The following is a 72,089-nucleotide window of genomic DNA, read 5'->3' as shown; positions in this document are numbered from 1 at the left end:
TTAATATTTTTCTTCTGTCTATTACTTTCTGTGCTTTAACAGTCGCAGCTGCATTACTGATGCATCACAGCAAAAAATAAATAAAATCAATTATGATTAAGAAAAATAATTACTTTGATCATACAGTGCCATTTACAAAGTCTTCTGAAACAGAATACCAAATAGGGGTAACATAGTCCTTGCTTTGATCAAATGTATACTAAACATATTTAGATTAGTAATACTAAGCATTATTCTGTTGTAGAAAAGGATTACGCAAGAAATCAAAAATGAACATTTATATATACCTAGAAATCTTTTTTAAAGTGGTAAGAAAGTGTGTTATGTAAGTAAGCATCAATGCCAGTGTTATTTATCCTCACAGTACTGCCTGGTCTGTTTGTCATTTTTCCTAACATCCACCTCCCCTCTGTAAGTAATTTTGGATGCCTATAGATTGTAAGATTCTGCTGCACCATTAAATTGCTTAATGTAAGATTGCGAAATTACCGTAGTTCCTCCATTGAAATACCTGAAATCTCCATTCACTTCTCTTCTAGAGAAGGCTATCTTCAAAAACAATCATAATACTGTAATATTGTAGCTTATTAGGATCTGAATATTTTCATCTTTGTTTACTGTACAGTTTTTACAATGTGTGTTCTTTTAGAGGAGATGGGAAGCGTTTTGTTTTGTTTTTAAAAGTCATTGTACAAGGTGCCTGGGGATATTTGCATCCTGTAAATTGTATAGTATTGTGATTTGGAGGGAAAAACCAGTCTTCACTGTCTAAACTGGTTGAGATGAATAGCTGTATTAAACTACATCGGCAAAAACTATACAATACCCTAGAGCATCATAATGTTTCACAGCACATGGTGATTTTGCTAGATTAGACAGAAGTTTCTGTGGTAAAGTAAACATGAGAAAGAGAGAAACGTAACTGGATGCTCAGTTTTACCTTTTTTTATAGGTCAGCTTTTCCTCATCTTTTTGCAATAATTATCTAAATATAAAAACTCTCTTTCTGAGATGTCTCTTCAGAGTTTGATACTGAAGAGTGGTATACAAATGCACAGAATTTAATCTCTAATCAATCAAGATACTGAAAAATGTGAATGTATTGGGAAAATATATTAGCCTTGAGAAAAGAATGAGAAAGGATCTAATAATACTCTTCAAGTATTATATACCAGAGAATGTCAAGATTTGTTCATGAACATATTGGTAGTAGAAATGGATTCTCGTTCCTGAGGTGTAAGTTCTGTTTGAATGTTAGGAAAATCTTCCTAACATTATAATCAATTCAATAGTGGAATCAATTACCTATTCTGCTTTTATTATTAGATTTATATTCCATCTTTATTTTATACAATTTAAGAAGGCACTTTGTTCATACAGTAATGCTTGTATCTTCAGTTTTCCTTACAACAGCAATCTTGTAAAGATTGGCCTAAACCCACCCACCCAGCCAGATTTCAAGCCCCAGGAAGTAATAGAACTCATGGTCTCTAATTTCTATAGCAGCACTACACCAAACTGAGATATCAAGAGAGGTGGTAAACTCTCCTTCAATGGATATATTTATGCTCAGATTGGTAGCCATCTATTATGGAGTTTTATTTTGGATTCTTGTAACCATTGAGTTTGGCTCAATAATTTGAGTTGCCCCCTCAATCTCTATGGTTTTATGATATAAAACCAATGTATTCCTCACCCAATTTTGCCCACCCTGCTTCTTGATTTATAGCTTCCTTGCTACTTCAAAAAGAGCAGTTATATAGTTCAGTTACCGTATTCTTCAAAGGCATAAAACCTAAATATATTCCTATAATACCTTGTAGGAGACAAAGCACATCCTCTACTACTTTTGTTTGTTTTGTTTTGTTTTCAATGAAGTCCAGCACAATAAGGACTCACTTGACCTTTGTCCCTTCTATAGTGCATTTTAACATTGTCTTAGAAAAGATATGGTTTTAGATTTTGCAGGGCACAGGTGCACCATCCCGCTTTGGACATGACATAGCCTCTGCAGTTGTGATTGGAGTGCAATACTTTTCTTATTACCAGCTGCACTCCGGGGACTGCTTTTGTGGGCTACCAGGAATTTCCTGTGATAGAATATCAGAAAGCTACCGATGACTAGAAGGAGGTGACTTCACAGGGCAAAAGTTCCCCAGCTACAATAAACATTCTCACTGTTGCTGTGTGGATTTCCTACCAAACTTGACAGAAAAATAAAAGAATGAAAAGAGCAAGCAACTTGTGCTTTACAGACAACTTTGCTTAGTTAGACAAAAAAAAGATGCATATAAAGTAGGAATATACTAAAACTCTGTTATATTATGTGTGAGAAAGAGAAATATCTCCGACATCAGTTTGATTTCCTTTTAAGTTAGCAGGCTACCTTATGACTCACAACAGTTTTAAATAATCGCAACATAGAAAACCAATGCAAACTAGCTCTTGTTGTGCTTCCGCTCATTTTTTATAAATCAAAACAGAATATCTCATTTAGCAACTAGTTCTATATTAGTTCTGTACAATCCCCTTGTATTTTAGCTAGATCCTCCTCCTCCTCTTCCTCAATGTCATTGTGCAATCCAGAACAAATGCAGTTCTATGATCCATGCACATACTGCATGGAAGGAGGGGTCAAGTTTCAAAGTATCAATATAGACATCTGCATTAGAAATAAGTGCAATGCAAGTATTTGGTGAACATGTGTAAAGTGAATAATTACTGTGGAGAAAGTCACTTGGACCTAGGACAGGGAAGGATAGAATCTATGCCAGAAAATTCATAGGAAATTATAGTCAAGAGCTGCCTAGTAGTTCACTTGTAAAACAATTCTACAATAGGAAATGGGACAGGGCTGTGCTCCACCCCAGGGAAACAGAATACAGTTCCCAGCAAGCAAAGACCCACTAAAGGAAGAGATGGGATGTTTCTCCAGCAATAATCTTTTCAATGTAAGAGGTAGCGTCAGAAAAAGTATAACCCCATCTTCCACTCCATCCTCTGTTCCAAGAAGCCAAGAACACGAGCAAGCCAAAATCACTGTACTTACCCTATGACACAATCTTTGATTTTCCCACAATTCTAGTACACAGAAAAGTGTCACCCTGTACTACAAAGGAAACTCAGCATACAAGAAGTTCAAAGAACAATCCTTAATCATCATGGGCATTTGGGAATCACACTTAGGGTCACAGTAAGAAGACAATGAGAAATAACAACAAAAAATTATAGGCCACTTTAATTGGCAACTCTAAGCTGTTAATAAAGCAACAAAACTTTACATTAGTCTGGGTTCTTGTTAAAGAGGAATCAAGGTGTACAAGGTTGAGACGATTGACTTTTATATATTCCCTTCTCACCCCTATGGGTGGAATTTCTTCCCTAAAAGCCTGGAAGTTTGAGGATTTTGCATAGTATCTTAGCTGTACCTAGAACTGTACTCTTCTGGCAAGAGAGCTCTGATGCTGTTCCTGAGATCTGTTTGAGCCAGCTTAAAAATCACAATCCTGAGTACATCTAGCACCACTGCAACCAATTTGGCCTTACTTTCCATATCCTCTTCAATTCCTCCTTCAGGCCCTGGTACTTCTTCAGCTTCTCATACTCCTTCCTCATGTTGCTGTCACTTGGCACCACTTTATCTATCACCAGCACTGTCTACTGGTCTTTATTTACTACCACAATGTTTGGTTGATTGGCCACTCCCTGTCTGTCTGTCTGTCTGAGTATGGAAGTCCCATGGGATCTAAGCGCTATTATTCTCCACAAACCTCTGTGGAATCTCCCATCTTGGGTGGGTCTACTCTAACCCATATGCTCGGTTGTGCCGTTCACTGTATGCTGTTCCTGCCTGTTCCTGTTCAAGAAAGGCAAGTAGAGTTGCAGAAAAAGAATTAATTTAAGTGAATTTTCCATTAAAAAAGACATTAGAAATGGATTGGTTTGGTGCTAGATCATATTTTCATAGACTGCCTAAACAATTCTCTGCAGTTTTCTTGGCAGGCTTTTCAGAAGTATTTTGTCATTGCCTCCTTCCTAAGGCTGAGAGAAAGTGACTGGCCCAAAGTCACCAGCTGGCTTGGTGCCCATGGCAGGACTAGAACTCACAGTTTCCCTACAGTTTCTAACCCGATGCCTCGACTAAAGGTAGTCCTCGACTTACGGCAGTTCACTTAGTGACTGTTCAAAGTTACAACGGGACTGAAAAAAGTTACTTATGACTTTCAAACTTACAACTGTTGCAACATCCCCATGGTCACATGATCAAAATTCAGACAGTTGGCAACTGATTCGTACTTATGATAGTTGCAGTGTCCTGGGATCATGTGATCCCCTTTTGTGACCTACTGTCAAGCAAAGTCAACGTGGAAGCCAGATTTACTTAAAAAAACATGTTACTAAGTTAACAACAGTAGTGATTCACTTAACAACTGTAGAAAGAAAAGTTGTAAAATAGGGCAAAATTCACTTAACAAATGTCTCACTTAGCAGCAGAAATTTTGAGCTCAGTTGTGGTTGTAAGTTGAGGACTACCTGTATTACACCAAGCTGGCTTTCCTGCCACCTTAAAGAGTTACAACACAAAGAACAAATCCCAGGGCAGTTGTGGAAGTACTGAGTAAAACTGTCCAATTGGTATTACTTTGTCCTCACTCTATTTAGTCTTCATTTGCGGGCAAACATACTAAAATGCCAGTTGGGTCTAGTAGTTAAGTGTCATTAAATCAGTGTAGTCTAGTGGTTAAGGCACCAGGATAGGAAGCAGGAGACCTTGAGTTCAAGTCTACCTGCCTTAGCTATGAAAGCTAGCTGGGTGACCTTGGGCCAGTCACGCTCTCTTAGTTCAACACATTCACAGGGTTGTTGTTGTGGGTAAAATAGGAATGTCTGAATTATTTTATCAATGATTTCAAAGCAAAAAATAGAAGCAATAAAAGCACTGTGAAAAGTAAAAGTATTTTAAATAACAAAAAGATAAATAAAATAGATTTGCCATTACCTAGGAGATGTTTTCGAATTGCGGTGCTGGAGAAGGCTCTGGCAAGTCCTTTGGACTGCAAGGAGATCAAATCAGTCAATCCTAAAGAATTGTCAATCCTGACTTTGGAAGGACAGATACTGAAACTAGAGTTTAAATACTTTGGCCATCTAATGAAAAGAGAGGAGTCATTGAAAAAGACCCTGATGTTGGGAAAGATTGAAGGCAAAAGCAGAAAGGGACAGTGGGGCTGCCCTTGAGGACCACTCGGAGGCTCCAACTGGTACAGAATGCAGCCGCGAGAGTTGTGTTGGGAGTCTCCCGATACTCCCATGTTATATCCCTGCTCCACGAGCTGCATTGGCTCCCAGTTGTCTTCCGGGTGAGATTCAAGGTGCTGGTAATGACCTACAAAGCCCTTCATGGCATGGTTCCGGAATACTTTTACTTTACTTTTTACTTTTATTAAATTTGTATACCGCCCTTCTCCCGAAGGACTCAGGGCGGTTAACAGGGCATATATAAATAACAATACAAAAATTAAAAAGGAATTAAACAAGTACCTCAGGGAGCACCTGCGGCCGGCATCAACTTCCCTCCGTCCAGTGCGCTCCCACAGAGAGGGCCTCCTCAGGGTGCCACCGGTCAGAGAATGCCGACTGGTGGCCCCCAGGGGGAGGGCGTTCTCTGTGGGCGTGCCGGATTTATGGAACCATCTTCCGGTTGAGCTCCGGATGGCGCCCGACCTTCGCTCCTTCCGGCGCGATCTAAAGACTTACCTGTTCGAACAAGCCGGCCTGGCCTGATGGGTGATGGGTTTGGGTTTTATTGTTTTTTATGTATTTTAACTTATTGTTATAGTTTTTGGGCATCTTGTTTAATCTTTTTTAACTTTTCTATTCTTGTTTTTTAACATGTATTGCCCTGTTCACTGCCCTGAGTCCTTCGGGAGAAGGGCAGTATACAAATATAATAAAATAAATAAAATAAAATAAATAAATGGTTACACAGTGGAGGACAGGAGGGCCTGATGTGCTATGGTCCTTGGGGTTGTGAAGAGTTGGACATGACTTAACAACAAGGAGATGGAAATGTCAAATTATTTCCCTGGAAAGAGTATAACATAGTTGTTGTGCCATACAAGAAGTGTTTTTCCCCTTGTAACAAACCTCTGATGGATTTCTGAGATGGACTTTGCCTGATAACCTCATTAGCAGATTTTATTACACTAGCTTTTATATCTGATTTTTTGGTTGTTGTTTTGATGTATTCCTTGCCTTGCATTTTGATGGCTCTCTGTGCTGCTTTGGCACACAGTAAGTAATGAGTGAAAATACAATTCTGCCTGAGACTGGAAAACAGATTAGCTCCTTTAATCTGTCTCCAAAAATGCAAGGGATGGAGAAATAACCTAAATCCATACTTCCCAACTGTGCACCAGGGCACAGCAAACTCACAAGGATGCCATAGATATTTTAAATGTTTGCACTATCCATTTAGGATGTTGTATCTTTGTATACTAAGGGCACCATGAACTGAATCTCTGTCCTAGATCTAATATTTTAAAGATATAAGAAGAAAACTTTATCAGACAATCTTGTTTGCCTGCTACTAGCAATGACCAGAACATAAGGTCATGCCCCAAAGTAGGTTGGCTGCTGGAATAGTAGTGGCAACCACATGACTCTTCTTACTGAACATGCCCATCTCTTAGAATGCAGAGCACCTTGTACAGCTTGACCTATGTCAGGAAGCCAATTTGTCACTCATGAGTGCAATGGATATGATCGGAATTGTCCAAAGGTATGGAAAACAAAATCATATTGGGGCTATAACAGTGTGATTAAAGCTTTGTCTGTTCGGTTTTTTTTAACGTGCATCAATGTGCAACACACATGAAAATGGGCATAGCTTTGATTACACACTGTTACGGCCGCTGTCTTAACTTTTTTGATCACATTCTGAGGACACCATTGAACATGGTAATTCAACCTTCTATCTAATCAGCTATATGTTTGCTGGAGACTACTGTACTATCTATCTCAAGGTCTGGCTAACTACTGATCGAACAAGGCTGTTTTTCCTATCTATACTTCTTTTGGAATAATGAATGTCCTGCCCTCCTTGTCACAATACCTAAAGCCATCAAAATAAAATGTACCTTGAACATTCTTTCCTGTGTGAGCAGAAGACTTGTTTAGTCAAATATGACTCTGGAGGACATCTCAATTATGCTGAAGCTACACTGCCCAAGGCACGTTGATTTGAGGCAGGCAGTCTTCCTAGTTCCTCCCCTGTTCTTGGAATTGTGGTGTCAACACATTTAAGGGTCACAAGATTGCAAAGGCTGCTTTTCAGAGTACAAATCAGACCTCTGCATGTTTTATTAGCAAAGTTAGGAAAGATTACTGTTTTAACCTGTAGTAATTTAACATGTAATAATTATTGGGTGGTTTAACATCCTTTTATAAGATATTAGAAGCAGTATTGGGGATTAGAAAACATTATTCCAAATTAAATGAAATGTAATACCAACCCCTGGTGTTCATTATGGGTATTTTCTTTTTTTTATAAAAGCCTTCCGCCTTCTACTGGTAAATACTAGTGGTTCTGAAAGGATTCCTCTTTGCTTGCATTTTGAAACTGTTGGCAATTCCAAAATATGCACATTTTCTAGTTATTTGGTTTTGATGGTTTATTTTAAGATCTTACATAGGACTTTCAAAATAATGTAGGCAATTCTTGCTATTCATATTAAAAGTAAAGGTAAAGGTTCTCCCGCACATGCGTGCTAGTCGTTTCCGACTCTAGGGGCCGGTGCTCATCTCTATTTCAAAGCCGAAGAGCCAGCGCTTGTCTGAGGACGTCTCCGTGGTCATGTGGCCGACATGACTAGACGCCAAAAGCGCACGGAACACTGTTACCTTCCCACTGTAGTGGTCCCTATTTTTCTACTTACATTTGTTTACATGCTTTCAAACTGCTAGGTTGGCAGAAGCTGGGACGAGTAACAGGTGCTCACTCTGTTACGTGGCACTCGGGATTCGACCCACCAAACTGCCGACCTTCTGATCAACAAGCTCAGTGTCCTAACCCACTGAGCCACCGTGTCCCTTTTCATATTAAGTACATTCTATAATGTCCATGTGAATACTGAATTAGCAGCTGAACTGGAAACATCAGTATTGGGCGATGAAAGTTTTTTGCTGCTTTGCAAAAATGACCATGAAAGCACTGTCAATATTAATTTGGGGATTGCAAATAAATTTTAGCAACTGTAATAAGAGAATTCACAAATATGAATCAATCATACATGCACTGTTTATTGGTAGGCTTTATAATTATCCTGATGATTTACAGGAATGATAATCCAACACTTCTGAACTTTTCTTATTTCATGGGGCTTATAAGTATGTATGGGGACAACAGAGAATGAGGTGGAGAATGAGGTGGCTGGATGGAGTCACTGAAGCTGTAGGCGTGAGCTTAAATTGACTCCAGAAGATGGTAGAGGACAGGAAGGCCTGGAGGAACATTGTCCATGGGGTCGCGATGGGTTGGACATGACTTTGCAGCTAACAACAACAACAACAACATAAGTATGTATAGGGTTATGACCTCAATCTATAACTATCCTATACTGCTTCAGAATGTCTGAAAATGAAGGATAAAGATTGGTCTAAGATCAAGCCCTGATTTAGCTATGACAACTTTGGGCCAAACGCTGTGCCTTTGCTTAAGCTCAGAATCACCTGGCTGGGATAGAAGCCTTTTCCTCCCTAGGCACAGTGTTGCTGCCACCATGTGCTTTGGGATGAGAAGAGATTCTTCCTCTATTAGAAAGTAAGATAGCAAACTTCAGCAGGGGAAAAGAATATGTTTTCCCACTTTGCTTAGTCTCCCTTTCTTCTTCAGCTGGAGCAGGCAGGATGTCCAACATGTCAGATATTTGTTTTTTTTAAAAAAATCCAACTTTATTAAGTTTCTAAAGAGAGGTAAAATACAAATAACAGAAGGTCCATCAGACAAAGCTCTCTCTTTTGGATCAAACTGAGGGAGCGGGGTAGGAAGGAGACAAAGGAAAAGTTAGCTCAGTGTTTCAATTCTTGCTTTTTCTTTTTCAGAATACCTGTCAGCTCTAGGCACCTTATTAGGCAACCAGCCAGAAAGTTTGAATTTGTAAGGATGAAGCAAATAGAAATAACAGAGGATAAATGGTGTACACATATCCTCTGTCATTCTCCCAGGAACAGTCAGTGATTGAATAGCGCTTCCAGTGAGTCAAACCCTCCTGTGCTGAGAATTCAGAATGTCCTCTGTTTGAATTTCTCCCATTCACCAGACGAGATGAAGTGCAAAAAGGCCAGTGAGGTTGTTCTTGAACCAGGTGAGAAGAGTCCATGTAATTTCAGATTACTGGAAACTGAAGTTGAAGAATCACAGGATTGATTTGTGTTGCTTCAAGGAATGGAACCTAACATGTTAGAGGTTGTGCAATGGGGAGAAACTTAGGAGAAAGACAGACATTAGACCAACTGTAGTGATACTATACTTTACCACATTGCTGGTAATGACGATTAAGAGAATATTTGTAAAGGGACTCTGAACTGCTTTGGAGCCATTCAGCAGAAGGCAAGACTGATAGCCACAGACGGTTCAAAATGGTAACAAATGAGTGGAGTGACAAACTGAATTATTTAGGTAAATTCAGCCACAGGTGGAACCTATGGCCACGTTGTTGTGCTCATTATTGACATAGCAACAAAGATATGGTTCTAAGATGGCATTTGCCCTCCCAGATTCTCCCGTCTGATTAGATGAGAATATGATAGGTGATGCTTATCCTGCAATATGTCTATGGAGATTCACAATCATCCAGATCATAGCTGTGTCAAAGATGCTTTTTAAGAAAGCAACTGGACTTTGTTTTTGCTTGAAGACGTTTCACTTCTCATTTGCACTATTCGGGTGACTCTGAGGGCTCAGATAAACCTCCAAGTTGTTCTGAACCAGCCCTCTTCTCGCACCCCTAATCAAAAGAAGAGTCTGGAAAGCGTCCAAGACCAAAAGGCTTCTGCCAAGTTTTAATTACACTGTTACAAAAATACAAGAGCTTGACTTCTCAAACGGAAAACTTGCTTTCAGCAACCAGCCCCTCCCCAAACACTTCTTTTATAGAGAGCTCAGGGCGTGGTCTCCCTGTGCCTCCTCCCGAGGAGTCCCATAGCCTTTCTTTGTTTGTCCCTGCTCGTCTGCCTCCTGCGTCGGGCGTCCTTGAACAGGGCCAGCTGTGGGTCATCATCCTCCGCACTCTCGGGCTCACACAGCTGAGAAGAGGTTCCCGGCTGAGGACTCTGCAAAGCCTCCAAATCATCATCAGCCGGTTCGTTTCCCTCCTCCCCCACATCTGAGTCCTCCGATACATCGGACCCGGCTGTCGGACCCACAGGCTGGCCCTGAGTCACAACACAAGTGGCCCCAAAAGCTCTCAGAAAAAGTGCTAACAACCAGATGACTGCCAGGAATATAAACTTTTCCATTCACTTAGAAATCTGTGTATGTTGTATGTCTTTGTGATCCATTTGACCATTTTTGAGGATATGTGTTTGCAGAAGTTGGAGCCAAGTCTGAAAAGCTTCTTAGTGGTCCAAAGTTCCCTGTTAAATATATCATAGTGTTGTCTGGCTAGTGGTGGCAGCTGCTGGAAAAAGACTGCACAAGGCAAATGTGCCCTAAACATTCTAGGGCAATTTGAAGCAAGATGAAATAAAAAGCTTCATCTTATACAATGAAGAAGTAAGCCAAATCAGAAGTGAATACCTCTGAGAGTCCAAAGCTTGTTTAACTTAAGGGAAAATCTCTTCTTAGTTAAATGAAGCTGTGGTTAAAGGCAGCAACATTCAAAATTTAGGGGAGAAATTGGCAGTTAATTTAGTGAATATGGACTGATCCCCAGTACCTTAAGGTAACAATTTAGCCAGGTTGATTTTGTTTAGAATTCTGCGTTGTCTTCCCTATATTTTCTCTTTCCTAATTTCTATAGTTCATATCATTCATTGTATATGGGGATTTCTCACTAAGATCTCTATAGGCAATAGTACAAAATTACTCAGCTATTATACTTCTGAATTACAAAGTTTGTTTTGTTGGTCTGGATTTGGGGTGTAAAGATCCAAAGCACCTTCATTTCCCTTTTCTTATGAGTTGTGCTGAGGAAAGGTCTTGGGCTGAAGTGCTAAGATCTTACTTGGAAAGTCTAGGGCTGTCATGAAGTGCAGCCCAAGACATAGCAGCCTATTGTAGCTGTTAAGAGTTATGCCGTACTAAAGAGCAAATCAGGCAAGGCTCCTTTGGATCTGATGTAGGCACTCTCTCATTATTCAATACCTGTAGCCAATAGGTACAACACAATTGCCAACTATCTCTAGTAATTTTTTGTTGGGAAAATATGTGATTATTGCCTCTCCTAACTTGTAAAAATGGTGTCAAGAAAGTTGTGTTGAATTGGGTTGGTGAGAATCTTAAAAAAAAGATGAACATTTAAAGAGCAAAGTTATGTATGAAACAGCTTGTGAATGTGGTGGAAACAAGGACATACAGTTATAGAGAGATGTATCATGTCTTCTTTTGCTGTTTCTTTTTTCTGTGATTTGCATTAACCCAAACATGCATAGAGTCCATACTTGTATACAGAGCACACACTTGAGGCACGCAAATGAGAAGCAAATGAAGGGAAATACTCGATAATAGATTTGCAACAGTTTAGGACAAAAGTGGAAGTCAGTATTGACTCCAGTGATATTTCTCATCACACATTTTTTCTAATACAAATACCTCATACGTTTATTCTTAGTAGAATCTGTTCAGTGGAATGATGAATAAATAAAAAGCAACACTATTCTTTGTTCTGGGTGATGGCCATCTTTAATACTTACTTGCCTACATTTGGGGATTATGAACTATTACAAAGCACCTCCAAAATAAATGCCAATAGCCATTAGCAGAATTGAAAAGCTGAGATCTGACAAAACAACAACATTCTGCTTATATTATTATAGCAATTATATTTTCATTTTATTTTGAAAGACAAACTTCAAAGCCACATTTCTATATTCACCTTTTTCAATTTTGGAATAAGTATGAGACAGCTGGGAAGATAATGAAATCAATACATTATTAGTAATATCTTAGACTTATTGACCCTCCTAAACATTTTGACTGTGCCCAATGATCAAACCTTTAGGTTTGCATATATAACAACAATGTAATAAAACTTACCTCAATGGAAACAAATATTTCTATATTTCTTCAACAATCTTCACTTTTGAGTTAGGTTTTTTTGGCCCAAAGCCAATCTCATCCTCAGGAAACAATGTTTCGCAACATTGCAATGATTTCAATATATATTGGCTAAAACTAAGTCCTTTATCCTGAAGCAAATTTAGTGAGTGCCTTTCCTGTTATGGTACTTTTAGATTTCTACATATACAACAAAACAGGAAAGCTGAAGCAACAATTCATCTTGAATCTGTGAAAAACAGATTTGGCTTTTAGACAAGTTCTTTGATTTGAGAAGTTGGCTGGTTCATATTAAAAGAAATCAACATATGAAAAATTACAAGGGGGAAGGGGCAGTGATAGATATCTGGCAACATATAGGCAAATAAGTAGGAAATTCTTTACAGCAATGTGATTTAAAACAAATATATAAAATATTGCTATTGTAAAATTCTATTTGAAGGGAGAATTTTAAAAACAATTAGAGCAGTTTTTCTTTTCTTAAATATAGTAATGCTACCTTTGCTCCTTTTAAATTTTCAATTATCTTTCTAAAATAAACGACCGGATTTTGTGGAACGTGGCACTTTTGGCTCTTTAACATATTGATAGCGTTACAAAATTGGTATCAGGATACAGCTGTGACTACAAGGGTGCTTGACAAATATGTACTATCCAATCAGTGCACGTCACTAGCCATCTGTTTCCTGTTTTCATTCTTTCCCCATTACCATTTTATCAGTGTTTCCCTTTCACCTGAAGTTTATTTAGAATACACCACCACGATATGTTCATTTTATATTAAGAATGTGGTGAGCAGTATTCTTAAACCCTTACAGAAACTTGCTCATCATACATAGAACTGAGTGGAAATAAGTCTATAACATATGTATACACATTTTACACAGAAGAGGCTTTTGCCTAAACTTCATCGGAGGAGTAACTTCTGATCTTACCACCAGCTAATTAGCTTCTCTGTTGAATGTCTCAAATTCTGGAATGTAATTATTAATCAATTCATTAAAAAGAAGTGTTGTGCTATCCCAGGGGTGTCAAACTCAATTTCATTGAGGGCCGCATTAGCATTGCGGTTGCCCTCAGGGGGCCTGGTGGGTATGGCCTAGGTGGGCGTGGCCTACTGGGTGGGCGTGGCCAGAGTGCATATGGCTTACTGGGTGGGCGTGGCCAGCTCTACACGGTTTGCATCAAGGGTGCCTATGGGGGCCTGGGCAGGAGTGGGACAGATCTGAGGGTCTCTGGCAGGAGGAGGGTCTCTGGGCCAGGGCCAAGGCAGTGGGGGCCGTTCCCTCACTGTTTCTAGGATGGCTTCGCGGGCCACATGAAACCACGGGCCGGATCCGGCCCCCAGGCCTTGTGTTTGACATGTCTGTGCTATCCAATGAGAGAAATCTACTCCTATTTTCCTGTCCTTGTTCTCTCTCAAATTAAACCATCATGCCTGCAAAAATAGGTATAACTTCTTAATCTAAAATCAGAATACAGGACAATATAAAAAGAAATATATTAACTATGCTCTAGTTACTGTTTTTTATTTTTAGCTAAAGTTAAATAAACATGTTCAATGTGGAATGGAAGTGATAAAATCTATACATCAGACTCTTCACTAGCCAATGATGCCATTTGACATTACTCATCTAAACATATGAAATGAACAAAAAAGCAGGGATCCATAACTTGACTGAATGCCAATACCTAATACTCCACTATGTTTTAATCTCTAATAGTCATATATTTACATAGAATATCTTTGTATAATTATAATTATCTTTTAAAATTATACCATATATTAAATAATTGCAGTACTTAAAGATGACATTATCTGATCGTATATTTATTCATTGTTATTCAATGTATATATCCATCTATCTCAAATTGGCTCTGGAAAGCTAACAGTAAAAAAATCCACCAAAAGACATAACTATAAAAAAGAACATACACCTCCAGCAGCTGAGGTATAAAACTACATAGAACGAACAACAAGAAATCAGTGTAACTATTACATAAGCTTTGCCACTCATCTGGATCTCTAAGCTAAAAGGGTTTGAAAAGCATATTTACTGAACTGCTAGAAGAAAGCAATGCAGGAAAAAGACCCAGAAATCTGCAATAAGTGATTTAAAAGTATGGGATAGAATAAGTCTGTACACTGAGGATTAATCATACTAAAATTTGCATCTGACATAAGGAAAATAAACTCTAATGCAGAAAAATGTTCATATTTTATTTTAGTATTATTACAACTGATTCATTTTTAAAGAAAACAATACTATATATTATATATAAACACTAACTGGTATATCCAATTTCAATATTCAGGAGCTGTAATATTTTAGCAACCTCTCATCTGTCGGTTTCAAAATCTTCTTTTCTGACATATTTATTATCCAACCAGGAGCAAGTCCAAAGAAAATCTGCCTAGGGTCCTTCTGGGTACTCAACATTTTGAAGAGTTCATCTTTGGTAATATCTGGTAAGATATAACCATATTTTTTAGAAAGTTCCATCCTTGCTTCAGCAATTTTTGAAGGATCAGCCAAGTAGCCTCGGTTTGCAGGATCTGTATAGTAACGGACAAGATCTTCAGGAGGAAGCATTCGCCTTGGAATAGGTTTGCCTCTCTGAAAAAATGGCACTGGTTTGCAAAGAACCTCTATGTGTAAAACATGGAATAGAGAGATAAAATATTATTTTCACATTCAACAATCCAACTTCTGGAATAATTGTATTAACACAAAATAAAAAATACATTTGCTTCCATTTTGTATATTGTATTGTTAAAATAAACCCAACCATATTTTTCTACCCTAATAATATCTGTAGGGCAAAGACTAGAAAACTAACATTTAGATTAAATCTGGTGAAAAGTCTCACAGATAATTTTATTTATTTTTGTAAAGCTTTTATTTTTAAACAATGACAGATTGATGTATTTAAACAATATTTGGCAAGATCAAAGGACAAGAAGATGTATTGAAAATTCTTACCCAAACTCCTTGGATCATAAAAAGCTGTAGTAATTACACCACCATTTTTTTCAACAGCAGCTATGGCTAGTTCAGATACCCACTGTACTTCAATGTTTATTTTTGCTGCAAAAGTATCAGCACCCTGTAAGTTTACAGAAACTGAAGTTAGATTACATAGCATCACTTTAAAACATCCTTCATCCATCTGCCCATTCTAAAATACAAGTTATCAATCCTGTTATTTCAGGATTACTGGAGTTTATTTCATACTATCCTGTCTTTGAAGACAGCCAGGAAACTGAACCTGGTACCAGTTATAGTGGTCTAGATTATAACTGGGACCAGGTTAAGTTTGAAAACAAGCCAGCTGGAGCATTCATTCAGTCATACTATGATAAAAAAAGAAAATGGTGGGAAATCAAGCCTGGCTGTCAAGCAATCACGCGACCACAGGGTTACTACAACAACTGGAACTTCAAGGACAGATTTTAAATATCACTCATTTAGTGCCATTTTAAGTTCAGTCACTGAACGAGTGATTGTCAAGTGAGGACTACCTGTACTTTGTCATATTCTCACGCTTGTACAGTGGCATCTCACAAGAAGAGAAATCTTAACTGTCTTTTGATTATTCATTCTCAGATCATTCTTTGGGGATGATTGTATTTCATTTTCTGCCTTCCTGGTCTCCTATCCATATAATTCCTATAAATTACACAGGTATTTCCTAACAGTAACAGAGCTCTGACAAATGTAGCCTTTAGACTGAAATTGTAGTCCCAACAGTTTAAGGATATGGTCATTTTAAAAATTTCTTATCTTTCTGACTGATTATATGCCATTTTATGGAGGCATATGTTTCTAAAATGTTATTAAATAACTTTTTAAAAACTATTCAGATGCATAAAGCTCCTAAACAAAATACTTCATTTATCATTAAAAAACAAAAATTCAATGGTTTGAGATTATCAAAATTGTTCAATAAGTACATTACTGCAGCCAGGTTTTACCACACTTCCAACATTTCTTTTAGCATTGTTTAAAATTATGTATTTGTTAATATGGGACAAATTGTTCCCAGGAGGAGGGCGAATGTATACTTTCAAAATTAAATTATTTTAAAAAACACGCTATAGACTTGCCTCCTCCACAAGATGGACACCATAATGTCTTTTGAATGGCTGTAATGTTACACCTCTGGCATTTATCAGCTGGGTAAGATCTATTGGTTGCATGGGATCAATTCTGCCTAAGTCAATAAGATATTGCAGCTTTTTGAGACTGATGGGTGGATATTGGCGTCTGAGACTGTGAAATGAAAAGAAAATACAACATTCAGAAAGTAAATCCAAGGAATTTAAGAATATTGATAGTATAATACATCAACACATTGTTCTTGGACATCAACTCTCAATGAAAGATGAAATATTCTTCTGCAATCCTACAGATTCACTCAAGACTATGTATCTTTATGTGGGAACCGTGTTTTGCAAAACAAAGACCAGCTTAATATTGTGCACTGACAGATCCCATGCCAATTAACAATTCAGAAATAAAAAGGTACACATTTCTCTTACAAAATCTTCTTTTAAACAATTCCCTTTAACAGCCTAGCTATAAACTGCAAATATGAAGATAAAGGAAAGCAAGCATAATATCAGTTAATATCAGTTATAACATCTGAATAATGCAATTAAAATGTGTTTTTCTGATGACCTGAAATTATCATGTTCTAGTAAAATTATTTATATTAATTTGAAGTAAATATTGAATACTCAATATTTTCAGATGTCCATATCTTTTGAACAATATAATTGTTAAATGGAAATTTACAGCTAGACAAAGAAAAAAGTTGTAGATGTCCTTCTTATAATGTTGGAATGAAATTTATGGCCTAATTATTCATTGAAGACCTGATAGTACTAGTGAGTACAGATAGGTAAGACACCTTTAAAAACATACATTATGTATGAACAATAATGATATGTGATCATCCTTAATTGCAACTCTTGTGAATATACACACACTCCTTTAACTATATTTAATAAATTTAAAAACTGGAATCCCGGGTGTAGACATCTGAAGTTAGTAAAAATAAAAATGATGAACTCCGGGATATGAGAGAAAATTCTTCTTTATTGCTGAGCTTTTATCAACAAGCTGTTGACATCATCAGAGCAAGGGCTCAGTTATAACGTTCAAATTGTGGAATGTGGGTGTGGCCTGTTTGTGACAAGCTCACTCGTTTATAATCACAGTGGTTCCGGCTTTGCTGGAAAAGGCCGGTCTCTGGTTGATTTTTAAAAGTCGCGCCTAGCAGCTGCTTGGCACGTATCAGCTGTTAGGCGCGTAAGTCTTGTCGCGCCGCGTGCAGTCATGCACTGGCTGACAGGCTCTTCGTTCGAAGTAGAGTCAAGGAGGTCGTCTCGTTCCCTCGCGTGTGGTCGTCGCAGGCTTGATTCTGCTGTGGAAGGTAGCAGATGTCCTCGTGGAGTGTGTAAGCCAGGGGTATCAAACTCAATTTCATTGAGGGCCGCATTAGCATTGCGGTTGCCCTCAGGGGGCCAGGTGGGTGTGGCCTGGGTGGGCGTGGCCTACTGGGTGGGTGTGGCTAAAGTGCGTATGGCCTACTGGGGGGGCATGGCCAGCTCTTTATCTTTCGCATCCAGGGTGCCTATGGGGGCCTGGGCAGGAATGGGACAGATCTGAGGGTCTCTGGCAGGAGGAGGGTCTCTGGGCCAGGGCCAAGGCAGTGGGGGCCGTTCCCTCACTGTTTCCAGGATGGCTTCGCGGGCCACATGAAACCACTTCCCGGGCTGGATCTGGCCCCCAGGCCTTGTATTTGACATGTCTGGTGTAAGCAATTCGCTCTCCTTCGTGTTTCTTTCCCTGGTTGCTGTAAAATCGGCTCTATTGTGTAAAGACAACACCACTTCTGACCACAACACCCAAGACACAAATCTTGCAACTTCTCTAAATAACCACACACAACAAAACAAACACACACAACACCCAAATAACAATAGAATGTTGAGACCACGATCAAAACTGAAATCTGTCCCACCGTGCACAATAAAACAAAAAATAACAAGCCAGATGAAACATCCCACAAAATCACTCACAACTGACAACCACAACACTTACTTTCATTCAAACACACCAAACAACTGTGCAAAACAAGACAGTCACAACAACCACACACTAAAAGAGTCTTAAGATCCGACAAGTCAAACCACACAACAGCCGATTTTTACTAACTTCAAACTCCTTTAACTCTATCTCCTGTATTATTAGCTATGAAATTATGAGAATTACAGGATGATTACAATTGTAATTACAATTATAGGACAATTCTCTCATTCGTGGTTATAGAGACACTATTCAAAATGTTAAGCCAATCACTACAATTTAGATGAACATACATTAAAATACTCATAAGGTACATTTATGTTTTTCATTGTGGAAATCAACTATCAGATTTCAGAAATCATTTGTAATGAGATCTGAGGAAGGATTCCAATTGTAGTGGAAAAGACTAGACTAATTTCATGTCTTAAAATAATAAAGAAAAGTTGATTATGATAAACATTTAATCTTATCTGTTATATAAATAAATACATAGATTGATAAGATATAATTCAAGGCAGCAAACATACCTAATACCTCTACCCCCTACTTTCCCATAATAACTCTCTTAGTGGGTTGGGCTGAGAGACAATGATTGGTCCAAAGTCACCTAGCCAGCTTTTATGCCTAAGATAATAATAAATTATCATTATTGGATGCCATTTAGAAAATATGTACATTGACAACATTTCCACCTGTCAATTACATAAGGCCACCCTGGATTCACAGAACTACTCCTCCTACAGGACAATTCAATGTACTTGAAAGCGAACACCAGCTAAAGAACCAGCAGATGTTATTTCACATTTTTGTACATAGAATAATAATGGAATAAACTTACTGGTGTCCTTCATTGTAGCCATATTTTGGAATAACCAGATAAAAAGGTGTTTGGCCACCTTCAAAGCCTAATCGAGGGAGTGACCCAGATTTCGCTTGCCCGCCAGTTCTCTTTGGAGGATTATATCTTCCACGACCTTGTTGTTTTATCTTAAAAATAGCAATATGTTTACATGAGTTTCATATTCAAATTTAATTCAATTCCAGCCTCCTCTTTTATTCTTTTGTCTTCATTAGGCTATCCCATTCCTTACAACTCTATTCCACTAGGTAAAGGTTCCCCCGCTCATGCGTGCTAGTCGTTTCCAACTCTAGGAGCCGGTGCTCATCTCCGTTTCAAAGCCGAAGAGCCAGCGCTTGTCCGAGGACGTCTCCGTGGTCATGTGGCCAGCATGACTAGACGCCAAAGGCGCACGGAACGCTGTTAGCTTCCCACCGTAGTAGTCCCTATTTTTCTACTTGCATTTTTACGTGCTTTCGAACTGCTAGGTTGGCAGAAGCTGGGACGAGTAACAGGCGCTCACTCGGGATTCGACCCGCCAAACTGCCGACCATCTGATCGACAAGCTCAGCCTCCTAACCCACTGAGCCACCACCTCCCTTATATATTCCACTAGGAATGCACAAAAACATTGTAAAATATCTCATTCCCCTACCAGTTTGGATACTGAAACAACTTTATACAGGGCTTCTTTTTGTCATAAAATGCTCAGAACGGAGTTCCAGCACCTTTTTTTGGATGGAACCTTGTAGCAAGGAGGGGTTGGTTGTATGACGTGTGTGAGTTCCGGCACCTTTTTCTTTTACAAAAAAAGCACTGACTTTATATATATATATTCTACATTGCTTGGCAATGTAACAAATCAGCATATTTTTAATGGATTAGAGAAAACATTCAAGTGAAAGAAAAGCCGCCTTATTATAAAGGACATTAATATAGGGCAGGGGTAGGCAACCTCGGCTCTTTTATGACTCATGGACTTCAACTCCCAGAATTCCTGAGTCAGCTATGCTGACTCAGGAATTCTGGGAGTTGAAGTCCATGAGTCATAAAAGAGCCGAGTTTGCCTACCCGATATAGCAGGGGTCTTCAAACTTGGCCCTTTTATGACTTGTGGACTTCAACTCCCAGAATTCCTCAGCCAGGCATGCTGGCTGAGGAATTCTGGGAGCTGAAGTCCACAAGTCATAAAAGGGCCAAGTTTGAAGAGCCCTGCGATATAGGGTGAGTGAATGCGGAGAAGGTGTAAAAACTACTGTAGCAAAAACTACAGAAAGGGCTAAGCGGAGGGCGAGAAGGGAAGGGAAAATCCTGCGGCAAGGGACGTCTAGCTTTCTTTCGTTTCCCCCGAAAACAAGGTAAAAGCGGCCTACATTTGCAGCAGCAGCAGCAGCAGCAGCAGCAGCAGCAGCAGCAGCAGCAGCAGCAGCAGCAGCAGCAGCAGCAGCAGCAGCAGCAGCCCAGAGGAGAGCGAGAGAAGCACAGGAAGCATTCAACTCACCCTTCGCCGGGCATCAGGGTTAGGCCGTAAGTTGGCGAGGCTGACCCTAGGCAGGCTCCGCAACAACTCCAAGGCTTTCGTCCTGTTCCCCCCGCCAGCTGCCCGCGAAGCCGCCATCGCCTTCCCGCAATTAAATCAAGGGCGGCAGCAAGGAGAACCGTCGCGCTGCGTGAAAAGGGAAAAAAAGCTCGTCCGCGGCCTCTCGCGCAGGCGCGTAGGGAGACATAGAGGAACGAAAGAGGAGGAGTCCTCCTCACGGTTTGCTGAAGAGTTTGCTTTTTACCGCAGTTTCGGGTGTTGCAGTCATTGCGCGTGAAAGCTATAGCAAAGACAACAGTTGTCGGGAAATCGCAGCGTTACGCGCTGGCTAATTTTGTAGGGTAGGAAACGGAAATTTTCTTTTTTTTTCCCCCCCCCGTGGGATCCCTTTAGTCTGATTTTGATAAAACTAGAACGTACTGACTGGGGTAGCGAAGGTGCCAAGGGGCTGTGTGAAAATTATTCACGCTCTTAAAATACTTGTGCATCTGAATGCATGTTGATTCCATAGCTTGTTTTTTGATTAATATGCACTTTTTATTGAGTTGTATTGGAGATCTGTTTCGGCAAAGGATGTCAATTAAAATACGGTGCTGAGTTTTCAAAAGCTTTTGATTTTCAACCATCACTTAAAGCTCTTAGTTTAACCAGCTTACGTATTAGAACGAAGATTACATGTCAGAATTGGTGCACGCTGACTGACTACACCTACACATATGCTTATATGTGGGTTTAAAAGAAACCTAGATTTCCAATATAAATATTAAAAATTAATGCGCAACATTTTTATAATACGTGCAAAATCTCTGAGGCTAAAATATTGTTTTTGTTCTACTCGGCAGGACAGGCTGCTGCCTAATGCCACACAGCTGCAATAATATTGACATTCTTCATTTCTCTTTTAGACAGCTGTCGCATTTCCTTACAGAGTTAATCGCTCCAATTTTTTTTTCCTCCCCGAAAGATATTTAATGGGCAGATTAACACGAAGAAGCCATTTCTAAATCTCAGCTCAACTCACTTCACCGAGTTGTGGCAAAAACAGGAGGAAGAGAAATTTTGATTGTCTCCTTGTACTTTAAAAAATAAAAATAAACCATGCTTTTTAAAGATGGATAATATATAACACCCCCCCACACACACACCCCTTCTTGATGAAGTCTGACTATCAAAAGGAATAGTAATTCTATGGTGAGGAATGATTTGGAAGATCGTTGGAAAATCACATGTTGCCAATCTTTGAATCAGCTAAAAGAAAGCAAGGTATCAAAAGCAAAAAAGGAAACCCGCTTAATGTTTCCTGTAAAATTAAAATACTCGTTTGCAAAAAAACACTTCGCGGCTTCCGCTAGCGGAGTCCAACAAAGCTCCAGAGAAAGCCACGTGACCTGAACTGGAAGCTCCCAGAATCCCTTGCCATCGGCCGGTCTCAACGGGGTCCGCAGGGAGTTTGAAAGTCTGAATTCGTAGCAAGTGCGCACGCGCGGGAGCGCGACACGAGCCAAGGCCGCGCTCGAGCGTTCCTTTTTCCTTCCCGCCGCCGTTTCAACGGCTGCTTTTGCTCTCAACTGAGCAGCAGGGATCGGGAACCCCGCGCGCTCCCCCCTCCCAACCCATTACTGCAGGGGTCTTCAAACTTGGCCCTTTTATGACGTGTGGACTTCAACTCCCAGAATTCCTCAGCCAGCAAAGCTGGCTGAGGAATTCTGGGAGTTGAAGTCCACACGTCATAAAAGGGCCAAGTTTGAAGACCCCTGCATTACTGGGAAGGGAGGCGGGCCTGCTGAGTATCCTTCGTCTCTCTCTAGTTCCAATCGGGTTCCTGTCCCGCCCGTTTCCCCACCTCCCGCCCGCCCCGTCAACGTCTGACTGGCCGACGCGAGAGGCAGTGTATGTGCGGCAACACCATGTCTGCTCCGCTCCCAGCCATTGTCCCGGCCGCCAAGAAGGCTACCGCCGCGGTGAGTGAGTAACGGATCTCCAGGCGGTTCTTATCTCCGGGAGCAAGAGGGCGCGACGGGATAGAAGCTGGCCGGGCAAAGAGGGAAACGAGGAAAGGGTCGGTTCCGGTTCAGCAAGGCTTCCTGCAGCGGGCCTTGCTTTTGAGTAACGCTCATAGACTCAGCCGTGCAGAGGTTTGCTGACCGAACAGGCGAGTTGGCGCTGGAGGCCTGCGGCGCCCTCCTATTTCCTGGGAATAATATTGCCAGAAAGCCTGAGCTTTTCTGATGGTCTTGACCAGGGGTCTTCAAACTTGGCCCTTTTATGACTTGTGGACTTCAACTCCCAGAATTCCTCAGCCAGCTTTGCTGGCTGAGGAATTCTGGGAGTTGAAGTCCACAAGTCATAAAAGGGCCAAGTTTGAAGACCCCTGGTCTTGACCGTTCGCTGCGATCTGGAGGGGTTTTGGCCCAACAGCAGGAACGCAAGAGTAATAATCTGATATATATATATACATTTTCAAAATTAAACGATGCCCACTGTGCTTCATTTCCTGGGTCATCAAACGTGCTTAGAAATTTAATTAGGACAGCTGCTTTGATGACCACCTGCTTCCAACTTTTAATACTTTATGAAGAAGCTTCAAATTATGTGGAAAAAAACATGTTTTACGATATCCTACTGTAAGTTCTTTACGGGGAGATAGTATTTTTAAAAAAGCAAAAAATTGAAAATGTCAGGTATAGTACATGAAATTATTGAAAAGATACCGTATAGGGAAGACAACGCATTTATATTTTTAGCTGAAAACCACTTTTTCACCATTTTTAATTGTGTCTTTCCAAAGTGGCTTGGTGTGAATTCTTGTATCAAAATAACTGAAGTGTGAATTAGCAAGAATTGTGTTAATGTCAGCTACCATTCAAGAGTATCCTAAAGAAGTAGCACTAAAGGCATTGTGCACGTAATTGATAAAAATGATTTGAAGTGCTAAGTTGTGAAAAAACCTTAATGGATTCTGTTGCACACAATATTTCTCAGCTGTTTTCTGTTAGCAATACTATTGGATCATTATGATTTTAGACAAAGGGTAGATAATTTGATATCCTTGGATACCCAAAGTTTAATTTTAAATGAGCACTTGATGGTTACATTTATTGATGATACTAAACTATTCAAGATTGTAAAATCAAAAGGGAATTATGAAGCGATCCAGTTTCAGTATAGCTATTATGTTCAGTGTAAAGAGGTGTAAATGATATACATTGACAGAAAAAAGTCTGAACTTCATCTCTGTTAGTGGAATCTGATCTGCCAGTGATCTGAAAAGTGATCTTTGAGTTCTCATGGGTGTGAAGATGTCAACCCACTCAGAATATTTTAAGAAAAAGGATAAAAATCATACCCACATACTTCTGGGTTTCTGTTTTCTTATGAGTACCGGTAACTTTTCATTCCTATCTTTAACATCACCACTGTGGACCAATTCTGAGTTTTGAAGACCTCATCAATTCCATCTAACTGAACGTTTCTTAGTCTTCCAGTTCCTTTCAACCCATAATTTTTTGTAATTCTTTTTATATGACTAAATCACCTCAGTGAACTTCTTTTGAACTGATCACTATTTTATACTCAATCTGCCTTCTTTCATCATTAATAAAAAACGTATGAACAGTTTTCATGATTCAAATAACTCATTGCAATCTGTGCTTAAATCAAAACATATGTTTGGTTGGAGTATGGAACAAAAGGGTTGTTTTCTTGTCCCTATGGGCTGAAATATAGGTGTTGTAAGTATGTGTTTTAAGGAAGAGTGGGAAAAATCAAGGATATTGGTAGTGGTTGAGAGGCAGGAGAGGGGTAGAAGAGAAGGTTCTGGGAACATGGGGTAAGCACACTGATACGCTGTGCGGTAGGAGTTGAACATTGGTAGCTGAAGGATGTCAGGTAAGGGAAGCAAGAGAAAGTGTTGGAAATATTGTGGGTGGACAGGTTGGTGGAATAGGTTGTGTTGAGATATTGGTGACAGAGGCGAAGGTGGGAATCAAGATGAGTTATTTCTGTGAGCTCTAGTTTAGAAAGTTTCCACAGAATCTTCTGAAATTTGCTTATATTTATGTTATAAAATATATTACTATATCATAAAATATTTTTTGCATATTTCTATTCAGAACTCGTTTACTCTTGAACTCTCTGTTTTCCCTATCTTACCTTGTTAGAACTCAAAGATATGTACTGCAACTAAACATGGGGAGATTCAGGATCAGCAGAAGGAGAAATAGCATATAGCTAAATTATAAGCTATGGATTTTATGCCCAGCACTTGGGGCTAGGGTAGCTAGGTTTGGTGGTTTTGAAAGAGCACTGATTAAGAATGGGACCAGGTTATTTGAGGAACCAAGTCTCTCTAATCCTATCTCCCCATTCCATCAGGTCCAGCAGGAAGGGCATGGTCCTTGTCTGTTTGCTAGACTAGCCTTTTCTGTCATATTCTCACTCTATATGGAACATCATTTCCCTGAAGATCAGATTGACCCTCAACCATACTGGCTTGTCACAAGACCTTAAAACATGATTTTATCAACAGGCCTGGTGTGCCCAGAACTACATGTAGTCCTTGGCATATAGGAACCAGAATTTCCATTGCTAAGTGATGTCATAAAGCATGTCACATGACCACACTAAGGACAGCAATTCCATCCCCTTGTTGCCATTATTAACTGAAAATTGCAGGTTGTTTGTTAAGCAAGTATCCACCCAATCCAGGCTGTTTCAGGCTTGGTCCCTCCCAATCCCAAGCCTTGGGGTAAGGGGCCACCTACTTTTCAATTCCCCTATTTATCACTGCCTTGCAAGACAGCAAGGAGCCCTAGAACCACATAGCACTGTTGCTGTTTTCCATACTGTATCTTGGGCTTCTTAGTGCAGAGCAAGTAGCCCCTAAGCTGCAGCACAGCAAGAAACCCTTAACAGTGTGAAACCTTTTGCAAGCTGAGGCCAGCCGAGCAGTGTGATGCAAAGCCAAAGCTGCCCCAGCCCAGCCACTGTCATCATCACTTCCCTGTACTCCACTGCCCCAGCTGTTCCTTTTTGTTCCTGCTGCTGCTGAGGTATGCGTAGTCTGATCCTTCATGAAGCAGCTGCTGGCCACACAAGGCCATCTTCCCCAGATCTTGTGAGAAAACAGCCATGTACAACTTGGGGAAGAAAGTCTTGTATAGCCAGGAACTGATTCATGAAAGACCAGACCGGGCATGCTTAATCAGCAATGGGAGCAAGAAGATATTGAAGGTCAATTAGGGTGATGGGCTGCAGAGTGTAGGGGCCAGAAAGGCATGGGGGGGATAAGGGGGGGGTCAATTGAAGCTCACTTGTGATTGTAAGTGAATACTGACCACCAAGGTTCAAATTTTTATCAGGTGACCATCGGGACACTAAGAGCCATAACAACCAGTTGTAATTCCTGTCATTCAGTACTGCTGTAACTTCAAACTTTTGCTGAATAAATGGTCAGCTGTCAAGGAATACCTGTATGACAGAGCCAGTGTGGTGGCTATATTGACTGAGATGGAGATGATTACCTTGCTATGCATTAGTTTTATCATTTTATATGGTTTTTTGTTGTTTGTATTTTATTTGTTGGATTGGTTTGGTATTTTTATACTTTTTTTTTCCATTGTTTCTATTGCGGCCCAGAATCTTGTATGGAGATGGCTATCTACAGGTGAAACTCGAAAAATTAGAATATGTGCAAAAGTTCATTTATTTCAGTAATGCAACTTAAAAGGGGAAACTAATATATGAGATAGACTCATTACATGCAAAGCAAGATAGTTCAAGCTGTGATTTGTCATAATTGTGGTGATTATGGCGTACAGCTCATGAAAACCCCAAATCCACAATCTCAGAAAATTAGAATATTACATGCAATCAATAAAACAAGGAGTATACATAGAACAATATCGGACCTCTGAAAAGTATAAGCATGCATATGTACTCAGTACTTGGTTTGGGCCCCTTTTGCAGCAATTACTGCCTCAATGGGGCGTGGCATGGAAGCTATCAGCCTGTGGCACTGCTGAGGTGTTATGGAAGACCACGATGCTTCAATAGCGGCCTTCACCTCTTCTGCATTGTTCGGTCTCATGTCTCTCATCTTTCTCTGGGCAATGCCCCATAGATTCTCTATGGGGTTCAGGTCAGGCGAGTTTGCTGGCCAATCAAGCACAGTAATCCCATGGTCATTGAACCAGGTTTTGGTGCTTTTGGCAGTGTGGGCAGGTGCCAAGTCCTGCTGGAAAATGAAGTCAGCATCCCCATAAAGCTCGTCTGCGGAAGGAAGCATGAAGTGCTCCAAAATCTCCTGGTAGATGGCTGCGTTGACCCTGGACTTAATGAAGCACAGTGGACCAACACCAGCAGATGACATGGCTCCCCAAATCAACACAGACTCTGGAAACTTCACACTGGACTTCAAGCATCTTGCAGTGTGTGCCTCTCCATTCTTCCTCCAGACTCTGGGTCCTTGGTTTCCAAATGAGATGCAAAAGTTGCTCTCATCAGAAAAGAGGACTTTGGACCACTGAGCAACAGACCAGGTCTTTTTTTCTTTAGCCCAAGTAAGACGCTTCTGACATTGTTTGTTGTTCAGGAGCAGCTTGGCAAGAGGAATATGACATTTGAAGCCCATGTCCAGGATCCGTCTGTGTGTGGTGGCTCTTGATGCACTGACTCCAGCCTCAGTCCACTCCTTGTGAAAGTCCCCAACACTTTTGAATGGCCTTTTCCTGACAATCCTCTCCAGGCTGCGGTCATCCCTGTTGCTTGTGCACCTTTTTCTTCCACACTTTTCCCTTCCACATAACTTTCTATTAATGTGCTTTGATACAGCACTTTGGGAACATCCAACTTCTTTTGCAATTTCCTTTTGAGGCTTTCCCTCCTTATGGAGGGTGTCAATGATGGTTTTCTGCTGTCAGGTCAGCAGTCTTCCCCATGATTGTGATTCCTACTGAACCAGACTGAGAGACCATTTAAAGGCTCAGGAACCCTTTGCAGGTGTTATGGCTTAATTAGCTGATTAGAGTGGGACACTTTGAGCCTAGAATATTGCACCTTTTCACAATATTCTAATTTTCTGAGATTGTGGATTTGGGGTTTTCATGAGCTGTATGCCATAATCATCACAATTATGACAAAGCACGGCTTGAACTATCTTGCTTTGCATGTAATGAGTCTATCTCATATATTAGTTTCCCCTTTTAAGTTGCATTACTGAAATAAATGAACTTTTGCATGATATTCTAATTTTTCGAGTTTCACCTGTATATACATTTGACAAATAGCTATGAATATTGAAATGTATTTACTGCCTCATGAAGTAAATCTTAAATACTTTTGCACGAAAACAACTACAGTAATTGCTGGATAGTCATCATTGAGTCCAGACTTGTGAGATTTTCAAATGCATCCAAAAAAGATTGTTTATTTCTGCCAATAACTCTTGAAGATTTTATGTTCATCCATAGAATAAAGAATAAATAATAATTACTTATTTTCTACTTAAGACAGAACAAGATCTATCATTAATAGATTATAGTGGATTAAAAAGAAAAAAAGTTCAAAACCTAAATTAAGAATATTGAATAGATTAATAATGCTAAGCACAGTTGTCAGTATGAAATGGATTAAATTGCTAGGTTAACTAAATGCCAAAGATATGTAATACAAATTACAAATTTTCAATCATTGAAAATCTTATACATTTCTCTCTTTCTCTTTCTATCCACACAAACCAGCAGTTATAAGTAGTATGTCAAATGAGTGCACTTGCTGATACTATCAAAATTATGCCCTTTTGATATATTTGTTATATTTAAGCAGGCACACTTTATCTTTAGTAGTGTCTATTGCAGTTAGATTTATGGGATATAAGAACAGAACGTTTTTGGAAGAGCTAACTTTCCAGCATGTAGTAACGCTATTCATATACTATTCAATCCTAGGTCATATTTCTCCATGGATTAGGAGATACTGGGTAAGTAAAATGGCATTTTAAATAAACAATCTTTACCTTTAAAACTACCTTTTATTCTTTGCTATTTCCAAAGAAAATGTAGTGTTATGCTATGCTGAAGTTAGTGTTTACATTTCATTTGATAGATGCCTGTGTGGTCAGTAAGAGTTGAAACTGACTTCATGGTAACAGTATTAATTGGAGAACTGGGTATTGGAAGATATTAGTACATGCTTCTTAAAGATTCAGTTAATGAAAGAATTTGAATTATATGAATAGTCCTTTTCAGTTATTTTGATAAAATTCAGCATGTGCAGATTATTATTTGACTTTAAATTGCCATGATTAAGTCAAAACAAGAGTAGAACTTGCTTGTAGAAGTTTTATTTAAAAATAAATCTTTTATAAGATCTTGGCCGTTCAGTTTCATATGCATACATTCAGAAATAAGTCCTAATAAGCCTGAGAAAAAAGCCAATCCAAATGCAAGATGTCAGACTACACCAGAGAATGCTGGATAAATTTTTTTTAGTTCCAAAGTCAGAAATTATGGAACATTAAATGTTTTGTTCTAATCTCATAACCCCTGAAATAGTCATTTTGAATGCACAGTTTCATCCATGGAATTATTTATATACTAGATTTTGTAGTATTACAAATTGAGTATTGCAGATAAAATCCCAGTATTTTGAGATTCCCTTTCTCTGGATAATTTCAGTATGTTTAGTTTCATAGCTCCATTCATATACCTAAATAACATAATGTTACATCTTGAATTTTTTACATTTAGGATCTGCCCAAATTTAGAATGATTCTGGGCAGCTTACAGTTTTAAAAAGAAAAACATATTTTTAAAAATTTATAACACCCAAATACCATGGAATGCTGACAATATTTTATAACCCCAAACTCTAAGAGAACAGCCATATTTTTAAAGTTCCTTGGAACATCATTAGGTGGAAGAGATACAGATAGCTGGGTGGGCATCATATCACAACGTAGATGCTGTGACAGAGAAGTCCCAATTGGTAGCACTACCTGTTTAAAGCAAAGGTGGAAGAAAACTGGGGCACTCTGTGGCTCTTTAAAGAGCAGACAATATATAGCAACAGCTGAGAATATCTTTAATGGGAATTTGTTTTCTATATTCTTATAGGCATGGCTGGGCAGAAGCATTTGCTGGTATTAGGAGTCCACACGTAAAGTATATTTGTCCGCATGCGTAAGTATTACTATTTTCCGCTTGCTGTTTCGTTAAAGTTCTCAAGAGTAAATCTGACAGAATTCTGTGACCTATTTATGGGAAAGAAATTACAGATAGTCCTTAACTTATGACCATAACGGAGCCTGCCCATTATGGTTGCAAGTCAGGACAGTGATTGCCTCTCTCAACGACTATTACCCTAATTCTCCCAGGTGCAGTCACTAAGTGACTGCAAAACATTAAAAGGACAGGGAAAGAGCTCCCTGCCAAGAGAGGACAGGCAGCTTCCCTCTGTGTACAGAAGAAAGTTCCTGCCCTGGGCTAGGAAAACTAAGTTTGGACCCCCCAAATTCCTTTCATCAGCCCACCATGGTATTTTCCTCCCATCTGAGTGCTAACCTTTTGAGTCTTCAGATGTGGAAGAAAAGTTCCCAGCCTTTTTCAGAAAGAATCCTCCCCCCCCCCCCCGAAGCAGCCCTTCCACTTTAGGACGCTGGCTTCAAAAGTCCATGGTTTCTTTTTCCCTGGATCTGCTTGATTATTCCTATTCCTCAGTTTTGAAGAAGCTCCAGCCTATTTAACTAAGAGCTGTGCAGAATGCAGTATTGCAGCTAACTCTGCCCACACACCAGGAATTTGATTCTGATTGGCTCAAGGTTGATTCAGCCTTCCATCCTTCCTACGTTGGTAAAATGAGAACCCAGATTGTTGAGGGCAATATGTTGATGTTGTAGACCGCTCAGAGAGTGTTATAAAGCACTATGGAGTAGTACAGGTAGTCCTCGACTTATTACCACAATTGAGCCCAAAATTTCTGTTGCTGAGTGAAACATTTATTTTAAGTAAATTTTGCCCCATTTTATGACCTTTCTTGCCACAGTAAAGTGAATCACTGCAGTTGTTCAGTTAATAACGTGATTGTTAAGTGAATCTGGCTTCCCCAGTGACTTTGCTTGTAATAAATTGCAAAAGGTTATCAAATGATCCTGGGATGCTGCAACTGTCATAAATATGAATCAGTTACCAAGTGTCTCAATTTTGATCACATGGCCATGGGGATGCTGCAACCGTCGTGAGAAAAATAACCATAAGTCACTTTTTCAGTATCGTCGTAACTTTGAATGGTCTATTGTAAGTCGAGAACTACCTGTATATGTCCAAGTACTATTGCTAATTCTTAGCAAATGAGTTGGGACAAGCAAAAAAACTAATCCTCTCTACACTGATGAGAATAGAATGATAGGTAGGTAGGTAGATAGATAGATAGTTCTTGTAAATTCCTGTATACCAAGTAATCACACATTATGTGGGGTCTAGGACAACTTGTGGCCATCTTTTACCATCAGGTCACCAGGATAGCTCACCATGGCCAACCCTCTGTGGGACAGCTCACCGCAGTGAACTTGCTTTGGGACAACTCCCGCAGGACAACTTAATGTGAGATAAACTGTACTCTAGACCTGTTCCTCTTAAATATTATTAATAATATTATTAGTAATAATTATATATATCTTGCATTGAGTTGTCATGCCATAAGTTGGTCATGGTGAGTTATTCCACAGCAAATTGTCCCATTCCACATTATGTGAAGGGCAAGAAATTGCAGAAAAGCAAATTCCCCAGAACCACCATCTAAAATTCGTAATTGTTTGAAAGAACAAATGGTTACAAAAACCTGTCGGGGCTGGCTTGTGTACAGCTAAGGAAGATGCCACATAATTGGCAATGCATGCATGGCTCAGTAACTTCAAGAATTCTTGACACTTGATTGACTGGATTATAAAAAAGATAACAGCATCATAGGCAAATATGAAAGATTGCAAGAAGAGCAATACAGGGTGTCAGAGATTTTATTTTACCATAATTTCAACCTCCTTATATTTTGGATTGACAGTATGTTAGTGGAAGCTTTATGGACCCATTCTTTTAGTGTTTGTATTTTGTAAAAAGGAAATTGAACAGAGTGTCAGGTCTTGAAATTAAAAGGAAAGAAAAACACTTCTGATAGATTTAGACCTTTAAATCTATTTACCTAAGTTATATAAAGAAAAGCATCTATCCTAAATTCTGAAAGAAAAGGATGTCAGTTGTATTCTAAACATTTGGTACTTCATGATTAATTTTGCAAGGTACCTGAATTTAAACAATTATTTCATCTTCTCTGGAATATCCTTAAGCTACTTTAAACTTTGAACAGATAATAATACAGATTATCACAATGTAATAGGAAATTAGGAAAAGACGTGTTAGGAAACAGTATAATGTAATTCTATGATTTAAAAAAATAAAAACAAATTACAGGACTAATAGAACATGATCTTACGGTACACTTAGTTTGTTACCTTTTTATTGCTGGGCTGTACCTTTTGGAAGAAATGCAATACAAGTAGAATAAAAATTCAAGGCACGTGTGAAAAATGAGTCCTAGCAGTTATCATTGTAAATATCAAGTTATGTAGTACTATGGGGTCTGACTAATATTATCAGCTACAATTCTTTCAAGTTGTTAAAGCTTTTAAAATCATGATAGCCTCAGGAATTAGTGATTATATTACTGATTATATGTGATTATATTAGTTAAGGGTTGCAGATTTTTTTAAAAATTAACATTTGTTAAAATGCAGAAGGGAATATTTAAAATATTCTTGCTGACTTTTAAGTTGAATCTTTCTTTACTCTATTTCAAGGCCCATCATGCCAGTTTCTCTCAACATGAATATGGCCATGCCTTCCTGGTAAGTGAGGGATTAATCTTCTCCCCCCCCCCCCCGGCAATTCTTTGTTTTTAATTTTGAAACATTCTTGCACTTACTCATTCCTGTGGCTTATACTGTTTATACTAAATAAATAATAATGAAGAATAAATGGAAAGGGACTTAATTAGCCACAGATGCTAATTTCATATGGCACATTTGATAAGATATATAGGCTTGGGGTACAAGTGTGTCCCAACTATAGACTATAGTTTATAAACGGCAAGGAGCCAAGATGTCTACTAATAGTAGCTCCTCAAGCAAGCACTCAGCTTTTAACTGGCCTTACTCCTCTGGTTCAGCCCCTACAGCTTAAATGTCACATAGAGGAAAGAAAAGAATTTAGACCAGTTCCAATAATGATGCTGGGCTTCATAAACCCAATTAAAACAGGGAAATAGATGAGGATCAACTCCTATCTCCCTACTACACAGTCAGCATGAATCACGAATAATGGATTTACAGCTTTAGGTTCCCCTCTTCTACCCCCTCCCAAAATCATAACAGAGAAGCCAGGCTGCCTCCCTGACCCTCAAAAGATTCAATCCAAGCCAGTCTCTGGAGCAGAGTGATAATGGAGGTAACCCATAAAACAAGTGCCCGCTTTTTCCCCACCCCATTTACATCACTCAGGCTTTCCTTGGTGCTTATCTATTATGAGCAGAAAGATCTTTATATTACAATGACTGAACAACATTGCAGCCATGCTTCCAACAAGCCTTCTGTCTACAGATTGTCGAGGTACTTCAGCAGAACCTGGCCACATTAACATTCTAGCAGTCTGTCCCTTTCTAGAAATCCATGCCATAGATGGGTAGCTCCAAGATAATCATGACCTTCCTGCCTCAACTCTTAACCTCCAGATCTGATTTTTTTTTCTAACTTTCAATCAGCCAGCTCTCCCTTACATATTTAAACAAATGAGCAGATAATGCTCATCACATTCAAAGAGTCTTTATATATGAGTTATTTCCTTATCAGAATGATAAATGGCCATGCAGTTAAGAATCATAAAAGTTCTTGTTGAGCCAAGTGGACCCCTCATCAACGAAATCAAATGATAAGTGAGTTTTTGAAGTCAGATCTCCTTAAAAATCTCCAATTTGCCCTTCATCGGCTAGATATATTCCCTAATGGGCACATGAAGAACACTCATGATCAAATCCTTTTACAGCCCATTAAAAGCAATCTTCTGGGCCTCTAATGTGGCTGATACCTGGGCTGAGTCTGCAAGGATCTGAGACTTTCAATATTTGTTCCTAAGTATAAAAGAGAGATGATAACCTGGTAATTACACAGCTATTGACCTCAACATCACCAGCAATCTGCATGCAAGATACCTACAGTGGAAATTCTGGAACTGGTTGAAACAAGAAAGTCTGCTTGTAGGATTTTATAAGAAGTCAAGTCACATTAATCAGTACCTTGTACTCCAGCATTTCATTGAAAAATATTTCTCACGTCTTCCTCTATGTTGCTTTTGTTGATTTTAAGCAATGTTTTATTCCATATACTTCCTTATAAATTGTGTAAGAAATTGTAGGCCTCCTTAATTCACCAGCATTTACTTCATTTTATATGCATGATACATGAATGTATTTCATTCAGACTAAGATGTAACCCCATGCCCTCTACTGAGAAAGGCATTAAGCAAGACTGCATGTTGACCCAACAGCTATTCAACCTCTATATCAGACATGTCAAACTTGTGACGTCGCAAGATGTATCGGGACTGTTTTGCCATTGCTGGCAATGGGGTGGGCATGCCTTCCACATGAAGTGTCCAGCCTGCGGGCCGGCAGTTTGACACCCCTGTCTTTGGTGGGCCATCTCCATAACATATTTTCCTTCCCTAAAATTTGCTTGAAGTCGCATTTTTGTTCTACTATACGTAGGCAATGCTTTTAAGAATATTATTGGTCTTAAATAATATTGAAGGCCCTACCATAGTGTTTCAAGGAAGTCTGATTAGAACACAAGTATTGATATTGCACTTGCCAAAAGGTCCAAAAACCATCCTGCAACATAGATGGCTGCAAGGTTGAGCAAGTAGGTCTTCATTCTGCAAGTAGTAAAAATAATCCATGGGGACTATACTGCTGAAAATGCATAGAGGTCATCTGACACTCTTAAATATCTTGACAAGATGTTTTCACTATACCTTATACTCACCACTCTCAATTTGAAACTAAGAATTTTACACAATTTCTTTATGGTACGTAGCTGGATCCCTTTTCCAATTTCACAGTGTTAAGAGTTTGATATAAAGCTGAAAAAAAATTATCCTGCAGTTGACTAATTTTTGTCTTGTCAATTCTCATGAGTTCTACAGACTTTTCAGCTAAATGTATGATTATGAACTTGTTGAGCAAGTGTTGTTTTGGTATGTTTCACCAGAAGAACTTTACCTGATAGGGATGTTTGGAAGAAAACGGAGTTCCTTATTCTATGAAAAGTATAATTAGAAATCCTGAAATTTCAGTTTTGAAGGCTTAGTTTTCTGTTATAGGTATATATTTTATGGAAGACTGAGCTTCATTAAGACTGCTGGATACAAGATTAAAAATGTATAACTTTATGCTTATTGTAATAATTGCTGTTGTGAAGTTACTTGCATAATAAAATACAAAATAATTGTTTGATTAAAGGTTCGATATTTTTGGACTTGCTCCAGATTCACAGGAAGATGAAGCTGGGATCAAACAAGCATCAGAGAATGGTATGTTCGTATTGTATTTGATGAAGTAGATAATTATAATTGCTTGGGAATTTACCAATTTCCATCCTGCTTATAAGCTTGTACTTTGTAAAGTTAGCTATGTTCCATTGATATTATAGATTCGTGCAAATAATTTCATATCTAAACAGTACTATTGAGTTGTATGTTAAGTAAGCAGATATATAAATAAACAAATTAGTACTTCAGCCAATAAACTATAAATGAAAATAAAGCTTCTGATATTTTATGATTTTAAAAAAATGGCATTGAATAGCAAGAATATGATCTGTGAAGATCATCTGTCCTGAAGAAATCCAGATGATTGGTAGATGGCAGCAAAATGATATATACTCAGAATTGGGCAGTTGGAAGGGAACATAATCATCTACTCAAGTGCTCCCAGTATCAGGAGATTATACTGTTCTTAAAACATGGCTGTCCAGCCACTTCTTAAAATGCTCCAGGATGGAGAACTCTAACGCTTTTTAATGGTCGGCTACATAAAATATTTTAGCTATATGGGTAAAATATGCATCTTTGATATGGTGCTGCTTCTAAAAAAAACCAGAATTTCCTTAGCTCTTCCAGCAGCTGTCTCAACTATTGGCTCATATTGAGCTTGTCAGTGGCCATACCCAAATCCTGTCCAGGTTATGAATCCTCAATCTTGTATATATGACATATTTTCCTTCCTAAATATAATAATACTTTCCATTTCTTCCTGTTGAAGAGCATCTTTTTCCAATCAGCCCAGACTTTCCACCTGGTCAGATTAGATTACAAACTTGTTCTGACATCAAGAATTCTCTGCCTGCCTTTTAAATACACAAAAAAGTTATGAGTCCTTGTCGCTACAAACTGAGGGGTGGGAGATATTCCACATCTGAATATCAGTGGACAAGTCCTACTTTTTCTGCTGTGACTGAAAATTGGGGTGGGGGTTGGGGTTCACAGAATCCCAACAATTTAAAGTAAAGTACACATTTAATAATATTAAGTGACTATTGCATAAATATAACCAATTATTTTCTTTAGGCTTTATTCTAAAACAGTGGAATCTATATAGTTCCAAAATTAAATGAGAAGATAGAATAGTAAAACATAAAAATGATTAATATGTCAATACCTAGCCATCCTAAAGTGAAAACTCCAAAGTGAGGGGAACCTTTACACAATTATTGCATCCAATCTTTCTGTGATGGTCTGGTATTTCTTTTATAAGCATAGTTAACATTCAGTTCTTTTTTCAGTGAACACACTTATAGAACAAGAAGTAAGAAATGGAATACCCTCAAACAGAATAATTTTGGGAGGATTTTCTCAGGTAATATTAATCTAACAATTCCGATTCTATGGATACCTAACAGTGTGGCAAATCTGTTGTAAGTAATTAAAATAGTTCTTTTAATTATTCTGGATTATTAATCAAAATATTGATTCTGCAGAAAGCTCCCAAGCATCTTTTCATTTACAGTTATTTTGTTGTTGTTAGTTGCGGAGTCGTGTCCGACCCATCGCGACCCCATGGACAACGTTCCTCCAGGCCTTCCTGTCCTCTACCATCTTCAGGAGTCCATTTAGGCTCACGCCTACTGGTTCAGTGATTCCATCCAGCCACCTCATTCTCTGTCATCCCTTTCTTCTGTTGCCCTCAACCTTTCCCAGCATTAGGCTCTTCTCCAGTGAGTCCTTCCTTCTCATTAGGTGGCCAAAGTATTTGAGTTTCAACTTCAGGATCTGGCCTTCTAAAGAGCAGTCAGGGTTGATCTCCAGGACTGACTCGCAGGAGTCTTCTCCAGCACCATAGTTCAAAGGCCTCAATTCTTTGGCGCTCAGCCTTTCTTATGGTCCAACTTTCACTGCCATACATTGCAACTGGGAAGACCATAGCCTTGACTATACGCACTTTTGTTGGCAGGGTGATGTCTCTGCTTTTTAGTGTGCTGTCTAGACTTGCCATGGCTTTCCTCCCAAGGAGCAAGTGTCTTTTAATTTCTTGGCTGCAGTCCCCGTCTGCAGTGATCTTGGAGCCCAGGAAAATAAAATCTGTCACTACCTCCATTTCTTCCCCATCTATTTGCCAGGAATTGAGAGGGCCGGATGCCATGATCTTGGTTTTCTTAATGTTTAGTTTCAACCCAACTTTTGCACTCTCCTTCTTCACTCGTAACAAGAGGCTCTTTAGTTCTTCTTCACTTTCTGCCATTAGAGTGGTATCATCTACATAACTTAGGTTGTTGATATTTCTCCCGGCAATCTTAATTCCAACTTTTGATTCATCTAGCCCTGCCTTTCTCATGATGTGCTCTGCATATAAATTAAATAGGCAGGGCGACAGTATACAGCCTTGCCGAACTCCTTTCCCAATTTTGAACCAATCAGTGGTTCCGTGTCCAGTTCTCACTATTGCTTCTTGACCTGCATATAGGTTTCTCAAGAGACAAATAAGATGGTCTGGTACTCCCATCTCTTTAAGAACTTGCCACAGTTTGTTGTGATCCACACAATCAAATGCTTTAGCATAGTCAATGAAGCAGAAGTAGATGTTTTTCTGGAACTCCCTAGCTTTCTCTATGATCCATCGTATGTTGGCAATTTGATCTCTAGTTCTTCTGCCTCTTCAAAATCCTGCCTGTACTTCTGGTAGTTCTTGATTCACATACTGCTGGAGTCTAGCTTGTTGGATTTTAAGCATAACTTTACTAGCATGTGAAATGAGTGCAATGGTGCGATAGTTTGAACATTCTTTGGCACTGCCTTTCTTTGGAATTGGAATGTAAACTGATCTTTTCCAATCCTATGGCCACTGCTGAGTTTTCCAAATTTGCTGGCAAATTGAGCGTAGCACTTTTACTGCATCATCTTTTAAGATTTTGAATAGCTCAGCTGGAATACTGTCGCCTCCACTAGCTTTGTTGTTGCTCAGCTTTTCTAAGGCCCACTTTACTTCACATTGTAGAATGTCTGGCTCGAGGTCAGTGACCACCTCATCGTGATTATCAGGGATGTTAAGCTCGTTCTTGTATAGTTCTTCTGTGTAATTTTGCCACCTCTCCTTAATCTCTTCTGCCTCTGTTACGTCCCTGCTTTTTGGTCCTTTATCATGCCCATTTTTGCGTGAAACGTTCCCTTCATCTCTCCAATTTTCTTGAAGAGATCTCTAGTCCTCCCTATTCTATTATTTTCTTCTATTTCTTTGCACTCTTCATTTAAGAAGGCATTCTTATCTCTTCTAGCTATTCTCTGGAATTCTGCATTCAATTGGGTGTATCTTTCTTTTTCTCCCTTGCCTTTCGCTTCCCTCCTTTCCTCAGCTATTGGCAAAGCTTCCTCAGAGAGCCATTTTGCTTTCTTGCCTTTCTTTTTCTTTGAGATAGTTTTAGTTACTACTTCTTGTACAATGTTGCGAACCATCGTCCATAGTTCTTCAGGCACTCTGTCTTTCAGATCTAATTCCTTAAATCTATTTGTCACCTCTACTGTATATTTCTCAGGGATATGCTTTAGTTCATACCTGAGTGGCCTAGTACTTTTCCCTACTTTCTTCAGTTTAATCCTAAATTTTGCAATGAGAAGCAACAATGGTCTGAGCCACAGCCAGCTCCTGGTCTTGTTTTTACTGACTGTATAGAGCTTCTCCATCTTTGGCTGCAGAGCACATAGTCAATCTAATTTCTGTGTTGACCGTTTGGTGATGTCCATGTGTAGAGCCGTCTCTTGGGTTAGCTTCTTAAATAAATGAACATGAACTTGAAAATGTTCATGGGATAATAAAAGACTATCTATCTATGTCTGTCTGTCTGTCTATCTATCTATCTATCATCTATCTATCTATCTATCTATCTATCTATCTATCTATCTATCTATCTGACATACAAAATAAATTATACTAAAACATCTTATGAATTGAATTAAACAAAGACAGAGTTCTCCTTTATATAAAGGTTCACCATTTTACAATCTGTGTTCAGAAGTCATGTTCATACCTTGAGAGAGAGAGAGAGAGAGAGAGAGAGAGAGAGAGAAAGAAAGAAAATATACTTCTGGCAAGTGTTTCTACATGTTTAAACTAATTGATGTGACAAACAACTAATGCTACTGCATTAGAAATGCTTGATGAGTTTCTGAAATATTATGAAATAAATATAATTTAAATTCCAATTTTTAAAAGTAAATTATGTTTGTTGTTCAATATTTGATTACGATTCTACTAATGAACTTTACCTTGATTTTTATTAGGGAGGAGCTTTATCTTTATACACTGCCCTCACAACACAACAGAAGTTAGGGGGTGTTATAGGACTCAGCTGTTGGCTTCCACTGCGGACTTCATTTCCACAGGTAGTCACTGGTTTCATAAAAATGATTGTTAATTTTTATTTGTACTGTCAAATATAAGACCCTAATAAAAATGCCAAATCCAGCCTAAACATCTGGCTGACTGCGATGAACCATAATAATTTACTAATCAGCATAGTTATGCTGATTGCCAGCAATTTTGGACAGTTTGCAAATTGTTAATAATAGTTATTGTTTGTTTATTGTGCTTTACAAATAATACTGCAGTAATTTTAAAGGGATTATCAAATTCCACTTTGTGCCAGAGAAAAACAAAGATGATATCTAGATTCCAATCCTGTATTCCGTAAATTTCAAAAACAGCAAATGTAGAGTTTAGTGTTAATCCTGGGTTAAACAGCCTGAAATTTGAATTTTTATTTGGTCACAAAATTTAGCAAATGATACCAACCAAATACTCTTTCTGCATAACATTCCATATTATGTGATTATATAGATGAAAAGAATGGTGACATACCTGCTGAGAGGTAGGCTGAAATAAAAATATGAACATATGACAAATAAACAGCCTGAGTAATATGCCTTGCTCATAATAATGTGACTTCTTGTAACATTTTTTCTAGGGTTCCATTAGTTGCATCAACAAAGACATTTCTATTCTCCAGTGCCATGGTGACCGTGATCCTTTGGTTCCTTTAATGTTTGGAAGTGTGACTTCTGAAACACTAAAGAAAATGCTTTACCCTGGCAACATAACTTTCAAAATTTACTCAGGCATGATGCATAGCTCATGTATTGAGGTAATGATTGTGTTACATTGAGTTATTTTAATCAGGGGAAAATAAGAATTAAGAGGTACAGCTAGTCTTTGGGTTACAACAGTAGTTGGGATCAGGAACTGTTTTGTGATATCAAGCAAGCATGGAACTGAGTAGTGACTATTCCAACAGTCTCACTTGTTATCATTAAATGAGGATCACGTGGGTAATTAAGTGAGGCTCTCACATGAGGACAACTTTTGATTTCCTCAATGACTTCCTTTTGGCTTCCTCATTGATTTGCTTGTGGGAAGCTGACGTTGGAAATTGTGATCATATGAGTTCAGTGGCAATGAGTTCAGGGGCACTTGTTTCAATATAATTGGTTATTATAACTAGTCCAGATAAGTTGAAAATATAAATCAGGACACTGAATGAAAAACCTGATTTTAGTAAAGTAATAGTGTTGATTGCAGACCAGAATGAAAAGTTCCTTGCATAGTGAGAAGTCCAGTTATGTATTCTTTCTGTAGTAGTAAAAAATATTGGTATCACTATCTAAACTAAATTACTGTTTTTCATTCATAAATAGGAAATGATGGATGTGAAGCAATTTATTGACGAGCACCTACCTCCAATTGACTGAAATATGTGAGAAGCCTTCAGTTAAATGCACCAGCATCGTGTGTACTAGATTGTTTTTTCATGTACCTATTTCTAAAGCATCTCTGTGCCTACAGTGTTAACTGTATTGCAAAGATTAGAAACTATAACTTCATGAGAAACAATACTCCTTTTAAATCCCATTGGCCATAACATAGATATATGGCAGTGGAAAGGCATGTGGGAATATAATTAGGTATTATCTTCCTTGCTAGATCATTCCAAATTTAAAGTTATGGAGCCCTTTTATAATCCAGAACAAAATTGTTTTCCAAATCCTGTTATATTACTAGCTAAATTGACACTTGTATATGCAGTGTATAAAACTAAGCATGCAATGGTAGAACGAGTATTCTTAACGTTCACATTTAACCAATATTATTGCAAGTTCAAGATAAGACTCAAGTCTTTAAATTATCCCTACACCTTGGAGGAATACAGTATTGTAACTGAAGTGTATGCCCTGCTACTTAGAATCTTTGAAAAAGTATTTATCTCTATAACAAATGTTTCTCATTCAGCTGTCCTTACTGAGATAAATTTAGACATAGATGTCACTCAGTTATACATAGAATATAAATATAATAAAGATCATTAGAATTTTTAATATATTGCAAAATTTGAGCTTTCAAGTAGCTAATTTTTTTAAAAAATCAAAATCAGAAAATATATTGTATATATTTGTCTTGTTCTGCTCCAAAAAAGAAATCAAGGTTGTTGGTTAAAGCATTGCACAATCAACTGACATGAGATAAGAGAAGGGGTTCATACAAAGCATATTTTAAATGTGAAAAAGATCACTGTGTGAAAATTTGGTTAAACTGTTCTAAATCAATTACAGCTTTGCAGAAATGTAATGTTTGGTTATTCAAAACAAAATTTGGAGGGATACCAGAGTAGCTTTTGGGAGAAAGTTAGAATAAAGACTGGTGTACATTATTTCCTCCTCAGCAAGAGGTATGTTTTGCTGCCATCTCCTTGCTCTTCCCATGGCTTGCCTTCAACCACTACCACTGATATTCAGAATGGCATATCACACTGCTGCCTGTGATTTTTCCAGCACTTTGCTTTTTCTCCTCAGTTGCGACTAATATCCAATATGCCATCACCAAGGCAACCTTTCAGCCTTGGCTTTTTTCTGCTGTTTCCTCCTCCACCGATTAACAAAGCATAGTTCAGTTTGGTGTAGAGCACTGCAAACTAGCTGTTCTATTCATAGAACAGTTTGTGCAAGCAACATTTTCAACGTCCCTGGACCAGGTTATTCAGAAACAAGGTACCACAACTTCACCCTTGTCATGAAAAATTTCCATCTAAATTTTTAATAAGACTTGAAATTTAATTTCAGATAAATACACCTTCCTGCAGAAGTTCCAACTTTTGTACATATACACAGCTAATTCTATACATTCATATTACTTTATGTGTACTTTGTATACATATAGAAATGAAAAAAAATCCTTAATTTTATAGCATAAGTGTAAGAATCCTTTAGAAATAGTGCTACAGGTTTGGTAGTCAATATTGTATGTGTGGGGAAAAACTGGTTATGTTCGTTCTTTCAAGCCATTCATCATATCCCAATATTTTGCTGATTTTTTTTCAGCATCACCTTGCTACTGTGTTATTGATGGTGAAATGGCACTTTCTAAAGTTTCTTCTATTCATTAATATTTTTCTTAAGGAGACATGGAGCCTAATGGAATCACTCATTAAATCTGCAACTGATAAGCACTTACATACAGAATTAAAAATGTAATTAGAGTTACTAATTGGAGGAGCAGATAATCATGCCCTTTGACACTTTTGTCTATGTTCTGACATCACGTTTCTTGATCTTTGCTGGGCCTTTAGCTAATTAAACAGAGCAATCTATATATCAGCAGAACTGGGCAAGAAAGCTGTGTTTGGAATACCTAATTTCAAATTGTAAATTTTTTTCTGGTGTGTATTGCCAATATCATGGAGGTTTCATTTGGCTTACTCTTTATAGAATTTGGAAAGCAAGGAAATGTATAGCTTGTTCCCTATTGCAGCCTGAAACAATATTTTAAAATCCACATTCTGGATTCTGATGAATGAATTTGGCCCTTGAAAGAAGTTAATGTTTCTGTACTGAAAGTGTCTGAGCTGTTTTAATTATAGGAATCTCCAGAAGAGTTTGTGTACATAGTACTTGAATATGGGAACAGTATGATTTTATCAGTTTTGTTTTTATTGGAGACTAGTTGCTTACACAGATGCTGGCTCCAAGAAGAAAGCATTTCAACAGTATTCAGAGGTTTTTTTATAAACAATAACATGTACGATTTTAGAAAATTGACTTAACAGAAAGTAATGTTAAAATATTTATTATACAATGGTAACTGCTTCAGTTCTTCTCTTAAACATCAGAAATGCAAAACAAACTCTTTTTTAAGTTAAAAAACTTTACATGGAACTACTGACATCAAAATATAGTAGTCTCCAAATAAAGTTCAGTATACTTTGGAATCTGATGTACAATACTGTGCTAAACAATCAAAGTTTAAGAGTATTAAATATTAAATTGTTTTTAATTGGAATGTTTAAATAAAATGCCACTCTTTATTGTTTTATATCATGCTGTGACAATTGAGGCAAGTCTAATAGATTCATCAGGATTGAATCTAGGGTTTCTTTTTTAGTTTATCTTGAAATATAGTGTTCATTGCAGTGAATGAATTGCTGAATGTGTACTCTATTCTAACATGAATTTCTGGTCTACTAATTTGTTTGCCTTAGGAAGTGTATTGCACTTCACTAAATTCTAAATGCATTTTTTTAATAAATAGGTGCTATTGACTGTCAAATATTGTTTCCAGAAAGTATGTATAGGATGTAAATGAAGCCATATGTTCAGGTTGGAGTATTTTATAAATAGTTTGGCTTTTCTTTATCCTACATTTTAGGAAGTTCATAGCTAAGATAACACTTTGATTTTATACTATGTTTATGGCAAGAAATCTATTGGAAACATCTGAGATGGAAATTGTAATCTATTAACTGAATAAATTCTGAACAATCAATGAATGAAACAGTTCTTGTATGACAAATGTTGCATCCCATATGCATCTCTACATTATAAATAAGAAAAATGAGAAATTGTTCATTTAAGAGATATAGTAACAGTATGGTTACAATTTAAAAAAAAACTTAAGTGCAGCATGAAAATCAATATTTGGATTCATACTGTTCACTAAGATACTTTAATAATCAGGCTCATTGCAATAAAGTATTTTTCCCCAGTTGTTTGTGTTTCATGTATAACAGGCATGCCTTCAGATACCTAAAAGATCTTAAGCAACATATGTAGCATATTAATAGATATCATAAACCAAAGAGAGCCAGTGTGGTCTACTGATTAAGGCACTAGAAAGCGGAAGACCATGAGTTCAAGTCCCATCTTGACATGGAAACCAGCTGGTGACTTTGGACCAGTTATACACTCTCATCCCAATCTACCTCACAGGGTGGTTGTTGCAGGGAAAATAGAAGGAGAAAGTTGTGTTCACCGCCTTGGATTGCTTTTAAGCAGGATAAAAATAAACAAGTCAGTATCATCCCATACAGCTGATGCAAAATGCTAAGGCTTTGGGAGAGCATTATATTACAATTAGTTACAGTTATGCTATACATTTATCGATTGTTATTTAAATCATTACTTGTTCAGCACATTTTCATACTGTAAAACTCACCAAATCATAAACTAATAATAAAAAATGGGTTTCTATAAAATTTGGCTACAAACCTTGGTTGTGTGACTTAAGTGTATCAACAAACCAACCATTGTAAATGATCATGTTTAAATTTGAACACATAATTCAAACTGAGTTATAAACACGCAGAAGCAAGTATAGATACAAAAAAAAATCAGTTGATTCCATGGTACAGTAAGGGAAAAAAGTATTTGATCCCCTGCTGGTTTTGCCCACTGCTGGTTTTGCCCACTGACAAAGAAATGATTAGTCTATAATTTTAATTGTAGGTTTTAACAGTGACAGAATAACAAAAAACAAATCCAGAAAAACATTTCAAAATAGTTATAAATTGATTTGCCTTTTAATGAGTGAACTAAGTATTTGATCCCCTATCAGCAAAATTTCTGGCTCCCAGGTATGCAGGCAATAAGATTAGGAGCACTCTCTTAATCAAATTCCAAACTCTCCACCATGGCCAAGACCAAAGAGCTGTCCAAGGATGTCAGGGACAAGATTGTAGACCAGGGGTGTCAAACTCAATTTCATTGAGGGCCGCATCAGCATTGCGGTTGCCTTCAGGGGGCCGGGTGGGTATGGTCTGGGTGGGCGTGGCTAGAGTGCATATGGCCTACTAGGTGGGCATGGTCAGCTCTACATCGTTCCCATCAAGGGTGCCTATGGGGGCCTGGGCAGGAGTGGGACAGATCCGAGGGTCTCTGGCAGAAGGAGGGTCTCTGGGCCAGGGCCAAGGCAGTGGGGGCTGTTCCCTCACTGTTTCCAGGATGGCTTCGTGGGCCAGATCTGGCCCCCAGGCCTTGTGTTTGACATGTCTGTTGTAGACCTACACAAAGCTGGAATGGACTACAAGACTATCACCAAGCAGCTTGGTGAGAAGGTAACAACAGTTGGTGTGATTATTTGCAAACAGAAGAAACAAAATAACTCAATCTCCCTCAGTCTGGGGCTCCATGCAAGATCACCTCTTGGAGTTTCAATGATCATGAGAATGGTGAGGGGTCAGCCCAGAACTACATGGGAGGATCTTGTGAATGATCTCAAGGGAGTTGGGACCATTGTTACCAAGAAAACAATTGACAACACTACGCCATGAAGGACTGAAATCCTGTAGCACTTGCAAGCTCCCCCTACTCAAGAAAGCACATGAACAGGCCCATCTGAAGTTTGCCAATTAACTTCTGATTCAGAGAACTGGGTGATGCTCTGGCATCAGCGCAACTTACCATGTTATGAGGAATGCTGCCTGTGACCCCAAGAACAACATCCCCACCATCAAACATGGAGGTGGAAACATTATGCTTTGGGGGTATTTTCCTGCTAAGGAGACAGGACAACTTCACCGCATCAAAGGGACGAAGGCGGGGCCATATACTGTTAAATCTTGGATAAGATCCTACTTCCTTCAGTCAAGGCATTGAAAATGGGTCGTGGATGGGAATTCCAGCATGACAATGAACCAAGGCAACAAAGGAGTGGCTGAAGAAGATGCACATTAAGGTCCTAGAGTGGCCAGACCTTAATTCCATAGAAAATCTGTGGAGGGAGCTGAAGGTTCGAGCTGCCAAACATCAGCCTTGAAATCTTAATGACTTGGAGAGGACCTACAAAGAGGAGTGGAACAAAATCCCTCCTGAGATGTGTGCAAACCTGGTGGCCAACTACAAGAAACGTCTGATCTCTGTGATTGCAACAAGGGTTTTACCACCAAGTACTAAGTAATGTTTTGAGAAGGGGTCAAATACTTATTTCACTCATTAAAATGCAAATCAATTTAGAACTTTTTTTGAAATGCGTATTTCTGGATTTTTTTGTTACTCTGTCACTGTTAAAATAATCTTACCATTAAAATTATCGATTGATCATTTCTTTGTCAGTGAGCAAATGTACAAAATCAGCAAGGGATCAAATACTTTTTTCCCCTCACTGTAAGTAAAAGATGCATTTATTTTGTAGCATGTATTCTCGTTGCAAAAATAAAACTACAGATGCTTTGTGAACCTTAATCCTCTGCAATAGGTTTTTGTGGTATCTATTATACAATTCACAAGAATAATAAAATGAGCTCAGAGGCAGAAGCTTTGCCAGAAAAATACTTTATTAGTTACAATGGAAAGTAGAATTACTACATATAAATCCATCTCTTCATGAAATCCCAATGCACATATAATTGCAAAACCATTCTGAAAATTTAAATTAGTAAATCAGTAATCACCGATACTTTTTTCAGCCAAGAAATACTAAATGCCGCTGCCAAAGAGTCTTGCTGAATTTTATATATTCTCTTGCATTCTAGATTAAAATACATTTATTCAAAATGTCCCAAATACTTTAGTTATCAGTTTTATATCCTACAGAGAAGATTGCACCCATGGCTGTTCTAAAATACTGTTTTAAAGTTTGATATTTTCAATAAAAGAGGATAAAAAAGCAGTGTACAATTTTTTAAGTTCAGGAAATTCTTGGATCTTTGAAAATACATTTCTCTTTGACAAGCCTTCCCAATCCACAGCCTTTCAAATAAATTGGACTGCAAACTCCAATCATTATTTGGGCACGCTGAGTTTGTAGTCCAATACACCTGGAGGTACCTCACGCCTGCATAAATAATATTAGTTATATTACCTCCTCGAGATCGCAACCACCGCTTCTCCTTTTTTCCATTTGTTGCCCTAGACCAGGGGTAGGCAACCTCGGCTCTTTTATGACTCCTGGACTTCAACTCCCAGAATTCCTGAGCCAGCCTTGCTGGCTCAGGAATTCTGGGAGTTGAAGTCCAGGAGTCATAAAAGAGCCGAGGTTGCCTACCCCTGCCCTAGACGGAACAACTCACAGCCACCTATCCTGAGGTTACGAAGATTTTACTTCTGCGTCATTTTGGCCAACGACCATCTCTTTTTCCCTCCCTCCCCGCGAAGAGCTCAATCCTCCATTTCCGCTGAGCGGACGGAACTCTGAAGTGAGACGAAGCTCCACCTCCTATTTTTTTTTACCCTTAATCGATGTGTTCGGTTTTCCGGAGCATTGTCTGGCTCTCTTTAGCGAGGTTTGATTCAGCACGGCCTGGCGCCACGGCTGCCGAGCTGTCGCTCCTGGCCGGTTGATGTTCACAGCGGGCCCCCCCCCCGACAGCGATTTGGCGGCTCCATCTTTGCTTTGCGCCGAAAGCTTCGGCATTCGTGGCGTAGAAGCGGCATCGAAGGTGGAAGCTCACTTCTGCTCAGTCGCCGCTGAGAGAGAGAGAGAGAGAGGCGGCGCCGCGGACCCGGCAGCCGCCATGACCACTGAAGACGAAATCATCCGCATCGCTAAGAAGATGGACAAGATGGTGCAGAAGAAGAACGCGGTGAGGCCAATCGGGAAGGAGGGAGAAACGTCCGTTAGCCCCCTCGCGCGCCCGACTTAAACTTCTGTCCGACCAATCAGCGGCGCTGCACCTCAACGGGGCGCCCGCCTTTTTCCGGACGGGGGGGGGAAATAAATAAGGGGCTAATGGACGGCAAGGCTCCGTTCGCACGCAGTTCGTCTTTTGTGATGTTCCAGCTGTCATATGTGGAAAGCGCAGTTCGCGTGACGGGAGCCAGTCTCCGTCTCTGGGCCAGTTTATGGTAGCTCTTCTGGTTTGTAACGAGCCCTAGTCGTACGTCGCATTCAAATCCAGAGAAAGTCCTCTGGCTGCACTTACTGCCCTGGAGAAAGGCCCAATTCTTCACTTACTTCCGGAAAATCGAAAATTGGGATCCCACTGGAGCTTCAGAGAGAATCGAAGGCTCGCTGAGTTTTAAAACCAGATTGATGTTATGGGGTTTAATTTTGTTGGAAAGCTGTTCTATCCTTAAGACCAGGGGTCTTCAAACTTGGCCCTTTTATGACTTGTGGACTTCAACTCCCAGAATTCCTCAGCCAGCAAAGCTGGCTGAGGAATTCTGGGAGTTGAAGTCCACAAGTCATAAAAGGGCCAAGTTTGAAGACCCCTGCTTAAGACCTATGCTACCTCTCTTTAAGAATGATGCCAGCCCCTTTTCTCCTTTTCCCGAAGACGATGTGGCTTTTCTGGTTATATGGAGTTATGGGATCTGTAGTCAAAAATGTCTGGAAGACACTTATTCTATAAGTATATATGAGACTTCCGTTTTGCAGTTGTAATTCACCATACTGCGTTCTTTTATCTCTTGTAAATTTGAGCATCCATTGAGATCGTTACTAAACATGTTAAAATTTAGATGGTGCAGTTGGCTTCAGTGAATTGCTACTGTGTGTGGCTATTGAAATCTGAAAATGTTTTATTGTAATGTTTATTTACAATAAACAAAAGTTTTGATTCAAAATGCTGTCCACACCATATATTATTATAAGATATAATCTTAAATAATTGTAAGTTTAAAACACTACTCTAAAACAGCATTACCTATTCCAGAGAGGAGCCTCTGGATTTTAGATATTGCTAAGCTACAACTTCCTGCATCTCTGAGCAATCTCAAGTTCCAACTGTGAAGTGAAGAAGTATATTTGAAGAATTCAGATTTTGGTGGTGTTAAGAAATATGTGATTTGCATTGAATAGGAAAAGTATTCAGTGACTACCAAGAAAAAACTTCTTGGTACCCGTTACCAAACAACCATAAAAATACTCAGATGCAAAGCTACATGAAAGTCACAAACTTAGTGAAAACATTAGCTGGGGATAATTACAATTCTAACTTACGTATGTTGAGTTTATTTTCAATATAGTTACTTGCAAAAAAGATAAAATTGGAGATATTGCGCAAAGAAGTACTATTTGCTAAAATATGTTTTATTTAATACATACACACATACATACAATGAATTTTAGAGCAAAGCCAGCCTTGCCACAATTTTTAGTGAAAGAAGTTTCTGCTATTAATTAAAATGAACTTTTGACCGAAGCTCTCTCATATTCTTTATGTTATTATGGATTTAATATGCAGATTTGTGCAGTCAGATATTTTTCGAAATACATTTGAGTCTTTTAAGCTTCTTGAACCATGATATGGTGGCATTGTTAAGGTAATATTTGCTTTTATTATAGTGATATTAGTATATTAATGCTTTTATAGTATATTTAGTGTAATGAATTACCTTATTGTGTAATGAATAGGTTCAAGTTGACAGAGGTAAAGTTGCACATATGGATATTCAAAAATCAAGAGCAGTTGAGTAAGATTAGACAAGAAAAGGTAAGCAGTAGCTTTTCCTATTATTAGCTATAGAATCAGAGTGTACTAAATATTTTTCCATGTGCATTATGCTGCCATTCTATATTCACAAGCCTGAGATAAATATTTAATTTAGTAGAAGATGCTTTTGAGTAGGCACAAAAGTGTTTTCTCTATTATTTACAGCAACACCTCTGTGTATAGATTAAGACTTGTAGTATAGAATCATACAGTATTTTAGTGGTATTTTTAAAAAGTAATAATGAACTACATGTGTCATTGAGTAGTTTTACATCAAACCTTAAAATATAAATGATAGAATTATTTTCAAAGTTCACAAATATTTGATTAGCAATAGTTAGTTCTATGTGCTTAGAGTTTCCCTATCTGTTATTTTCCATAATAAATTAACATAATTATAATTCAAAAAAATATTAGGTTATAGCTGATTTTTAATCTTCTGAATTATAAAGAAAGATAAGACCCACAAAATTTAGTGAAACGTGGCTCCTAATTAGCATATCTTATGATAGTATAAATGAAAATATGAGAGAGGAAAGGAGGGAGAATTCCTGTTGGATTCAGGCACAGGTTTTAGAAATTTTTCAGTAGAATCTTCCTTTTCCCCACAATGTCTGCTTAAAGTTCCAGTTCTAAATTCCTGATACATGAAGCCTGAATTATGGCTCAGTCATAAAACACATACTAGCATATAGGTTTGATCTTTGGCAACTTTGTATGTAATTGGAAAAAAATTTCATATGATCCTGGAGACCATTGCTTGCTGATATAGTGTATCTGTGGAATAATGGATGTGACCTAAGACTGATTCATGTAAGGTTGTTTTCAGTGTTGATAAATTTACTGTGCCCCAATAGGTTTAGTAGAAACTTAAGAAATAGGGCATGTGATCTGTCTATCTGAGAAGAGTTAATAATGTAAACTATGGCTTCATGTATACTTAGGCCATATTATAAGTTCATTCTGAACAAAAGTGTTATTTGGAATTTTCCCATAAAAGATTATCATATTCTGGGCTGGCATTTAGGTATAGATCTTGATTTTAGCTTCCCCTTATGGGGAAGCATTTGAGCTGCTAGACCATATAATGAGTTTGTGTTGCTAATGCTTGTGTGACATTATTCAGTTGCTGAGATTGGAAATCTTCTAGAACAGATAGTCCTCAACTTACAAATATTTGTTTAGTGACCAAAGTTACAATGGCACTGAAAAATGGGATTTATGACAGGTTTTCACGCTTATGACCATTATAGCATCACCATGGGCGCATGTTTCAAATTTGGGTGCTTGGCAACTGGTGTGTATTTAAGACAACTGCACTGTCCCAGGGTCTTGTGATCATTGGTAACCTTCCCACCTGGCTTCAGATAAACAAAGTCAATGGGCAAGCCAGATTCACTTAATGAACACATGATTCACTTAACAATTGCAGTGATTTGCTTAAAAACTGGCAAAAAGATTGTTAAATGATGCAAACCTTACTTAACAACTACCTTGCTTAGCAATGGAAATTTGGGCTCAATTGTAAGTTGAGGATTACCTGTATTATACAGCCAGACTTTACCATCATTTTTTTTAACATTAAGGATCAAAATTTGAAGACTCAAAAGCAATAATGTTATATAAATGCCTGGTTAGGTTTCTGTTTGTTGTGTATATTTATTATTTGCTGCAGAGGTTTGTTTTTGGGGGGGCATTTGTAATATTTTAGGTACTTAGTTATCATTAAAAGTTTGGAGGCCCCATGAACTCAATAAACTACAGATCATACATCCCTACTGCAGTCTTAAAACTGTTCTGTTTATTTACCAGTATATGCTTCTGTGGGGAGTTGCCATAGGCCAGGCATGTCAAACTGCCGGCCCATGGGCCAGATGCATCATACTAAAACCGCACCCACCCCATTGCTGGCAATGGGGAAAAAGTCACGATACATCACGCGACGTCACGTGACGTCGCGAGTTTGACATGCCTGCCATAGGCTGACTGAGAGTTCTGGTAGTCCTAACACATCTGAGAACACCAGGATAAAGAACAATGTCTTGGCAATCAGTAGTGACATCTATTTTGTAAATATTGTAGAACAATGTATTAAAATCAAGTAAGTAAACAATACTATAAATATATGTGAATGAGGATATCTTTAAATATGAGATAAACATGTCTATTGTGGCAAGCCACTAAATACTTTCATGGTCATGACTGAAACCAGTCAAAAATACTTATGATTTCTTTATTTAAATTATATGCTTTCCATCATAACTGTCCACACTTGGGTAGCTTTTGTATTATTTAATAAGGGAAGAGGGCTGCAATAATAATGGAAGTTAATATTTTTGTCGTTTTAGACATATTTTGTAGTACAGGTTAAATTTTTGCAAATTAATGAAAGAACAATTAATGAAAGAAATTTCTGTATTGTGCAGAAGTATTTTTGTTCAGAAAGTGTTTAGAAAGTATTTTTGAATCGTGTTTTTAATGCCTGTTTTACAGTTGTATTTTAGGTAGATGGCTTCAGTTTCTTAGAAATGTTACCCTGAAATTAATTGAGATTTGCTGTCAGAAATGCTTAAGAAAGGAAATCAGTTTAGTAATATGCAGGTAGTCCTTGACTTACAGCTACTCGTTTAGTTACTAAAAGTTACAACAACATTGAAAAAACTGACTTACAATCTTTTTTCCCTTTTACAATTGTTGCAGCATCCCCATAGTCACATGATCAAAACTTGAAGGCTTGGCAACAGGCATATATTTGTGATGCTTGTAGTGTCTTAAATTTTAGTGAAAAATTTAGTGATTTTATGGACTATATTGTATTCCTTATGACCTTGTCTTTGGAGGGGCAACTTCTTCACTTCCTGCATAACTTTTTTAACCTGTTTTTCTAGGCTTGTATGCTATCCCAGTTATTTTTGACCGAACAACTTACATATTATTTGTAAACAGAATAAAAACAATTAAAATTAGCACACAATTATAAATGTGATAGATATAATAGATAAACTCTATCGTATGGTATGCAGAGATACAGAGCATATAAATAATTTCTTGGAAAACCATCATAGAATAATTTGGTTACTAATGCTAACCACTGGATTGTATATGAGATGAATGCTCTATGTACGGGAGAGTAGAAAAGAAAAACAGCAAATAAGCAGACAATTTCTCAACTTGGATAACAGTAAATAATAGACAGAATAAGAGAAAAAGGAAAAATGCTATCTGAATGCTGTGCTAGTACACCTCCTCCCCCTATCCCCAGCAGGGGAGATTATGGGACTGAATATATACTTGGAGCTTCAGTATAAGATTTGAATGGGGGAAACTTATTGTATTTTATGTATTAAGGCTGTGGCCCTAGTAAGCATAACAAGTGGCTAGATAATGTAGTAAAGTAGAATGCCTAACTTTTTCCAAGAGAGCATATGAGGATTAGTGTGTTAGGGAAAGACATTTCAAACAACCATATCATTATTCATGAAGTCATTCATGGCTCCTGGTGATTCCATGGGCAAGTCTTTGCAGTTTTCTTGGCAATATTTTTCAGAAGGTTTACTATTGCCTTATTCCTAGGGCTGAGTTGATAAAATAATAATAATAATAATAATAATAATAATAATAATAGAAGAAGAAGAAGAAGAAGAAGAAGAAGAAGAAGAAGAAGAAGAAGAAGAAGAAGAAGAAGAAGAAGAAGATGGAAGGGACCTTGGAGGTCATCTAGTCCAACCCCCTGCTCAGGCAGGAAACCCTATACCATTTCAGACAAATGGCTGGCCAGTCTCTTTTTAAAAACTTCCAGTGTTGGAGCATTCATCACTTCTGGAGGCAGGTTATTCCACTGGTTAGTTGTTCTAACTGTCAGGAAGTTTCTCCTTAGTTCTAGGTTGCTTCTCTCCTTGACTAGTTTCCATCCATTGCTTCTTGTCCTGCTTTCAGGTGCCTTGGAGAATAGCTTGGCTCCCTCTTCTTTGTGGCAGCCCCTGAGATATTGGAACACTGCTATCATGTCACCCCTCACCCTTCTCTTCATTAAACTACACATACCCAATTCCAGCAACCATTCCCTATATGTTTTAGCCTCCAGTCCCCCAATCATCTTTGTTGCTCTTCTCTGTACCCTTTCTAGAGTCTCGACATCTTTTTTACATCAAGGTGACCAAAACTGGATGCAGTATTCCAGGTGTGGCCTTATCAAGGCATTGTAAAGTGGTATTAGTACTTCACATGATCTTGATTCTATCCCTCTGTTAATGCAGCCTAGCACTGTGTTGGCTTTTTTGGCAGCTGCAGCACACTGCTGGCTCATATTTAAGTGATTGTCCACTAGGACTCCGAGATCTCTCTCACAGTTACTACTATTGAGCAAGGTACCACCTATACTATACCTGTGCATTTGATTTTTCCTGCCTAAGTGTAGAACCATACTTTTTCACAATTGAATTTCATTTTTTTAGATAGTGCCCAGTGTTCGAGTCTGTCCAGATCCTCCTGTATCTTAAGCCTATCTTCTGGCGTATTGGCTATTCCTGCCAGCTTGGTGTCATCTGCAAATTTGTGTCTCAATGATAAAGTCATACAGCTGGCTTCATGCCTAAAACAAGACTAGAACTCATGGTTACCCAATTTCTAGACTTAGATTTTTAATTTCCAAACCAAACTTGATTCCTGGGGTACTAAGTGGAGAAGTCTTACTAACTGGTTAAATTCTCATGGGTCCTGAGGATGGGTTGCTTTAAAGACATTTTTTAATACTTTCTCATCACAAGAATTCCTTACTTTCAGCAATAAAATGTATGTGATGTGAAGCTAAAGTCTGACGGGAACTGTCTAATCTGTCCGTTTCTTGGATGTTTTTTTTATAGTTGTGGGGTGTTGTGATTCAGTGTTCAGTAGTTGTGATATAAATATGAAGTTGACATTAACTGATAGTTTTTTAAAACTCTCAGCAAAAAGGAATTTATTCTTTCAACAGAAGGAAAATTCTGTGCAGCAAGAATAAAGTTGGTGCAAATATGTCCTTTTTATATATTGTAGTTATACTCGATTAAATCATTCATAAATCAGTTCTATTTCATAATTTCCACCAGAATATTTCTTTTAATAGTCAGGTCTAACATGTTGCTAGAGAAGCAAGTTTTTACAAATCTTACAAATCTGATCTTTCAATCAGATCAACATAAGAGTATACTCTAAAACTTAAATTGTTTGAATGCTCTGGTAAAGTATACTTTCCCCTCCCCCACTTTACTGTGTTTAAAAAATAAATTAGGAGCTCAGCATTAAATAGAAATCAGACTGTAAACCAGTGAAAATATAATGAATTTTTTTTAACAATGTAGCTTCCTCATCCTAGGGACATCTTGGATAGTATTTAGTTTTGTGCTAATTCTATAGGTTTTTTTAGATTGAATTTCACTACCGTGCAGGATATTGGAAAAAAATTAGTAATCTTCAGAAATTTTTAATTAAATGTCACTGGCTTCACATAGGTAGATTTTATTTTAGGATCGACCCAGTTCACGTTTTTAAGGATGAGAAGAGTTGTCCATTGTTCTTGGAGCAAACATGAATAAATCTTTTGAAATGTTTATTAGTATCATTTTCACTAACATTTGTATTATTGATTTGAAGATGAATGAAATAAGTACATGGCAATAGGTATATTTAATATTTAATGTCTTTTACAGGGTGGGGCTCTTGATTTACTCAAGGAACTTAAGAATATGCCTATGACTCTGGAACTGTTACAGGTATGCTTCCCCCCCCCTGAAAATACTGAATTTGTTTATGCTATAAACACAGAGATGCAGAAGCTAACATTCATCAGTATGATATTTTGGATTCCTTACAAAGAGAAAGCGATTTGTCAGATGTTCATTTCAAACATAAATGCTGTAAATGTATTGATCAGGAAACATATTTTTGATTATGATTATTGCATCTTGCTAGTAGATTTATAATGGTTATACAAGTAGTCCTTGACTTATGACCACTGTTGACCCCGAAATTTCTGTTGCTAAGCAAGACATTAGTTAAGTGAGTTTTGCCTCATTTTATGACATTTTTTGCAAAAGTTGTTTAGTGAATCATTGCAGCTATTAAGTTAGTAACACAGATGTTAAGTGAATCTACTTCCCCATTTGCTTGTCAGAAGGTCACACAAGGTGATTGCATGACCTGGGAACCACTGCAATGGTCATAAATATGAGTCATTTGCCAAGTATATGAATTTTGAAAACGTATCTGTGGGCATGCTGCAATGGTCATAAGTGTGAGAAATGGTCATAAGTCACTTTTTTCAATGATGTAACTTTGAACAGTCACTAAATGAACTGTTGTAAGTTGAGGATTACCTGTATATCCTGTATTAAGATATGGTTGAGCTTCATATCTTGTATTTATTTATTTATAAATTTATATGCCACCTAACTTTCAGTGACTCTGGGTAGTTAAAAATATATTAAAAAGTATAAAAAAATAAAAATATTATTCCACAAAATGTAGAAAGGTGATAAAAGTATGTATATTAAAAGGATATCTAATTTTTCATAAAATCAGGATGTAAATCTATTTTTCATAAGACATTTAAGGGAAAGATACTGTAGTTGCCTCATCAGATCACTGAAGAGATTTGTCACCTGGGCGACCTGAAATTACAGATGAGGTGATCAGGGAATCTGATTTTTCGAAGGGAGTGAAAGTATAAAATTTATTTAAGACATCTATTTTCTTACTAGTCTGTTATAAATATTCATGTTTAATAATGTAAATAAAAATAGGTATAGTTATGTTGTGCAGACATGTGAGAAATCAGTATTCTAAACTGATGTGTGTACAGAAAATTTTTAGCTCCAGAACACACATGCCCATAGCTATTTTTATTGCAAGTAGAGTGGATAAGATAGAATTAAAAAAGAACAAATCTGTGTAAACATTGGCAATTGAGCATTAACTTTTTAACTATGAACAATGGCTGGTTTGTTCAATTGTAAGAATTCCTTATAAACGTTTTTCTAGTACAATAGATGGTAGTAGATCAGCATGCTTTATTCTGAAAATATATAAAAAGAAGAAAAACAAAACAAAAAGAAATCACACAAACAGGTTCTGCTGCATGTAAGAAATGTCAGACTCAAGTCTCCATCATTATGTGAAACTTTTTAAATTGTCAGGTTTTTTTGAAATCTACTTAGTTTTATTTCACAAAGCAATTGAAATTGAAACTTATGCACAGCTATACAGCTAAAAATCTGGAACGTTAACCTCTATCATACCCTAGCCATAAATTAGTTAAGTAAAATGTAATATTTTTTTCTTATCATAAAAGTGTTCCTAAAGTTTTATCAATCTGCTTGAAATAAATTGCATTGTTATGCTAATACTGTACGTTTAAGAAAATATAGAAATCTTATATCATTTATCGTATCACCATCACCTCAACTAGAACTTTAAATAACTATTTGATAAGAGATTTAAAAACCTCTTATATTTACCACAACTAATAATTATTTCAATGTATTTTTAGAAGGGGATTTAATGGCATATATATTTCATCTTGCACATACCTGTCATTAATGATCTTAACTGTTTAATTTTCAGTCTACAAGAATTGGAATGTCTGTGAATGCAATTCGGAAACAAAGTACAGATGAAGAAATTACATCTCTAGCAAAATCCCTCATTAAATCATGGAAGAAATTATTAGGTACAGATGCACTAAGTTTTTTCATTTTCTCATTTCTAGATGATTTTCAAATTAATCTTAATATTAACTCCTTTACTTGATCTTGTATATCCAGTTTCTCCTTATGGTTTTTGCCTGTGGTGATGAATGAAACTATAGCATACCTTAAGAGTTATTCCTTCATGGTCATTCTACATGCTACTAATTGCTTAGTTGATCTGAGGAATATGTTTGTGGATGTGGAGGATGGGTATCCTGGAAAATTCTCAAGTAGTTTATTATGTGTGTTAGACAATTGAGAATGGTTGAAGCATGAGGAAAAGAGCATTTCAAAATGTATGTTCTTTTAAAAATTTACCTTCAGACAATTTTTAAATTTTTAATTTAATTTTTAATTTTAATTTATTGCACAGATGACTTTAATTTTAATTTTATCTTAATCTCTGTTATATGTTATTGTTAGCCGCCCTGAGTCCTTCGGGAGATAGGGCGGGATATAAGTCCCATTAATAAAATAAATAAATAAATAAAATAATACATTGAGGCTATAGCGAAAACCTAAAATATAAACAAAGTATTAAAATATAATCTAATATATTTAGGAAACTATACATAAGAAAGATAACAATCTAAGTAATAACGCAGCATTTTGAAGATGGATCAGTAAACTATAGAAACCTATTTGAAACTATTCTTACTACAGTAACCTTTCACTAAACTTAAAAAAAGAACCTTGGATTAAACAGTGCTGATGAATCTATCTTGGAAAATTCTCTCAAAATCTATAATTTTCCAGCCTGATGTGAATGACAAGGATCTTAGCTAGCCTATAACTGGAATGGTGTAAATTGTATACCATGACATATGGAGATTAGGATACTGTTCATGGAATACAATTATTTCCTTTGTAATCCAACATCTACCTTTTAATTGGATTCTTGATTCATTAACGTTGATAATACATATTTCTGTCTGTGATTAGTCTTTTCTTGGTTTTATTCCCTGTCTTATTTGCCCCATATTTTAAACTACTATGACATCCCTATTTCATCCCCATTTAAAGGCTTCCATGGGGAGAGAAGTTCAGTGAGCTATTTCAGAGTTGCTACACTAGGAGAGATGAATGTAACTCTTTTACTCACAGATTTATTTCTTACATACATATCCCCCTTCTAGCTACACTTTCTCTCCGTGAGAAAAAAATACTAATTTTTCTATCTGTGGAAAAGAGCAGTTTAGAATAGATATAGTTTCAGAAAATAGCAGCATGAGCTCTCTTTTCCTTTGAATGTTCTTTGTGATGATAAAATTATTTTCATTTTTATATTAAGAATTAGAAAAGCTGATTGTGCCTCTTGAAGCTTGTTGGCAAGTTTCAGTTATGCATAGTGTTAAGTGACATCTTGAGATTAGACAAAACTAGACAGTAGTTAAGTAGGATGAAATGGCTACATAAAGGGCAAAACAGAAAGGGGAAGAACAGGAAGCAAAGATTTATCTGGCCTGTTCTTATAAAGCTAATTGATTAATTAATCAGCTATAATTAATTAATTACTTAAATTTATTCATTGCAGTCAGGCACTCCCTAATCTTATCTTGGATTGGCATTCCCTTATTTCATCCACGGAACTATTATTGCTTTTTATGTATTATATATTCATTTTAGATGGGCCATCAAATGACAAAGAATCTGAAGAAAAGAAAAAAGAATCAGCATCATCTTCACAAAATAGTCCTGAAGCAAGGGAAGAAAGGTACTTCTTGTAACCTTTTTGCTTAAATGGTAGAAGAAAACTTAACAATAACTCTTTGTAAACATTAGGATGAGAAAAATAGTAGGAAAAATAGTGTACAAACTATCAAGGGTAATATTTAAAGGACATGTTGAAAGAATATATGGAAAAAAGATTACAAAATAGTTTTATACCATGTACAGGTACATTTAACATTTGGTTAGATGAAGTCCTGTCAGTTTAGATTGGAATATTTAAGTGAGAAATAATCATTATTTTTGTGCTACTTTAATACTTGGCATTGACCAAATATTTATTTTTGCGTTTATGAACTTCATCATATAAATGGAAATATATTTAATACTAGAGGATTTGTTCATTCTTAGGGAATTTTGATGGGAAGAGTTGATTTGGAATAATATTGATGCCTATAGTATACCAGTGAATCATAGTGCTGTCTAGTAATATTGTTATAGTTTCATAAGATTTGATTCACTGTCCCATCAGTAGCCACCCAGTGTGTTATTTTCTTTCAGTTAGTATTATTAATTAATGTTCCATGACACTTTACAAGATCGGTAGGAATCAAGGAAGTAATATTTTCAAATTAACAGTACTATATCAAAGGCTACTTGTTACTACTATTTTTATGAACTTATTTTGTGTCTAGGGTAGATTTAGATATTTAAAAGGGTCATTTGATCAGTAAAAACAGTGTGATGGGTCCAACTTGTCTTTTTTGACCCATCCTTTGTGGGTACTGCTGATTCGTAATGAAACAGAACAAAAAAAGTATTTTGTCTGTTTGCCTATTTAGCAGTTCCAGTAGCAATTCAAACAGCAAGAAAGAGGATTCTAACATTTCATCAGACACATATATCTCTTCTTTTCCCCGGGCTCCAAGCACATCTGATTCTGTACGGATGAAATGCAGAGAAATGTTGGCAGCAGCTCTCAAAACGGGGGGTAAGAATTATATGTTTCTCATTCTATCCCATGTTTTCTTTCTACTTTTATTTAATACAAAATGCAAGGCTATTAAGAATCCTGCTATAAGACAATATTAAGTGCATGGTGAAAAACAATTTTTTAGAGGATCCAGTACGTGTGCTTATTATTTTTATTTGCTGTGAATCTGTCATGTAATTTCTTTTTGAGAATGGCCTTATTATTCTTAGCTCTGAACTGATAATTGTTGCAATTTTGAATTTACAGCAAGTGGATTGGATACACATTTGATATTACATAAGGAGATGTCTTGTGTCAGTACTGTAGAAAGTTACAAGTTGCACAAAAAAAGCAGTGGGGAAGTGAAGTAGAAAAGTAACCTGGTTAAATGTCTTGGACCAGTTAATATCATATGGATGTCTTCACTGTGAAAGGTGTTAAAAAGTTAATAATTTCTAATTCAAAGGGGGAGTGAAAGAGAGAATTAGAAGAGGGAAAGAGAGAGGAAAGAGAGAGAGGGAGAAGAAAGAAGGAGAGGAAGGAGAGAAGGAGAGAGAAAGAGGGAGAGGAAAGAGACGGAGAGAGGGGGGAGAGGAAAGAGAGAGAGCAAGATAGAGAGAGAGCAAGATAGGGAGAGGAAAGAGAGAGAGAATTAGAGAGAGGGAGAGGAGAGAGAGAGAATATAAATATATGTTGTCCTTACTGGACTTTTAGTAAAGAACCTTTAATAAAATATTTTGATTTTTTAAATTAAGAGATGAGGTATGGGCATAATTATGCTGTATTTAAAGATGGCAGGTAAGCTACTAAAATTGTTTTCACCTGTTGGGATGAAGGAGAAAGGTTTTTTTTCACCTCTTTCTCCGGCATAAAAATTTGTTTTCTTTGTAGCAGTTCATTGATTTCATAAATGCAGCACACTATAGTTTTTTATACATAGCATAAAGGTAAAAAAGGATATATGCAGTGTTATCTTCATTTTAGATGTCAAAAGGGTTTTGTGGCTCCCAATGTTTTCTTTTCTGGGAGAAATGAGTCCAAGTGGCTCTTTGAGTGTTTAAGGTTGCCGACTCCTGGTATAGGGCCAAAGCTACTTTTCTTCTGTCCATCTGATACAATGTTGCAGAGTGATGTGCTTTAGGTCACATCAATGAAATGGTGTCCTCTTTCAATACCTAGGAAGTTCACCTGCTCTGTAGGGGTACCTTCCTTCTGGAATGAGGCCATCCCTCACTCTCATATGCTTCCCACAGTGATGTTCCAGAAGGTGTTGAAAATCTATTTACTCAGGTCTTGGGGTAGGGTGGATGGTACTCCCCTAGTTTGTGATGTTTTATGTTTGAATTGTTGTTTGGATAGCCAGATTACGATCATTTTAGTTATTTTTGTGCTTGGTTTTTTTCTATCTTGTTTTTATGATACTGTCTAGATGTGGAGAGAATCTACTGCAGTTATTGTATAATTTATTTAGCACATTTTACTAAACACAATTTTATTTGCATCTGAACATATGTATATAAAACTGATTCCCAACTAATTTATTTTTCAGATGATTATATTGCTATTGGTGCTGATGAGGAAGAACTAGGTTCTCAGATTGAAGAAGATATCCTTTGCTATATAATGAAAATTCGATGTTGTTCTGTAGTTTAATTCTTAACCTCTTAAAATATTTTGTTCTTTAATTTTCAGTGGGCTACTATTGTTGTTTAAATCAGTCTGTATTGTGTTCATTAATATACTTACATTTTTATAAACTATTGAATACAGAAAAAGTACTTTAGATCAGGTAACACTTTAAATAAATTGTGTGGTAAAAAGGATATATTTTTGTTAAAATATGTTTAGAATGTTGTGTATATTAATAGATTTTGTTAATAACAGGACAAAGTGTATACATGCCTTTGAGTTAACTGAGATTATAAAAATATTATTTTAAAATATTGCTAAGCACATTGATTTGTGCTTTAAATTGTGTATATATATATATAGGGATGCGGTGGCTCAGTGGGTTAGGACGCTGAGCTTGTCAATCAGAAGGTCGGCAGTTTGGCGGGTCGAATCCCGAGTGCCGCATAACAGAGTGAGCGCCTGTTACTCGTCCCAGCTTCTGCCAACCTAGCAGTTCGAAAGCACGTAAAAATGCAAGTAGAAAAATAGGGACCACTATGGTGGGAAGGTAACAGTGTTCCGTGCGCCTTTGGCATCTAGTCATGCCGGCCACATGACCACGGAGACGTCCTCGGAAAAACGCTGGCTCTTCGGCTTTGAAACGAAGATGAGCACCGGCCCCTAGAGTTGGAAACAACTAGCACGCATGTGCGGAAACTTGATAGTTTGTGGCTAATATCTATTTAGTTAATATTTTACATATAATACTGTCTGCTCTAATTAAAAATTGACAATTATAAAATGTGGTCAAGTATTTGTAAAATAAATCAATTCTGCATTTATCACATTATTTCCTTAATTCATGAACACCTATATTTCAGGAGCTAAAAAATACTGACATGAAATATAAAAATAGAGTGCGCAGCAGGATAGCAAATCTTAAAGATACAAAAAATCCTAATTTAAGGAAAAATGTTTTATGTGGAAATATACTTCCTGATAGATTTGCTAAAATGACAGCAGAGGTAATAAACATTCAATATATTACAATTTTTATTTTCTTAATATAAAATACAAGTATGAATCCACATTTAGTTGATTCACTAAAGTAACATTTACATATCTCAGTTGAAATAGTTCCAGAGTCTTCCTGCCTACTTGATTTGTTTAAGCAAAAATCTATGGCTTTTTGTATTTCAAAATTAAAACACAGTATTATTTGCATTTTGGAAAACATTCTGAATGTATTGTTAAATTATACCATATAATTTAAAAGTATTAAAAATTATACTTTGCAAGCTTGAGCAATATAGAAGGCTATAACTTATTGCTGTCAAGTCTCCACAGAATAGCAGAAATGGGTGAAACAACATATGCTTTGCATGCAGCCTTTGATTCAGTTCCCGGCATCTCCTGATATGGCTTGGAGCAGCTTCTACTTGAAATCTTGAAGACCTACTTTCAGTTGATGTAGATAGAATTATACCAGAAAGATCACTGCTCTAATTGGGTATAATGTCTTAAAGAAATACTTCAGCTTGAGCTCAGCTTCCTGGATGTAATAGTACAGTTTTCTTGGCAATAATATAGAATCCTTTGCCATTATCTTCTTTTATTCCATTTTCTTGACTTTTCGCTATAGCTTAAAACCCAGATGGTCCAAGTAAGGCTACCATATCTATAGTTGAAAACCGTCAGAAAAAGGCAGCAGAGGGATCAAAAACCTTAAATCTTTGATGTCTCCTAACTTGGTTGCCTGAATTGTGTATCCTCAGTATAATATACCTAATTCAAGTAGTCGCAGGCCTAATACCTTAAGTATTGTTCGAATAGCAGAATATTAAAATTAAATTTTTATGATTTCATTGCTTAGTAATGGAAATTCTGTCCCAATTGCCCTTGTAACCTGAAGACTATCTGTAAATATAATCAGTTTCTTTATGTCACTTCAACCATTTGAAAAATATATTTTTTCCCGCAGGCAGCTATGGAGAATAAATTATTTAAAGGTTCTATATAATAACAGACTATTGTATAATACCTAAGATACATGGGCTCTGTTATGTTTTCAGACAGCAGGCACTCGGTTATAGCTTTTGATAGCACTTAGAGGCTGAAGTACAAGAATGATTTCTAGTCCTCAAACAGGATTTTCAGTAAAATAAATGATCATTTTGTAAGCCTCCAAAATAAATCTGATAATCCAATATATAGAATAATCTAAAATTAGTCAATAAGGCTAATGCATACATCATAAATATTAGTAATATTTTTGCTTTTACAAATTAAAGGGCAAAGCTACTGCCTAGTAAATAAAGTGTGTATGTGTGTATATTGAAAAAGAGAAAAACTAATATGATTTTTTTTGTGGTCACTGTAGGAGATGGCAAGTGATGAACTGAAAGAAATGAGGAAGAACCTTACCAAAGAAGCTATAAGAGAGCACCAGATGGCTAAAACAGGAGGAACACAGACTGATCTATTTACCTGTGGTAAATGTAAAAAGAAGAACTGTACTTACACCCAGGTATATCATTTGTACTCAAGTAGCATTCAACATTTGCAATTTTGTGAAATATGTTAAATAATACTAAATAATATGCTAAAAGCATATTATAAGGCGGGGTGTCAAACTCAATTTCATTGAGGGCCACATCAGCATTTCAGTTGCCCTCAGGGGGCCGGGTGGGTATGGCCTGGGTGGGTGTGGCCTACTGGGTGGGCATGGCTAGAGTGCGTATGGCCTACTGGGTGGGCATGGCCAGCTCTACATCGTTCGCATCAAGGGTGCCTATGGGGGCCTGGGCAGGAGTGGGACAGATCTGAAGGTTTCTGGCAGAAGGAGGGTCTCTGGGCCAGGGCCAAGGCAGTGGGGGACGTTCCGTCACTGTTTCCAGGATGGCTTCGCGGGCCACATGAAACCACTTCACGGGCCGGATCTGGCCCGCAGGCCTTGTGTTTGACATATCTGTTATAAGGGAATCAAGAAGACAGTAAAAAGATTCAACTACATTAACAGTTCAAAAATATGTGTTTTGTAGATACTGTGGTTTGTGATTTAGACATTTCTACATGCCCATCACAGTATATGCTTTTGCAGTTAGTAACTTTTATCTCTTTCTGTCTATCACCTATCTCTTTTTTTAATCCTTCTTTTACTATAAGTTACTCAAGGTAGTGAACATACCTAATACTCCCTTTTCCTCCTATTTTCCCCACTGCAACTCTATGAGTTGGGTTGAGCTGAGTGAGAGTGACTGGTCCAAAGTCACCCTGCTGGCTTAATCATTCCCCCATACTTTTCATACTTAACCATTAGTGTAATTCCACACACATCTATATGGAAAACTGTTTTTGAGAGTAATGCTAGGCAAAATGTAATCTTCTTGGATTTGCCAGAAGGAAAGGATTCCGGCAAGGCTGTATACTGTTGCCTTGCCTATTTAACTTATATGCAGAGCACATCATGAGAAAGGCAGGGCTAGATGAATCAAAAGTTGGAATTAAGATTGCCGGGAGAAATATCAACAACCTAAGATATGCAAATGATACCACTCTAATGGCAGAAAGTGAAGAGGAACTAAAGAGCCTCTTGTTGCTGGTAAAGAAGGAGAGTGCAAAAGTTGGCTTGAAACTTAACATTAAGAAAACCAAGATCATGGCATCTGGCCCTCTCAATTCCTGGCAAATAGATGGGGAAGAAATGGAGGTAGTGACAGATTTTATTTTCCTGGACTCCAAGATCACCGCAGACGGGGACTGCAGCCAAGAAATTAAAAGACGCTTGCTCCTGGGGAGGAAAGCCATGACAAATCTAGACAGCACACTAAAAAGCAGAGACATCACCCTGCCAACCAAAGTGCGTATAGTCAAGGCTATGGTTTTCCCAGTTGCAATGGATGGCTGTGAAAGTTGGACCATAAGAAAGACTGAGCGCCAAAGAATTGAGTCCTTTGAACTATGGTGCTGGAGGAGACTCCTGCGAGTCCCTTGGACTGCAAGGCCATCCAACCGGTCAGTCCTAGAGGAGATCAACCCTGACTGCTCTTTAGAAGGTCAGATCCTGAAGTTGAAACTCAAATACTTTGGCCACCTAATGAGAAGGAAGGACTCACTGGAGAATAGCCTAATGCTGGGAAAGATTGAGGGCAATAGAAGAATGGGACAACCTTTCCCAGTATTAGGCTCTTCTCATTGAGGTGGCTGGATGGAGTCACTGAAGCAGTAGGCGTGAGCCTAAATGGACTCCAGAAGATGGTAGAGGATAGGAAGGCCTGGAGGAACGTTGTCCATGGGGTCGCAATGGGTCGGACACGACTTCGCAACAAACAACAACAAGACACTCTTCTTTTACCGCTGGCTATCCTTGCTAGAGAACTTTTGAGTTAAAAATTCATCTGTCATTGTTCTTAAAGCCATGAGGAAAGATTATGGCAAATGTCACAGAGGCATACAAGAGAGAAACTTAGCTGTTAAACAGGATTATGAGTTCACTTAATATTTCATATGAAAATTATGAACTCAATATTTTGGAAGTCACTAAAGTTGTAACATTGAATTAAAAGTTAGCATTAGCATACATTACTAAAAAAACTAACCTTGATTAAACAAACTGGGCGTTCATATCTGAAAAAACAATTCAAAATGGTGGTTTTCATCATAACAACCCTTAACCTATTTAGGATTAGGCTACCTGAAGGAGCACCTTCTGCTGTCTTTACCTAATCAAACCGTAACATTTTCCAGTAAGGTCCTTCTCCAGTTGCCCCCACCAAAGGAGGTAAGGTGGGTCTCTACAAGGGACAGAGTTTTTTTTTTCTGAGATGGAACCCAGTTATGGAATTCCTTTCCAGGCTTGCCTGATATCCACATTAGTATCATTTTGACATTAGGTGAAGAGCTTTGTATTTTCCCAAGCTTTAAAATGAACTTTTAATTGTATCTTAATTCATATTGTTTTTCATTTTCAATGTCCATCTTGCAGCTGACTAATTTTTATGGTGTTTTCATTCTGCATTTAACTTAATTTTATCATATATGTTTTTATTCAAACTTAGGTGTTATATTGTGACTAGAATAGTTTGGGCTATTGGATGGTTTAGTTATTTTTATCAGTAAATCAGATTGTGCTATTGTAGTACAACAAAATAAGAACATTATATAAATATAGCCAAGTAACATTGCTATTTTCTGTTGTTTGGGGTTTTTCTTTGGTAGGTTCAGACCAGAAGTGCTGATGAACCTATGACAACCTTTGTTGTGTGCAATGAATGTGGAAACAGATGGAAGGTAAAAATAACTAGCTTTGTTTGTATTTTGTGCAGTATTGGCTTTTTTGAATGCTAAAGCTTTTGTTTCATGAAGCATTTGTTTTATTGTTCTGTATATATTTAATTAGAGTAATGAAAATGAAGCAGCCTAATATTAAGAGAAGTAAGATTGGAATGCAAATATTATAATTATATGGTTAGATATTGCCAAATGTTGCATAAATGATAATAGAGGAAAATAAACAGCAAGATTTCTAAAACTTATTATATACAGATTGTTTTGTCAGAAGCTTTTAGCAGACCTCTATTGGAAAAAGTATACTTTTTGCTGGTTTACCTTTGCTCTATGAGGAATCACTTTTTAAAATATTTTAAAATATTCCAGAAGGTAGCACATTTGAATTTAGACAGTAATATAATGTTTATTTTAATAAATCTATAAGAGCAATAAAACTATAGTAAATAAAGTGGAATACATATATATATATATATATATATATATATATATATATATATATATATATATATATATATATATATATATATATATATATATGACAAGCATTTAACATATATACATATATGTATATATGTGTGTATGTGTATATATATATATGTATGTGTGTATATACATATAGATATACATATACATATGCATATACATACACACACACACATATATGTTAAATGTTTATTAAGTATTTAGAATACACTTGCTTGGTCCCAGACACAGGACAAATCTTATTTCCTGTTTCAGCCTAGCCCAAGGCCATCTACAGGCAGTAGCCACAGTATTGGCAGCTCATATTTGTGTAATTTTTTTTGGGGCTTGCTTTATTCTTTGTTAGCAAACCAAAAAAATTTACATACATACACACACACACACACACACACACACACACACACACACACACACACACACACATATATATATATATATATATATATATATATACACACACACACACACACACACACATATATATATGATTCTGCTTATGAAATTGTAAAACTGAAAAATAGATTTACTATATCTCTATGTTTTTTAATTAAATGCTCAAAATTGAAGGGAATTTTGATATAAATCCTGATGCTAAAATAGAATACTCAGGATGTGTCCAAGAAGCAAAATATCCAATTTTTGCATTCATAGAAAACAAATGGTGTGAACCTAGCTATGTGTGCCTATCTTATAAATATTTATTTTATTTTCTTTTCTTTTTACAGTTCTGCTAGAAGAAGAAATTGTTGGACCAGTTAAAAATAATTTTATAATTAGTTTTAAGAACTAGGTAAAGCATCCAATTCCTAGCAGAGATGTTTTTGTTTGTTTGCTTCCTTTTAAGCAGATAACTCTGAAATTAGATTTTGTTTTTGACATGACCATCCCTGTAGTTAATAGTCAGAGCCAGGATGCTCAGTTGTATGGTGTAATATTTTTTCCATTTTTATAAGCAACTCTACATTAAACTTTTACCAATGAAATTTGGGTAACTCTTTTTTTTCTTAATTTTATAAAGAATTTATTGTACTTATTTGCTTTTGACATACATGGTTGAATTTTTTTTTGTAAAATTCACAATATCATACTCCATTTGAATCGTTTCAGTGTGTTAAAGCAAATAGTTTTTCATTATACTAACAAAATAATCCATATCTCATGTGGGTAGTAGGCTCTATAAATCATTTTTGCAATTCATCATAATATTTCTTGTTCCATAACATACAAAAACCTTTTTTTGTATTATCAAACTTCAAATAGTTTTGAAATTTGTATTGATATATCCCTACTATTATACAGCATAAAATGTGTGCAGTATTTTTATATTAATGAATTCTAATCTACCTTTTAATGTATTGGTTTGATCTGTTTTGTTTGCTCTCTTTTGTTTTCCAAACATGACCAAAAACATTATGTAACTTACCAATCACACAGACATTTGGTAAGAAATACATTTTACTGAAAAATAGTGTAGAATGAGTCCTAGACCTTAGAGGTCAGAAATAAAACTGTAAATTTTCTCTACAGGTTTTGGTGGTGTATTGTTTCTCAAACTGTCTTTAAAATATTTGCTAAAAGCAATTTTCAAAAATAAAAAACATTGTTGAAAAAATTGCATAGTTTAATACAGGCATGTCAAACGTGCGACATATCGGGACTTTTTCCCCATTGGCAAATTAAATTAAGAGGAAAGTGCTCTTAATGGGATACACGTGTGCATTTACTACATTTAAACAACGTATCAAAGACTTGGAAGCCCAGCAAAGTCAGTCTGCTCTTCCTAACAATGTTTTTTGAGCAACCAAACTTCTCTTTTTAAAGCACAGAGATACTTACATTATATAATTATCTCCAGACTCTGAAGAACACTTACTTTACCATGCTGCAATGCACCGACCTCCCATAGCAGTTTTGGACAGCTAATATAAAATAATTCCGTACAAGCTCAGACTGTGCCCCTGATGACAAGGAACTATCAAAACTACAGTTCATGTCCTACTACACTATACTTTCTATAAGGACCTCACCTGACCCAGGAAATGCCCATCTTTTTAGCATACAATTGCTGTTATTGGATCAATATAGTTTCTTTGAATGTAGCTAAATTTTGTTCTATTGTCTGCAAAATTAGCCAGACTTTGTCCACTAACAACCCACTAGTAATTGTAAAATATTATCTTGGCTTTTTTCTTTTTATTATTATTTTTACTACTACTATTACTACTACTACTACTACTACTGTCAATCTTCAATTCGACTCACAGTCTGAGAATGGTAAAAACCTAACAGTTCATGTCCTATCAAAGGACCTAAGAGCTATTAAGGTAGCATCTGATTATAGAAGCAGTTCTGAGTAGGGTAGTTTTTGCAAAGTCAGGATATTCAGGTCTAATAAGTTCAAAATTTCCATGTATCTAGGTAGCCCTTTGAGTATTGCTTCCTTTGGGTATTGCTCCTATTACTTTTGGTGCAGCCATTGACTTCTTCCTCCATAATCACACAACTTCAATTTGCAAATCACAATATTTCATTATTTTTTTCTTTTTTTTTTATTGAAAAGTTTTATTTCAATAAAACATTATTTTTTTCTAATTGTTTCTTTTCAATTTGCGCATCACCTGATCTTGCAATATCAATGAACCAGACACTTTTATTTTGCTGCAGCATTATTATTATTATTGCCATCATCATCATATTATTATCGTTATTGATTTAAGGACCTAAAAGCTGTTAAGGTAGCGTCTGAGTACACAGGCAGTTCTGAGTAGGGTGATTTTTGCAAAGTCAGAATATTCAGGTCTAATTATTATTTAAGATTTAATGTTCAATTTAATTCACAGTCTGGTACTGGTAAAAACTTAAAAGTTCAAGTCCTAACCAAGCACTTAGGAGTTGTTAAGGGAGTGTAGAGTGTTTTTTTTTTTTTGCGAAGTCAGGATATTGGGGTCTCATAAGTTCAAACTTTCCATGCATCCAGGCAGCCCTTTGGGTATTGCTCCAAGGGCTCCTATAACTATTGGTACAACTATTGATTTCTATTATTATTATTTAGTGTGTTTTATTTGTAATACTGGTCTGTAACCATAATAAAAATTATTCTAATTCTAATATAAATTAACAATATGCTAGAAGTAGTGGGAAAGATATGTGGAGGTAAGCAAAAGTTTTTTTAAAAAAACCTCAGGGAATAAAATAGATAATTGAAATAAAAGTAATACTAGAACAATTATCTTTATACTATATGTTTCATTTACAATTCAGTTTTATATATTTATTATGGTATCAGAATATTTGTAGACTCCATTGTTGAGTCTGTTGTTTACATAAAAAATCAGGAACAATTTCCTCCTTTAATCCCCCTCCCCCCACAATTGGGTTGACTGCAATAATCTATATGGGTGTTAGATCTACCCAAAGTAGCACAATTAAACATTTTGATTTGGTTCTTAGAGGAAATACTAATGGGAAGAATCAGTAGCTAGGAACCTTTGGTTACAGTTATAATTTCCCTATAATTATATACATTTATAAAATCTCACAGAAATGTATTCTATCTAGCCGGCATCAACTTCCCCCCGCCCTGTGCGTTCCCACAGAGAGGGCCTCCTCAGGGTGCCACCGGTCAGAGAATGTCGACTGGTGGCCCCCAGGGGGAGAGCCTTCTCTGTGGGCGCCCCGGAGCTATGGAATCAGCTACCGGTTGAGCTCCGGACGGCGCCCGACCTTCGCTCCTTTCGCCGCGAGCTAAAAACATACTTTTTTGAACAAGCTGGCCTGGCCTGATGAAGGGATTGGGGGGGGGTTGTTATGGTTATTTTATTGAGTTTTAAAGATGTATTTTAGTATGTGGGCATTTATTTAATCTTGTTTTAACTTTTGTAATTTGTATTTTTATTCTTGCCCTGTTCACCGCCCTGAGTCCTTCGGGAGAAGGGCGGTATAGAAATAGTATTAAATAAATAAATAAATAAAATACTGAAGTGGATTTGTTTCACCAAAAGAACATATGAGTAAATGAAATTCATATTTAAAGTGGCACCATAAAACTTGTTTTTTTTTAAAAAAAATAGAATATAACTCATCTTTTTAAGATTTCTTAACAAAAGTTTTCTAAACTAGGACAGTGGAAAGCTTAGAATGAAAATGCTCTGATTTTCCTCTGGTTATATATTTTTCTTCTCCAAATACAAGGTGTATGCTGATACCATTTTTAATGAGTGAATTCTTTGGGGCAATCTAGAAATATGATATATTTAATTGTATCTGAAATTTTTACTAAGGAAATAAATTTAAAGGGCAAAAAGTAT

General features: G+C 37.2%; 2 protein-coding genes across 9 annotated transcripts; one reads left to right on the top strand and one right to left on the bottom strand.

The window, feature by feature from the left end:
* Positions 1-14,477: 14,477 nt before the first annotated feature.
* MRPL15 (mitochondrial ribosomal protein L15) lies at positions 14,478-21,062 on the bottom strand. The gene is made up of 5 exons (XM_083360013.1): positions 20,712-21,062; positions 19,211-19,359; positions 16,386-16,551; positions 15,262-15,385; positions 14,478-14,927 (listed from the first exon to the last, which is right to left on the bottom strand). Exons 1-5 carry the CDS (start codon positions 20,826-20,828, stop codon positions 14,590-14,592), a joined length of 894 nt encoding a protein of 297 aa, XP_083216139.1. The 5' UTR covers positions 20,829-21,062; the 3' UTR covers positions 14,478-14,589.
* A 1-nt stretch (position 21,063) lies between these two features.
* LOC310638721 (transcription elongation factor A protein 1) lies at positions 21,064-69,382 on the top strand. 8 transcript variants are annotated; one of them, XM_083360002.1, is made up of 17 exons: positions 22,505-22,711; positions 28,697-28,728; positions 29,864-29,929; positions 32,599-32,646; positions 35,313-35,383; positions 36,634-36,707; positions 39,623-39,724; positions 40,306-40,482; positions 55,722-55,784; positions 57,634-57,739; positions 59,385-59,472; positions 60,269-60,417; positions 61,949-62,005; positions 62,881-63,035; positions 64,391-64,537; positions 67,228-67,299; positions 68,508-69,382. In XM_083360002.1, exons 1-17 carry the CDS (start codon positions 22,643-22,645, stop codon positions 68,514-68,516), a joined length of 1,485 nt encoding a protein of 494 aa, XP_083216128.1. In that variant the 5' UTR covers positions 22,505-22,642; the 3' UTR covers positions 68,517-69,382. The 8 variants fall into 8 exon arrangements, with proteins under 8 accessions (XP_083216127.1, XP_083216128.1, XP_083216125.1 ...); XM_083359998.1 differs by lacking the exons at positions 22,505-22,711; positions 28,697-28,728; positions 29,864-29,929; ... (3 more) ...; positions 39,623-39,724; positions 40,306-40,482 and adding exons at positions 47,721-48,183; positions 49,956-50,034; XM_083359996.1 differs by lacking the exons at positions 22,505-22,711; positions 28,697-28,728; positions 29,864-29,929; ... (3 more) ...; positions 39,623-39,724; positions 40,306-40,482 and adding exons at positions 48,315-48,445; positions 49,956-50,034.
* Positions 69,383-72,089: the final 2,707 nt, after the last annotated feature.

This window comes from Vipera ursinii, assembly GCF_947247035.1.
Source record: "Vipera ursinii genome assembly, chromosome: 3".
Lineage (NCBI taxonomy): Eukaryota > Metazoa > Chordata > Lepidosauria > Squamata > Viperidae > Vipera > Vipera ursinii.
Note: the sequence above shows the minus strand (reverse complement) of the source record. Positions and strands in the feature narration are given on the sequence as shown.

Bases quoted from the DNA above. Each gene is read 5' to 3' on its own strand.
- MRPL15 (XM_083360013.1), bottom strand. From the start codon at position 20,828: ATGGCGGCTTCGCGGGCAGCTGGCGGGGGGAACAGGACGAAAGCCTTG. The intron at 19,360-20,711 runs GTGAGTTGAATG...GCTATTTTTAAG, and splicing joins ACCCTGATGCCCGGCGAAGG to ATAAAACAACAAGGTCGTGG. The intron at 14,928-15,261 runs GTAAGAATTTTC...TTTTACACATAG, and splicing joins TTATGATCCAAGGAGTTTGG to AGGTTCTTTGCAAACCAGTG.
- LOC310638721 (XM_083360002.1), top strand. From the start codon at position 22,643: ATGTGCGGCAACACCATGTCTGCTCCGCTCCCAGCCATTGTCCCGGCC. The intron at 59,473-60,268 runs GTACTTCTTGTA...TTGCCTATTTAG, and splicing joins CCTGAAGCAAGGGAAGAAAG to CAGTTCCAGTAGCAATTCAA. The intron at 64,538-67,227 runs GTATATCATTTG...TTTCTTTGGTAG, and splicing joins AGAACTGTACTTACACCCAG to GTTCAGACCAGAAGTGCTGA.